This window comes from Anolis sagrei, chromosome 9 (assembly GCF_037176765.1).
Source record: "Anolis sagrei isolate rAnoSag1 chromosome 9, rAnoSag1.mat, whole genome shotgun sequence".
Lineage (NCBI taxonomy): Eukaryota > Metazoa > Chordata > Lepidosauria > Squamata > Dactyloidae > Anolis > Anolis sagrei.
Genome location: NC_090029.1, coordinates 20,722,672 through 20,794,760, shown reverse-complemented (window position 1 = coordinate 20,794,760; position 72,089 = coordinate 20,722,672). Strand labels below are relative to the sequence as shown.

The 72,089-nt window shown below is 43.1% G+C and overlaps 2 protein-coding genes across 2 annotated transcripts in view; both read left to right on the top strand.

Moving 5' to 3' along the window:
• LOC132762682 (zona pellucida sperm-binding protein 3-like) overlaps window positions 1-2,384 on the top strand; it is a 12,212-nt gene extending 9,828 nt beyond the window's left edge. Inside the window, exon 9 of the mRNA XM_060755871.2 lies at window positions 2,229-2,384. Coding sequence (XP_060611854.2) covers window positions 2,229-2,365 — 137 coding nt within the window. The 3' untranslated portion in view covers window positions 2,366-2,384. The remainder of the gene's footprint in view (window positions 1-2,228) is intronic.
• A 23,457-nt stretch (window positions 2,385-25,841) lies between these two features.
• Window positions 25,842-54,713, top strand: LEO1 (LEO1 homolog, Paf1/RNA polymerase II complex component). The gene is made up of 12 exons (XM_060755554.2): window positions 25,842-25,980; window positions 28,494-29,285; window positions 29,769-29,873; window positions 32,062-32,156; window positions 33,312-33,457; window positions 33,575-33,659; window positions 37,257-37,351; window positions 37,701-37,835; window positions 39,702-39,837; window positions 41,225-41,411; window positions 43,456-43,553; window positions 54,411-54,713. The coding sequence occupies exons 1-12, from the start codon at window positions 25,923-25,925 to the stop codon at window positions 54,516-54,518; spliced, it is 2,040 nt and encodes a 679-aa protein (XP_060611537.2). The 5' UTR covers window positions 25,842-25,922; the 3' UTR covers window positions 54,519-54,713.
• The last annotated feature ends 17,376 nt before the right edge of the window (window positions 54,714-72,089 follow it).

Below are 72,089 nucleotides of genomic sequence, written 5' to 3'. Positions count from 1 at the left end.
AGGGTTCTCGAGCTAATCCAGGAGTAATAATCTATATAAATAAAAATGTAAGGTCCGTTTGTGGGATTAACAGAACTCAAAAACCACTGGACGAACTGACACCAAATTTGGACAGCATACACCTAACAACCTTCACTCCAAAAAAATGATTTTGTCATTTGGAAGTTGTAGTTGCTGGGATTTATAGTTCACCTACAATCAAAGAGCATGCTGAACTCCACCAATGATGGAATTGAACCAAACTTGGCACACACAACTCCCACGACCAACAGAAAATACTGGAAGGGTTTGGTGGGCATTGACCTTGAGTTTGGGAGTTGTAGTTCACCTACATCCAGAGAACACTGTAGACTCAAACAGTGATGGATCTGGACCAAACTTGGCACAAATATTCCATATGCCCAAATGTGAACACAGATGGAATTTGGGGGAAATAGACCTTGACATTTGGGAGTTGTAGTCACTGGGATTCACAGTTCATCTACAATCAAAGAGCATTCTGAACCCCACAAACGACAGAATCAGGGCAAACTTCCCACACAGAACCCCCATGACCAACAGAAAATACTTAAGGCCATCCAGCCCAACTCCCTTCACCAGGACAAGAAAACATAATCAAAGCCCTCCTGACAAAGAGCCATCCAGCCATAGATAAGAGACAGACAGACAGACATGATTCTCTCTCTCTCACACACACACAGATATAGTATCATAGATTTGAAAGGGACCCCTAAAGAAGGACAATGATATGTTGCATGTTCCAGGGTGGGCAAACCAGACAATCTCCACATCAACACTGACAAAGAAACAGCAAGAAATACTGTTTACCCACAAACAGAAAGAAATTACATATGTTAGAAACCAACACTTTCTAATTACTTTATTTTCCAGATCACCAGACTCGGCCACAGCAACGCATGGCAGGGGAAAGCTAGTAATCTATATAAATAAAAATGTAATGTTAGTTTGTGGGATTAACATAACTCAAAAACCATTGGACAAACTGACACCAAATTCGGACACAATATACCTAACAACCTGATGTATGTCCTTCACTCAAAAAAATCGAATTTGTAATTTGGGAGTTGTAGTGGCTGGGATTTATTGTACACCCACAATCAAAGAGCATTCTGAACTCCACCAATGATGGAACTGAACCAATCTTGGGACACAGAACTCCCATGATCAACAGAAAACACTAGAAAGATTTTATGGGCATTGACCTTGAGTTTGGGAATTGTAGTGCACCAACATCCAGACAGCACTTTGCACTCAAACAATGATGGATCTGGACCAAACTGGGCATGAATATTCCATATGCCCAAATATGCACACAAATGGAGTTTGGGGGAAATAGACCTTGACATTTGGGAGTTGTAGTTGCTGGGATTTATTCTGAACCCCACCAACGACAGAATTGGGGCAAACTTCCCACACAGAACCCCCATGACCTGCTTACCCACAAGCAGAAAAACATTACATATATTAGAAACCAACGCTTTCTAATTACTTTATTTTCTAGATCAGCAGACTGGGCCACAGCAACACCTGGCAGGGGACGGCTAGTAACATAATAAAATTTTATTTATATTCTGCTGTATCACACCGAGGGGACTCAGGGCAGATTCTAGCATATATGTATTTATTTACCTTTATTTATTTATTTATTTATTTATATAAATACAGGCAAACATTCAATGCCTTGAAACAATGAAACACAAATACACAGACACAGGCAAAGGCTTCCCCTTTCATCTCTGGCTCTGGAGGCAGTGCTCGTCTCCATTTCCAAGCTGAGGAGCCTGTGTTGTCCTTAGACACCTTCTGTCGTGTGGCCAGCATGACTGCATGGAGCACCATTTACTTTCCCACCAAGGCCTTACCTATTGATCCTACTCACCATTGTATGTTTATGAGCTGCTGGGTTGGCAGAAGGTGGGGCTAACAGCAGGAGCTCACCCTGTCCCATGGAATCGAATAGCCAACCTTCAGGTCAGCAGCTCAAAACATAGAATTGGAAGAGGCCTCATAGGCCATCCAGTCCAACCCCATTCTGCTAAGAAACAGGGAAATTGCATTCAAAGTACCCCCAACAGATGGCCACCCAGCCTCTGTTTCAAAGCCTCCAAAGAAGGAGCCTCCACCACACTCCGGGGTGGAGAGTTCCACTGCTGAACAGGACTCAGTCATCAAACTTCTTACTGTCTCCTACCAATTGTCATCTTCAGGTATCCGTGCCAAGTTTGTGTTTATAATGCTGGGGCTGACCATCGCAACTACCCTTCTCGCGTTGGCTTCGGTGACTCTGGTGCTCGTTCTGGTCTGCAAGAAAAGCCGGACTCAACTCAACTGTGATCTGTCGTGACCAATTTTGAAATGTAAAGCAAGAAAACAAATAAAATGGACTTTATAAGTGTGGTCTGATGTCCCTTCAGTAATGATAATTACAGTAATAGCATGTGGGAGTATGTAGTAGTAGTAGTAATAATAATAATAATTATTATTATTATTATTATTATTACAACAACAACAATAAACTTTATTTATATTCTGCTCTACCTCCCCGAGGGGACTCAGAGCAGATTACAATGTACACATATAAAGGTAAACATTCAATGTTTTTTATATAGTAAACAACAATGACATAGAATACACAAGGCAAGGTGTTGGCTTCTGTTCCGGCAGGACTGTGCCAGGGGTTTGAATTCCCTTTTTCTTTGCTTGTTTGCATGAATTCCTGTAGGCTATGCATTTTGCAATTTGGTAGCTTCCAACTGCAACCATACCTCATGAAGTCTGACTTGGTCACGGTGGTCCACGCCTTGGTTGTGTCCAGACTGGACTATTGCAGTGCACTCTATGTTTGGCTGCCCTTGAAGACAGCCCAGAAATTCCAACTCTACACAGGTTGGCAGCCAGGCTTCTACCTGGAGCAAATAATAGGGAGTACACAATACCCCTACGAAAGCAGCTTCACTGACGGTCGATAAGTTGCCGGACCCTATTCAAAGTGCAGGTTATGACCTATAAAGTCCTAAAGGCAAGGGGCAAGGCCAAGGCAGCCTTCAACTGGGTGCTGGGTAGCGAGGTGCGTGTGGACGACAGCCTTCACCGGGGTGCTGGGTAGAGAGGTGCGTGTGGAGGACAGCCTTCACCTGGGTGCTGGGTAGAGAGGTGCGTGTGGAGGACAGCCTTCACCTGGGTGCTGGATAGTGAGGTGCGTGTGGAGAACAGCCTTCCCCTGGGTGCTGGGTAGAGAGGTGCGTGTGGAGGACAGCCTTCACCTGGGTGCAGGGTAGAGAGGTGCGTGTGGAGGACAGCCTTCAACTGGGTGCAGGGTAGAGAGATGCGTGTGGAGGACAGCCTTCACCTGGGTGCTGGGTAGAGAGGTGCGTGTGGAGGACAGCCTTCACCTGGATGCTGGGTAGAGAGGTGCGTGTGGAGGACAGCCTTCACCTGGGTGCTGGGTAGAGAGGTGCGTGTGGAGGACAGCCTTCACCTGGGTGCTGGGTAGAGAGGTGCGTGTGGAGGACAGCCTTCACCTGGATGCTGGGTAGAGAGGTGCGTGTGGAGGACAGCCTTCAACTGGGTGCAGGGTAGAGAGATGCGTGTGGAGGACAGCCTTCACCTGGGTGCTGGGTAGAGAGGTGCGTGTGGAGGACAGCCTTCACCTGGATGCTGGGTAGAGAGGTGCGTGTGGAGGACAGCCTTCAACTGGGTGCAGGGTAGAGAGGTGCGTGTGGAGGACAGCCTTCACCTGGGTGCTGGGTAGAGAGGTGCGTGTGGAGGACAGCCTTCACCTGGATGCTGGGTAGAGAGGTGCGTGTGGAGGACAGCCTTCACCTGGGTGCTGGGTAGAGAGATGCGTGTGGAGGACAGCCTTCACCTGGGTGCTGGGTAGAGAGGTGCGTGTGGAGGACAGCCTTCACCTGGGTGCTGGGTAGAGAGGTGCGTGTGGAGGACAGCCTTCACCTGGGTGCTGGGTAGAGAGGTGCGTGTGGAGGACAGCCTTCACCTGGGTGCTGGGTAGAGAGGTGCGTGTGGAGGACAGCCTTCACCTGGGTGCTGGGTAGAGAGGTGCGTGTGGAGGACAGCCTTCACCTGTGTGCTGGGTAGAGAGGTGCGTGTGGAGGACAGCCTTCACCTGGGTGCTGGGTAGATAGGTGCGTGTGGAGGACAGCCTTCACCTGGGTGCTGGGTAGAGAGGTGCGTGTGGAGGACAGCCTTCACCTGGGTGCTGGGTAGAGAGGTGCGTGGGGAGGACAGCCTTCACCTGGGTGCTGGGTAGAGAGGTGCGTGGGGAGGACAGCCTTCACCTGGGTGCTGGGTAGAGAGGTGCGTGGGGAGGACAGCCTTCACCTGGGTGCTGGGTAGAGAGGTGCGTGGGGAGGACAGCCTTCACCTGGGTGCTGGGTAGAGAGGTGCGTGGGGAGGACAGCCTTCACCTGGGTGCTGGGTAGAGAAGTGCGTGGGGAGGACAGCCTTCACCTGGGTGCTGGGTAGAGAGGTGCGTGTGGAGGACAGCCTTCACCTGGGTGCTGGGTAGAGAGGTGCGTGGGGAGGACAGCCTTCACCTGGGTGCTGGGTAGAGAGGTGCGTGGGGAGGACAGCCTTCACCTGGGTGCTGGGTAGAGAGGTGCGTGGGGAGGACAGCCTTCACCTGGGTGCTGGGTAGAGAGGTGCGTGGGGAGGACAGCCTTCACCTGGCTGCTGGGTAGAGAGGTGCGTGGGGAGGACAGCCTTCACCTGGGTGCGGGGTAGAGAGGTGCGTGTGGAGGACAGCCTTCACCTGGGTGCTGGGTAGAGAGGTGCGTGTGGAGGACCGCCTTCCCCTGCGTGCTGGGTAGAGAGGTGCGTGTGGAGGACCGCCTTCTCCTGGGTGCTGGGTAGAGAGGTGCGTGTGGAGGACCGCCTTCCCCTGGGTGCTGGGTAGAGAGGTGCGTGTGGAGGACCGCCTTCTCCTGGGTGCTGGGTAGAGAGGTGCGTGTGGAGGACAGCCTTCCCCTGCGTGCTGGGTAGAGAGGTGCGTGTGGAGGACCGCCTTCCCCTGGGTGCTGGGTAGAGAGGTGCGTGTGGAGGACCGCCTTCCCCTGGGTGCTGGGTAGAGAGGTGCCTGTGGAGGACAGCCTTCTCCTGGGTGCTGGGTAGAGAGGTGCCTGTGGAGGACAGCCTTCTCCTGGGTGCTGGGTAGAGAGGTGCGTGTGGAGGACAGCCTTCCCCTGCGTGCTGGGTAGAGAGGTGCGTGTGGAGGACCGCCTTCCCCTGGGTGCTGGGTAGAGAGGTGCGTGTGGAGGACCGCCTTCCCCTGGGTGCTGGGTAGAGAGGTGCGTGTGGAGGACAGCCTTCTCCTGGGTGCTGGGTAGAGAGGTGCCTGTGGAGGACAGCCTTCTCCTGGGTGCTGGGTAGCAAGGTGCCTGTGGAGGACAGCCTTCATCTGGGTGCTGGGTAGCAAGGTGCGTATGGAAGACAGCCTTCCCCTGGGTGCTGGGTAGCAAGGTACGTGTGGAAGAGAGCCTTCACCTGGGTGCTGGGTAGGGAGGTGTGTGCGAAGGATAGCCTTCACCTGGGTGTTGGGTAGAGAGGTGCGTGTGGAAGACAGCCTTCACCTGGGTGCTGGGTAGCAAGGTGTGTGTGGAGGACAGCCTTCACCTGGGTAGCTTGGTGTTTGGGGAGGATATTGGTGGGGCTTGAGAGACATGTTCATGGCTCTTGATGTAACCTACTATACAATATCCCAGAATACTTGTAGGGTATCAGAACAAACACAAAACTATCTATGTAATGAGAAAGTATAATATTAAAAGAGCATATAGTATGCAATTTACCAAAATCCCCAGTACATAGCTCAGTTCAGTGGCATAAAGCAAAATCAAAAGGAGCAGCTGCTCTCAAATGCAACAGTTCTAGGTCTGAATAAGGGTTCCACTATATATAGGCTTCAGGGATACATTCAATAGGAAAATTATTTAAACAAAGTAAGCATTGAGTCATGAGGTTATATGTAGACTAAAGACAATAATGAAGATGTAGCACCACTCTCAAAAAAAAATCTTCATGGATAAAATCCAAGTTAAGTCCAGTGAAAATGGAGCACTGCTTCTCAAAAAAAGTCTCTGAAGGAAAAGTCCAAATAGCATTCAACAGGGGTGCCTGGGTATTTTTGTACCCTGTTTCGGGGAAAGAAATCCCCTTCCTCAGGAGTTGATATAATCAGCAGCTCTAGACTCATATCTACAACATAACATAACAAACATAACATAGTAACAAGTATTTTCCAGCAAAATTACAGAAGTAAAGATAATCCATACATCAAATATATACTCACATCATGCCAGATAGCTTTTACAAAAAGTGACTCTGCTTGTAGTAAATTCACACTGCGAGTAATTCCGAAGGTTCATCCACAGGTTTATAAAGAGTAATTAGAAACTTAAAGGAAACAGCTAAAATTAATGCATCACCCCAAAACCCCATATGGACTTGGAAAAACTATTATCCCAAAGGGAAATGTACTGGATCTTTAAGTTGAAAACCTTTTCCCCTCAGGGACTTAATTAGTCACTTAATTTTAATTTCAACAAAGTTTTTATTGTTGCTTAAATTTTCAATAAATCAAACAAATACTTCAAGGCTTTGAATCAACTGGTGGCTTGCTTAAATCTTGTCCACAAGGGACAGGCAACTTTCTCAATAAACTGTTTCCTCCTCCTACAAGGGAAATCCTTGACCCCTCCTTGGGCAATCTGTATTTAGGCTTTGCTGGCGTGGGGCCCCTTCACCTGGTTCCAATTTGCGTTATGGCTGCCGCGAGAGGTCCTTACCAGGCCAAAGTCTCTGTGTAGATTTCCAAGAGGAAAGAAGTCCTTTGTTTCCCAGCGAAGGCTGGCTGTAGAGTCGTGGAACTAAATTCCCCAACAAAGGCTATGCTAGAGTTCTTTGTAGAACTGTGGGACTGGATTCCCCCCAGCAAAGCTATAAAAGATGAAGCTTTCTGCAGGGTGAACTGATTCACGTCCTGTATGAAATGCTTCTCTGTGTGAACTGAACTAGAGGTCCCCCTTTTTCCCTCCTTAATCCAGGAAAAGGGACGGAAATAAAGAACATAATGATAATTGATGGGTCATTGGCCCTATGATTGCAAACCAAGGGAAGCTACCTTATTGTAAAATGCATGGAACTTTGGAATACATGCAAACACTCAATAGAAAGGAAAAGAAGTTGGAGCTCCTGGTACAGCCGTACCAGCACAGATTGTTTTGTGCTTGCTGTAACCTGCAATGTCCTTCCAGGGAATGCTCTGGCGGCTCCTCAGCGCTGTGGGTTAAAGCTGTTTGTGGAGGCGGAAGGCTATCTGTGTAACTGGACATTTCGTCCACATACACACATACACACATGTTCACATTTTTACTTTTATTATGTGTATAAATTTATTTATTATATTATATTCTATTACTTATTCTATTACTATTTATTTATTTACTATACTACTAATGACTAATGACTAAATCAAGTTTCCTATGGAGTAACAAATGCCTAACAACAATATTAAAATGACTACAAGCAAAACTTCCAATGTCTACAAACAGCTGGCTGTGCCAAAGCTGGATATGGATTGTACATGGCTCTTGATGGAAAATGTCTTAAGATGCCTTTAAAAAAACCTTTCTTCTCTCATTTGTTTTGCAAGCTGCATCTCTTTCTGTATCAGCTCTTTCAGTTCCTGAGGGCGTCGACCATTTGAATGTCCACTCTCCATGCTCCTCGTGACCGCAAAGATTCCCTCCTCTTTGTCCACAATGTCTGTCTCAGCCTTGAGGTGAAGGTCTTGGTCTTCTTTAGGAGCCCTTGGAGCATTCCTTACGATTTTGATCAGGTCCTCAATCAAGTTCAAGATGTCTGCTCCAGAAGATTTATGCTCCGGGACGTCCATGAGTTTGCCTTCATTGCCCTGAGACTTCCTAGTGAGCTTGAGTTTTTTCAGGTAGAATTTTTTAATGTCGGTTGAAGACCTCACTGGATTAACCAAGACTCTGTTTGCATGCTGATTGACATGATTACCTTTCACGACGGCTATGGTCTGGTGTGCCTCTGGCTTTTCTGGAGGGGAAGAATAGATATGGATCGATGCACTCATCACGTGCTGGGCACCTTTTGGAGGGATGTCCTCTGCCATGACAGGCGTGACTGGATGCAGGATGATATCGGCATTTGGATTGTTCTGGGGCTTCCAGGATGACCATCTCCCTTTGGTAGTGGTTGTGTCCCGATGCAAGAGGATGGTGGCAAGTGCATCTTTCCGGGGCCTCCAAAAGGCTGTCGTCATAGTGGTATGATCTAATTTATCTTCTTCCATGTTTATAGGAGACAATCGCTCTGAAAAGCAGAAAGTTAGGCTGTGTAAGTGGCAGCTGGATGCCTCGAGTTGTAATAATAATAATAATAATAATAATAATAATAATGATGATGATGATAATAATAATTTTAAAAAACACAATCGGCGCTGACAAAATTACATCTGCCAGCTGCAGAAGGCCACCCTACTGTGATCTGCACGCATTATTCGCATATATATCACACAGTCCTAGACACTTGGGAAGTGTGATCCAATACAACAGCCAGCAGAGTGACCTTGTTTGCTGTGGACTCATCTTGTTGTGTTTCTAATAATAATAATAATTATAATAATAATAAAATGGTCCCAGTGATGATTGGCACACTGGGTGCAGTGCCTCAAGACCTTGGCCTGCACTTAAACACAGTCGGTGCTGACAAGTTTACCATCTGCCAGCTGCAAAAGGCCACCTTACTGGGATCTGCATGCATTATTCGCTGATACATCACACACTCCTAGACACTTGGGAAGTGTCCGACGTGTGATCCAATACAACAGCCAGCAGAGTGACCTTGTTTGCTGTGGACTCATCTTGTTATGTTTCAAATAACTATAGTAATAATAATAATAATCATCATCATCATCATCACACTGATCCCACTGTCAGTAATTCTACAGAAAATAAACCTAGGCTACCAAACAGCAAGAAATTCACCAAAAATGTCCCACTTGCTGTACATGGATGATCTAAAGCAGCGTTTCTCAACCTGGGGGTCGCGACCCCTGGAGGGGTCGCGAGGGGGTGTCAGAGGGGTCACCAAAGGCCATCAGAAAATACAGTATTTTCTGTTGGTCATAGGGGTTCTTTGTAGGAAGTTTTCCCCGATTTTATTGTTGGTAGGGTACAGAATGCTCTTTGTTTGTAGGTGAACTGTAAATCCCAGCAACTACAACTCCCAAATGTCAGGGTCTGGTTCCCTAAAATTCTACCAGTGTTCACATTTGGGCATATTGAGTATTTGTGCAAAGTTTGGTCCAGAGCCATCATTGTTTGAGTTCACTGTGCTCTCTGGATGTAGGTGAACTACAACTCCAAAACTCAAGGTCACTGCCCACCAAACGCTTCCAATATTTTCTGTTGGTCATGGGAGTTCTGTGTGCCAAGTTTGATTCAATCCTTCATTGGTGGAGTTCAGAATGCTCTTTGATTGTAGGTGAACTATAAATCCCAGCAACAACAACTCCCAAATGACAAAATTAGGCCCCCTCCCCCCGCAAACCCATCAGTATTCAAATTTGGACATATTGGGTATTTGTGCCAAATTTGGTCAATTGAATGGAAATATGTCCTGCATATCAGATATTTATATTATGATTCATAACATTAGCAAAATTACAGTTATGAAGTAGCAACAAAAATAATGTTATGGTTGGGGGTCACCACAACATGAGGGACTCTATTAAGGGGTCGTGGTATTGGGAAGGTTGAGAAACCCTGATCTAAAGCTTTACGGAAAATCAGAAACTGAAATCGAGTCACTGACCAACACAGTCAGAATCTTGTATGGAGTTCGGCCTAGACAAATGTGCCACAGTAGCATTAAACAAAGGGAAAATGACTCACAGCGAGAGCAATAGAGATGCCAAACAGACAAACTATAAAGCGCAATCAGCCTGAAGCCTATAAATATCTGGGCATACTAGAGTTGGACACTATTCAAGCATGGTCAAGTGAAAAATGTGGTCAGCAAAGAAGATATCCAAAAAGTCAGAAAGGTTCTGAAGACCAAATCTAATGGCGGAAATGCAATCAAGGCTCTCTCAACCCCTGGGCCATCCCCATCATTAGATACACGGCTGGGATTGTGAACTCGACACAAGCAGAGTTGGAGGATCTGGACAGAAAAACAAGATAACGGATGACAATCCACTACGCATTACACCTGCATAGTGATGTCGACAGGCTTTACCTGCCCAGAAAATCAGGAGGCGGGGGGGCTTCTGCAAGGGGAACTAACGGTAGAAAAAGAAGAGAAACACACCCTGGCAGATGATGGGAAAGGCAGTCAAGACCCACCACTGAGGGAAGTCAAGAGGAGAAAACTTCTTCAAGTGCAAAAGACAAAGAGGGCATACCGTGAAAACACAATCCAGAGTAGAAGAGAAAACTGGCCAAAGAAGGCTCTCTCTTCACGGACAGTTCCTGGGAAACATTGAGAGCCAAATGGTCAAAGAAAAAACATGGCTGTGGCCCACAAATGGAGCTCTGAAAAAGGAGACAAAGGAGGGCCTGATTCTGGCAGCCCAAGAACAAGCCATTCAAACCAAGGCCATCAAAGACAGAATTGAAAAGTCAACGACAGATCCCAAGTGTTGACTCTGCAAGGAAGCAGGAGAAACAATAGATCACATCCTGAGCTGCTGCAAGAAGATCACGCAGACAGACTACAAGCAGAGGCACAACACCATTGCTCGGATGATGCATTGGAACTTGTGCCACAAACACCATCTGCCTGCGACAAAGAACGGGTGGGATCACAAGCCGGAAAATGTTACAGAGAATGAACACGCCAAACTCCTCTGGGACTTCCGGATCCAGACAGACAGAGTTCTGGAGCATAAGACTCCTGACCTCACAATTGTGTTAAAAAACAAAGTATGGATTGTCGATGTCGCAATCCCAGGTGACAGCAGGGTTGAAGAGAAACAACAGAAAAAGTTGACACATTTTGAGGATTTAAAGATCGAACAGCAAAGACTCTGGCACAAACCAGTTAAGGTGGTCCAAGTGGTTATGGGCACACTGGCTGCAGTGCCTAAACACCTTGGCCTGCACTTAAACACAATCTGCGCTGACAAGATTACCACCTGCCAGCTGCAGAAGCCCACCTTACTGGGATCTGCACGCATTATTCGCCAATACATCACACACTCCTAGACACTTGGGAAGTGTCCGATGTGTAATCCAGTACAACAGCCAGCAGAGTGATCTTGTCTGCTGTGGACTCATCTTGTTGTGTTTCAAATAATAATAATAATAATAATAATAATAATAATAATAATAATAATGTATTGTCGAAGGCTTTTATGGCTGGAATCACTAGGTTCTTGTGGGTTTTTTCGGGCTATAGAGCCATGTTCTAGAGGCATTTCTCCTGCATCTATGGCAAGCATCCTCAGAGGTTGAGAAGGTCCTTCTCAACCTCTGAGGATGCTTGCCATAGATGCAGGCGAAACGTCAGGAGAAATGCCTCTAGAACATGGCTCTATAGCCCGAAAACCCCCACAAGAACCTAATAATAATAATAATAATAATAAACAACTTTATTTATACCCCGCCACCATCTCCCCAAAGGGCAAACTTGGGTGGTTAACATGAGGCCAAGCCCAAATAATTACAATAAAGCAAAGTAAAGAACATACAAAACAGACGATAACATGAAATAAAAATGCTTAACAGTAACATAGCGAGATTGGGGCTTGGCCTTCCTCTCTGAGTCCCTCAAGAGAGGTGAGAAGGTTGGTATACAAAACTTTTAAATAAATAAATAAATAAATAATGCAATAAAATAATGACAATAACATAATAAAAACTAAGTATAAAATGCTAAAGTGTGTTTGAGCACAGAAGCCAGTGTAGAAAGTTAAAAAAAAAAAACCCTGACAAAACATCCAGGTTTCCCCTGGGCAACGTCCTTGTAGGCGGCCAATTCTCTCACACCAGAATCGACTTGCAGTTTCTCAAGTCGCTTCTGACACACACACACAAAAACAACAACCATGGCTCCCATTTGATTCTTATATCCCCCTCATAGAATGATTGCACACATAAAACAAAGAGACCCAATGCCCAAATTCCTTGGTAGCCTAAGCTGCACCCAGTTGTGTTGTAAGGGATGCAAAGGCTGATAGACAAGTAAGGCCAACAGAGAGGAAACCAAACAGTTTTGCCTAAAATTCCTTTGTTTTGCCTAAAATGCCTTTGTTTTTCAGCACGGGAACAAATAGCAAGGCTAACTCAGTTGGACAAGACGCAAATTCCTATATCCATACTGTGGATACTTTTATCAGTGCAACAAAAATGTATAATATTATAATGTACTGCAAGATAATACTATTACTAATAATATGATATTATAATTATATATTTACTAGCTGTATCCGCCACGCATTGCTGTGGCCAACCTTCCCTCCCTCTTTCTCTCCTTTCCCTCCTTCCTTCGTTCCCTCTTTCCTTCCTTCCTTCCTTTTTCTTCTTTCCTTCTCTCCTTCCTTCCTTCTCTACCTCTTTTCTTTTTTCTTCGCTTCTTGCTTCCATCCTTCCTTCTCTCTTTCCTTTTTTCCTTCCCTCCCTCTTTTTCTCCTTTCCCTCCTTCCTTCACTCCCTTTCCTTCCTTTCCTTTTTCTTTCCTTCCTTCTCTACCTCTTTCTTTCCTTGCCCCCTTTTCTTTTCCTTCCTCTTTCTCCTCTTTCTTCCCTCTCTTTCTCCTTCCTTCCTTCTCTCTTTTCTTCTTTCTTTCCCTTCCTCTTTCTCTCCTTCCTTCCTTCCTTTCTGACATTTATATGCTGCCCTTCTCACCCCGAAGGGGACTCAGAGCATCTTACTTATATATAGTAAGCTGCGTGTGTGGGTGTGTATACACACACACGCACATACAATATATTATTAGCATAGTACAATATCAGTATTATTATTACTATATTATACTATACTATTATTTTGTAATATTATTAGTAAAAAAAATAACGAGGTGGGACGTAGAGGCAGATGCATTCAGACAAGCAAACACAAAACATAAACGCAGGCACAATACGTTTTCTTTAGGATTGATTGATGGGATTGTGCTTTTCCTGAATGGTGGTGGTGGTGGGGGGGGGTTGGACTGGATACCCCCCGTGGTCTCTTCTCACTCTCTGATTTTCTATGATTTTCAAAAATTTCATTGAAGTAGAAGAGAACTTACTCAGATTTGCTTGTTTCCCGGCTGATTCGACCGATATCTGCAGAAGGAAAAAAAAAGAAAGTCAACTCTAGCCATTTCCATTGACACCTTCACCATTTGGAGCCATGGAGAAGAAGAACTCAACAGGTTCCTGGACCATCTTAACAGCATCCACCCAAACATCCAGTTCACCATGGAAAAAGAAAATGAAGGAAGACTGCCTTTTCTAGATGTCCTAGTCATCCGCAAACCAGATAAACAATTGAGTCACACTGTCTACAGAAAACCCACACACACAGATAGATATCTCTACATAAAAACTCCAGCCATCACCCAAGTCAAAAAAGAAACACCATTAAAGCCTTGGCAGACTGTGCAAAAAGAATCTGCGAACCCCACCTCCTCCAAGATGAACTGAACCACCTCAACTGGGCTCTCCAGGCCAATGGAGACTCCACCTCAGGCATCAGAAGAGCTGCAAGACCAAGAACAAGCCACGAGAGTAAAGATGAAGATCCACCCAGAGGGAAAGTGTTCCTGCCATACATCAAGGGAACCACTGATCGCATAGGGAAGCTGATGAGGAAACACAACATACAAACAATCTACAAACCCACCAAGAAAATCCAACAAATGCTACGTTCAGCAAAGGACAAGAGGGATCCTCTCACCTCTGCAGGAGTCTACCGTATACCATGCAGCTGTGGACAAGTCTACATAGGGACCACCAAACGCAGCATTGCTCAGACACACATCAAGGAACATGAAAGGCACTGCAGACTACTTCAACCAGAGAAGTCAGCCATAGCAGAGCACCTGATGAACCAGCCTGGACACAGCATATTATTTGGGAACACAGAAATACTGGACCACACCAACAACCACCATGTCAGACTACACAGAGAAGCCATTGAAATCCACAAGCATGTGGACAATTTCAACAGAAAGGAAGAGACCATGAAAATGAACAAAATCTGGCTACCAGTATTAAAAAACTCTAAAATTATAACAGCTAAACCAGGAAAAAACCAGGCACAGATTAACACCTCCCAGCAAGAGATTTCCCAGGCTCAGGCAGGCCTTCAAATGCTAATGAAGGTGATCAGCTAAACATTCACACCTAACTGCGGCAGGGAAGAGCTCCTTGCCCCACCCCAGCCATTCCACAGATATATAAACCCATCTTTCCTACTTCCAACAGACCTCACAACCTCTGAGGTTGCTTGCCATAGATGCAGGCAAAACGTCAGGAGAAATGCCTCTAGAACATGGCTCTATAGCCCGAAAAAACCCACAAGAACCATTTCCATTGGGTTGTTCTATTATTGTCGCAGCACGCTTTTCATCATTTGCCACAAGCCTGAATTAAGTTTTCCGAATGCAAGAGGGGTTTGGTGTCATGTGCCTCCCAGTCATTCCTGGCTTAGAAGGCAGCCGTTCACAAGGCGTTTCTTAGCAAGATTGGGGCTTGGCCTTCGTCCGAGGCCGAGAGAGGGTGACTTGCCCCAATGGGTTTCGACAGCCAAGCGGGGGCTCGAACCCTCTCCTCCAGAGTCTGCATCTAAACCGTTGACCCTGCAAAGAAATCCAAACTATGTCCAGATTCCTAAGAGAAGCTTGAGAACATTCAAGGTAGAAAGGAAGAGAAAGTGCCAAACGTATAAAACACTAGCCGTCCCCTGCCAAGCGTTGCTGTGGCCCAGTCTGGTGATCTGGAAAATAAAGTAATAATAATAATAATAATAATAATAATAATAATAATAACTTTATATATAACCCGCCACCATCTCCTCAAGGGACTCGGAGTGGCTTACATGAGGCCAAGCCCAACAACAATCTCTATGTATATAACAAAAGTCAGTGTTTGTATGTGGAGGGCAGAAGTGCGGTGGACAGAGGGAGGACGTAGGGCGGAGGTGTATGTGGCAGCTTTCTGATTGGCTGCCACTGTGGTACAATTTGCATATGGTCTCTGATTGGCCAGCCTCAAAACTCCAAGATTCTGAGGTGACTGATAAGAGAGGAAAAGGCCTGAGGCTGTGTCAGAAAATTACCAATGCAGACCAAACTTGATGGGACTTGCAGTACCGTAACTCACTTTCTGAGACCACTACGATCCTCATCCAATGACTGATCAGGACCAAACTTGGCACACAGAGCCCCCATGACCCACTCTCCATCACGGTGAAGTTTGGAGGAGGATGGACCACAGATGATGGGACTTCAAGTACCTTCACTAACTTCCTGAGACCACTGCGAGCCATATAAATAATTGAGAAAGACCAACCTTGATACACAATTCCTTTCTCAAATAACCCGGGCAGCGCCAGGTCCCCAAGCTAGTACATCAATAAAAACAACAGGGAATAAGCAAAATAAACAATACAATTAATATAACTCACACATAGACAGTAACACACAAGGATTTAAAAACCTATGGCCAGGCCAGATATAATAATAATAATAATAATAATAATAATAATAATAATAATAATAATAATGGAGTCCCCAGTGGTGCAGTGGGTTAAAGCCCTGTGCCGGCAGGACTGAAGACTGACAGGTCGCAGGTTCGAATCCGGGGAGAGGCAGATGAGCTCCCCCTATCAGCTCCAGCTCCTCGTGCGGGGACATGAGAGAAGCCTCCCACAAGGATGATAAAATATCAAAATCTTCCAGGCGTCCCCTAGGCAACGTCCTTGCAGACGGCCACAACAGGACACTCCTGACATGACAAAATAATAATAATAATAATAATAATAATAATCTTTATTTCTACCCCGCCACCATCTCTCTGATGCGGACTCGGAGCGGCTTACATGGGGCCAAGCCCGGACAACATAATACAGCAATAAAATCAAAGCATATACAACAACCACCAAGAGGGCCTTCTCGGTGGTGGCCCCCGACTCTGGAACTCACTTCCCAAGGACATCCAGGGTGCCCCAACTCTGGCAATTTTTAAGAGGAGCCTGAAAATGTGGTTGTTCCAGTGTGCCTTTCCAGAATAATTAATTGCTGTGTTACTGTACTGCTTATATTTTGTTTTATTTTAGTTTATGAGATGTATTTTAACTCTTTTATATTGTTTGTTTGCTATTGTTTTATTATTGATGTATTGTGGTCTCAGCCTCATGTAAGCCGCACCTCCTAAGGACTGCCAATGTGGGGGCTTGCCTGATATCCTTGGAAAGTGAGTTCCAGAGTCAGGGGGCCACCACCGAGAAGGCCCTCTCCCTCTTCCCCACCAATCGCGCCTGCAAAGGAGGTGGGAGCATGAGCAGGGCCTCTCCGGATGATTGAAGAGAACGTGTGGGTTCGTACACAGAAATGTGGTCCCAAACTCAAGGTCAATGCCCACCAAACCCTTCCAGTGTGTTCTGTTGGTCATGGAAGTCCTGTATGCCATGTTTGGACCAAACAGCACAAATACTCAGTATGCCCAAATGTGAACACTGGTGGAGTTTGGGGGAAATAACCTTGATACTTAGGAGTTGTAGTTGCTGGGAGTTATAGTTCACCTACTATCTAAGAGCATTCTGAACCCCACCAACGATGGAATTGAACCAAACTTGGCACACAGTTCTCCCATGACCAACAGAAAATACTGGAAGGGTTTGGTGGGCAGTGTCCTTTGGTTTTGGAGTTGTAGTTCACCTACATCCAGAGATCACTGTGGACTCAAGCAATGATGGATCTGGACCAAACTCTACACGAATACTCAATATGCTCAAATGCGAACACTGGTGGAGTTTGGGGAAAATAGAATCTTGACATTTGGGAGTTGTAGTTGCTGGGATTTATAGTTTACCTATAATCACAGAGCATTCTGAATCCCACCAAAGATAGAATTGGGCCAAACCTCCCATACAGAACCCCCATGTGGGCCATAGCAACGCGTGGCAGGGAACGGCTAGTATATATATATATAGAGAGAGAGAGAGATGCAAGAGGCAAAAAGTCTTCCAATGTGTTGTCAAAGGCTTTCATGGCTGAAATCACTGGGTTGCTGTGAGTTTTCTGGGCTGTATTGCCATGCTCCAGAAGCATTCTCTCCTGACATTTCATCCACATCTATATCTGTGGAACATCCAGGGTGGGAGAAAGAACTCTTGTCTGTTTGAAGGAAGTGTGAATGTTGCAACTGACCACCTTGATTAGCATCTAATGGCCTTGCAGCTTCAAAGCCTGGCTGCTTCCTGTCTAGGGGGGAATCCTTTGTTGAGAAGTGATTAGCTGGCCCTGATTATTTATTGTCTGGAATTCCCACTTTTGAGTGTTGTTCTTTATTTAATGTTTTGATTTTAGAGGGGTTTCTTTTTAAATACTGGTAGCCAGGTTTTGTTCATGTTTGTTTGTTTGTTTATTTATTTATTATTTAATTTAGAACTTTTATATCCCGTTCTTATCTACCTCCGTGGAGGGACTCAGAGCAGCTCACAGCAAAAATTCAATGCTAGGCAATAAATAACAATTTAAAACAACATATATAATACAACAAGTTAAAATGCATATACCGTATATATACTCGAGTATAAGCCGACCTGAATATAAGACGAGGCACCTAATTTTACCACTAAACATGGGAAAACCTATTGACTCGAATATAAGTTGAGGGTGGGAAATGCAGCAGCGACTGGTAATACAAAATAAATAGAGATACCAATTAAAATTACATTAATTGAGGAAACAGGTTAAATGTTTTCAATGTTTACATAAAGCTGTAATTTAAAATAAGACTGACCAACTTTGATTAAACCATTATTCTAACCTTTTTCAATGTCAATTTGCTTACGTATCCCTCCAATAATAATAAAGAAAGTAAAATAATAAATGTAATAACAACAATAATAGAGTAAAATAATAAATGTAATAAATAATAATAAATACAGTAAAATAAATGTAATAAAATAATAATAGAGTAAAATAATGCAAATGTAATAATGCCAATAATAGAGTAAAATAGTAAATGTAATAACAATAATAATAAAGGCAAGAGTTCTTTCTCCCACCCTGGACATTATTTCACAGATAGATAAATCCCAGAGTTGTTGTAGGTTTTTTCAGGCTACATGGCCATGTTTTAGAGGCATTCTCTCCTGACGTTTCGCCTGCATCTATGGCAAGCATCCTCAGAGGTAGTGAGGTCTGTTGGAACTAGGAAAAAGGGTTTATATATCTGTGGAATGACCAGGGTGGGACAAAGAACTCTTGTTTGTTGGAGCTAGGTGTTAAATCCCACTTTCCTATTTTCCAACAGACCTCACAACCTCTGAGGATGCCTGCCATCAATGTAGGCGAAACGTCAGGAGAGAATGCTTCTGAAATACGGCCAGACAGCCTGGAAAACTCACCGCAACCTATGGAAGCGATTTGCTTCACCAAGATGAAACCATTCCCATTTATTTCCCTTCCCAGAAATTGCCTTGACTTGAGAATATCTGAAATGCAATCCCCTTGAGCTGAGATTACCTGCAGATGGAGACCATTTTGAAGATCCTGGTGCAGACCTGAAGAAAGAAATGGTTATTGTTGTTATTAGTCACACAGAGTACATTTCTTGGATTTGGAGCGTGACTCAATCCCAGGCCAGTTCCTCCTACATTGCCATAGAATCCAGTTTCTGAATCTGAATTATCTGCTTTGAACTGGTTGACGCTATGTAATGAAAAATTGAAAACAAATTATGTTCCTGGTTCGAAAATGTTACTTCCTGTTGCATTGTGCGGTCCTTACTTCGAAACTATGTAGTTGTTATTCTCCGAAAACTTTGTTGTTTTTGTGGCTGCCCCAAAGTATTTATTGATTATTTATTTCAGACATTTTTTACCCCGCCCTTCTCAACCTCTGGGGGATTCAAGGTGGCTTCCAATTGGCAACAATTCAATGCCGCATCATAAAACACAAAATTACAATACAATACAAATTAGCAAATATAACAATTAAAAACTTGAACATTAATAAATAAAGATTAAACAGGATTACTTTCGATCCATTTAGCTATTGCCAGTCTGGTGGCTATTTATCTAGCCATAACGATTACTCCGCTTCACTTATCCAAATCCACTTCCAAGCCATAGTCAAACATTATCAATTGTCCTTTCACCTGATTGCCCGAAGGTCTGGTCAACACAACCACGTTTTTACCTTCTTTCTAAAGGTGAGGAGGGATGATGATGACCTAATTTTCCTGGGAAGCGTATTCCACAGGCGGGGGGCTACCACCGAGAGGGCCCTGTCCCTCGTCCCTGCCAAACATGTTTGAGACAAAGGCGGGATCGAGAGCAGGGCCTCCCCAGAAGATCTTAAACTCCGAGGTGGGACGTAGAAGGAGATACATTCGGACAGGTATGCTGGACTGGAGCCGTATAGGGTTATATAGGTCAAGACCAGCACTTTGAATTATGCTCAGAATTGGATTGGCAGTATGTTGAATTGGGTTGTTGTAGGTTTTTCGGGCTATATGGCCATGTTCTAAAAGCATTCTCTCCTGACGTTTCACCTGCATCTATAGCAAGCATCCTCAGAGATTGTGCGGACCTCACAACCTCTGAGAATGCTTGCCATAGATGCAGACGAAACGTCAGGAGAGAATGCTTCTAGAACATGGCCATATAGCTCACAACCTCTGAGGATGCTTGCCATAGAAGCAGGCGAAACGTCAGGAGAGAATGCCTCTAGAACATGGCCATATAGCTCACAACCTCTGAGGATGCTTGCCATCGATGCAGGTGAAACGTCAGGAGAGAATGCCTCTAGAACATGGCCATATAGCTCACAACCTCTGAGGATGCTTGCCATCGATGCAGGTGAAACGTCAGGAGAAAATGCCTCTAGAACATAGCCATATAGCCCGATAAAAACCTACAACAACCCATATAATACAATTACAATACAATTTAAAATATTAAGATAATATAAAACCATAGCATAGCCAATAAAAACATATCTCATTAGGGTTTCCTTGTTCAATCACATTGTCCAAACATTCCATTTTCCTATGTCTGTTACACTGCATTTGTAAACGCCTGCTCAAAAAGCCAAGTTTTAGCTCTCTTCTGAAATGTTAGAAGGGAGGAGGCCAATATGATGTCCTTAGGGAGGGCGTTCCATAGCCGAGGGACCACCACTGAGAAGGCCCTGTCTCTCATCCCTACCAGCTGTACTTGTGACAAAGGCAGGATTGAGAGCAGGGCTTCCCCAGATGATCCTAAAGTCCTGGAAGGCTCCTAAGGAGAGATGTGTTCGGACAGGTAAGTTGGTCCAGAATCTTTTAGTGTTATATGAGTCTACACTGCCATATAATCTAGTTCAAAACAGATCATCTGGATTCAGAAACTAGACGGGGCCTGAGAGGTTCCTACACTTCTCCATAAGGGACAGAGGACCCCTCTTGACTCTTCCTTCCATGGACGGAACCGCAGACTTCTCGTCTTCCTCCACTAAGTCACTCACTGGGAATCGGGGCCCCTTCCAGCCCAGGTGCCAGCAGACCCATCAAGGTTCCCAAGAGCAACACTTGCAGTGACAGCGGTGGAACCGACTGCCTTAGCGCTGAGAACACCGGCATTGCTACGGTTGGCAACATGATCCTCATGTCTCCTCTTGTAGCGCTGCTTCCTTCTCAACACTCCATCACCTTCTGGCCTCCTGGGCTTAGGGAAGAAAGGCAACCCTGGACCATACATTGTGACGTAAGAGGAGAACCAAGGTGTTGTTGCCGTGGAAATGGTGACAAGAGAAATACAGCAAGTGTAGGAAATCCATCCCAAACTTGGATGAGTCTTTCACAACTTGGAAACCAGGGCCATTGGATACATGGATAGAGAGTCCATGGATACAAAGGGCCAATCTATATAAATAAAAATGTAATGTTCGTATGTGGGATTGACAGAACTCAAAAACCACTGAGGGAAGTGACACCAAATTTGGACAGCATACACCTAAGAACCCAATGTATGTCCTTCACTCAAAAATTTTTATTTTGTCATTTGGAAGTTGTAGTTGCTGGGATTTATCGTTCACCTACAATCAAAGAGCTTTCTGAACTCCACCAATGATGGAATTGAACCAAACGTGGCACACAGAACTCCCACGACCAACAGAAAACACTAGAAGGGGTTGGTAGGCATTGACCTTGAGTTTGGGACTTGTAGTTCACCTACATCCAGAGAACACTGTGGACTCAAACAATGATGAATCTGGGCCAAACTTGGCATGAATATTCCATATGCCCAAATATGGACACAGATGGAGTTTGGGGGAAATAGACCCTGACATTTATAGTTATTGTGATTTATAGTTCATCTACAATCAAAGAGCATTCTGAACCCCACCAACAACAGAATTGGGTAAATTTCCCAAACAGAACCCCCATGACCAGGCCCGTAGCCAGGATTTCGTTTCGGGGGGGGGGGGGGGCTAAAAAATTTTCGGGGGGGGTTCGGGGGGGACTGAGTTTCGGGGGGAGGGGCTGAGTCTGAGTGAAAGAGGGTCTAGCCTAGCAAACCTTTTGTATTATTACCCCAATACCCCCATGCATATGGGATATATTGATTATGGTGATCAGATCATGATATGAATAAACATAACAGTTTAAATAATGCACCAGTAAGGCCTTTTTGTGAACCACCATCAGAATTTCGGGGGGGGGGGGCTGAAGCCCCCCAAGCCCCCCCCCCCCCCCTCCCGGTTACATGCCTGCCCATGACCAACAGAATATATTTAAGGAAATCCAGTCCATCTCCCTTCACTAGGGCAAGAAAATGTAATCAGAGCCCTCCTGACAAAGAGCTATCCAGTTATAGATAGATAGATAGTTATGGTTCACACACAGATATAGTATCATAGATTTGAAAGGGACCCCTAAAGAAGAACAATTCTATGTTGCATGTTCCAGAGTAGAGTAGGCAACCCAGACAATCTTCAACTAGTCCAAGGAGAGGCAGCCAGGTTAATAACTGGGGCGGCATACAGGAAGCACACAACTTCCATGTTACGCCAGCTCCATTGGCTGCCAGTTTGCTACCGGGCACTGAAGGGAACCCCTTTTGTTAGGCACCCCAAGGCTGGTGACAGAAAGCAAGCAGTCTCCATAGGTGAAGCAAAATCTCTTTATTGAAGTGTGGCCACACAGGGAGAAACAGCCAAGACAGACCAGTGTCTTCAAAGAAGGCTGTCTCTAACATCTGGATCTTTCAGTCACCTTATATACATGTCTTTTCGCTGTGTCATGGGCACACACCTCTCTTATCGGATCAACCATTCAAAAACATATTTTTCTCATATTTTGCCACTTCAGTGTCTCTAACTGATAACCTTCTACAAATTACATAAACACACACATTATTGTTACAGATAAGCATTTTGGGTGTTAACCCACCCTGGGTACTCCCTGGGTGTACTTGACAATAGAGCATCTTGTGTCTTCTAGATACATTATCTCCTCTTGGTTTTTGGTCTTCTGCAGGCCAGAGGAGAGGGACAAACCCCTCTTTAGGTTTGCATTTCAGCATTTCAACACATCTAAGTTCTGTTAACCCTTTCAGCACCATTCAATGTGCTGGCTTTGGCCTATAAAGCCCTAAACAGCCCCGGCCCAAATTCACTGTCCGAACGCATCTCCCCCTATGAACCAGCGCAGAGATTAAGATCCTCCGGGGAGGCCCTGCTTTCCATCCCGCCATTGTCACAGGCACGAGAGACGGGGCCTTCTCGGTGATGGCTCCCCGGCTATGGAACTCCCTTCCTGGTGAGATCACTCCTCCTGTCCTTCAGAAGGATGGTAAAAACTTGGCTGTGGGGCCAAGCTTTCAGAACAGGGCAATAAAGCAGCAATAGGAAAGATGACCAGGCCAATTAGACTTGATGTGGATGACTAGGACAGTTTTAAAAGGTGTATTTTGATATTTTGATAATTTTTTAAAATGTTTATGCATGTGTATGTGAATTTGTGTCCCGGCATTGAATGTTTGCCGTGTATATGTTGTGCTCCGCCCTGAGTCCCCTTCGGGGTGAGAAGGGCGGAATAGAAATGTTTTAAATAAATAAATATTAGGTGTATTGTGTCAAAATTTCATGTCAATCCATCCAGTGGTTCCTGAGTTATGTTTCTCCCACAGATGAACATTAGATAGATAGATAGATAGATAGATAGATAGATAGATAGATAGATGATAACTCCCGTAATTTTTATTACTATCCGCTCTGCGGACTAGGGATGATGGGGATTGCCACCCAACAGCACTTGTGGCTGTGAGGCTGGGGAAGGGTTAAAGGAAGTTTTCTCTAAATCCAAACCCCACAAACAGAACAAGTGGCTGCCTTCCAGATGTTACTGTATCCCACCCCCCATCAGCTCTTGGCTTGCTGTCTAATAAGGAGGAAGATGGGAGTTGTAGTTCAGCATCTGGAGAGCCACACAAAAGGCCGTATTTAGGCCACCCACAAGCCTCCAGTTTGATACATCAGTATTTTGCACCACTCTATACTACTGCTACTAATATTATATATATATATATATATATATATATATATATATATATAATAGTTATATACTTATATTACATGTAATATTACTAATAATAGTATAATATAATGGTATAGTACAATATAGTGATATGTAATACTGATATTGTATTATGCTAATAATATTATATATATATATATATATATACACACACACACACACACACACACACACACACACTAGCCATCCCCTGCCACATGTTGCTGTGGCCCAGTCTGTGTATATGTGTTCGTGTGTGTATATATGCATACATATGTATGTATATATTTGTGTATATGTATATATGTGGTTTTGTGCATGCGTTGTAATGTATTTTTATTTTTGTGGTTTTTAAGCCTCTTCTACTGTGTTTTTCAGTGTTTTTATGAGTGATGGCCACTCGTTGACCTGATAGCTGTATTGTGTCCAAATTTGGTGTCAATTCGTCCAGTGGTTTTTGAGTTATGTTAATCCCACAAATGAACATTACGTTTTTATTTGAGAGGTTATTTCCTGAGCGTAGGGGCCCGTAATAAGAAAAGCGAGATAGCAGATAGGGTTAGAATTTAGTACAGAAAAATAAGCCGTGAAAATGGAGCCGATCCGCCATTTTGTGGATACAGAGATCTGAAAGGAGAGATTCCGTATCCGCGGTTTGAAGCGACGCAGATTCGGCGTCCCCGGAACGCCAGGGAGGCATTCCGGGCAGGCTCGCAGTCTCCCGCGGCCTGGAAAAGGTTGAATTCATGCATTTAGATAGTTCAGGCAAGAAGTGACACAAAGTATCAAGCTAGAGAGATAAAAAGTTGCAATTTCAAGTACCTTTATTTGGGGAATAGTTACGAAGTTAGGGCTTGAGGGAAAGTGAAAGAAAGACATAGAGGCTGTGCATAGTCCCTGGTTGAGCTGGCTGTTGGGGGCACATTTCATCAGTTTGTCCCAATTGTGGCTCCCAGGAACTGCGGAACTCTCTGCCGCAGGTCAGACCAACTTGAAGGCAGGGCTCTCCGATGCCCTCGATGACAACTACATTTATATTGATATTGATATTTATTCACCGGAGCGTCCTACAGGGAGCATACCACCCCCCTGTTGTGTCAGCTCCACTGGCTGCCGAACCAATTCCGAGCACAATTCAAAGTGCTGGTTTTGACCTACAAAACCCTATACGGTTCCGGCCCAATGTATCTGTCCGAACGGATCTCCCTCTACGTCCCACCTTGGAGTCTAAGATCTTCTGGGGAGGCCCTGCTCTCGACACCGCCTCTATCACAAGTGAGGCTGGCAGGGACAAGGAGCAGGGCCTTCTCCGTAGTGGCCCCTCACCTGTGGAACTCACTCCCCGAAGAGATTAGATCAGCGACTTCCCTTTTGTCATTCAGAAAAAAAATTGAAGACCTGGATGTGGGACCAAGCTTTTGGACATTCTGGCAGCAAAAGGAAAGACCTTGATGATGGGCAGGAATTGATGGAACAAAATGGATTTATGGAACTCTGAACACTGACCATGAGATTGTTTACTATTGTGTTATGTACTGATGTTTTTAACCTGTTAACTGTTTAATTGCTTTTATGTATGTATGTATTTTTGACATAGGCATCGAATTGTGCCTTCCTTTGTAAACCGCCCTGAGTCCCCCCTTGGGGGGGTGAGAAGGGCGGGGTAGAAGTAACTGAAATAATAATAATAATAATGTGTGTGTGTGTGTGTGTTGTAAGCCGCTCTGAGTCCCCTTTGGAGTGAGAAAGGCAGCATATAAATGTCTTAAATAAATAAATAAAAATAATAATTATTAAATAAAACACCTGAAAGCTGAAGTTTGCCCATGCCTGCTATACAAAGATTTTTTAAAGTGCCTGCCATTCCCGACGTGGCCACTGGGGGCGGCAAAGGACATTGGAGCCGTGGAGTCCTGAGCCAAAGAGAGGGTGCAATTTCAGATGCGTCCACTGGAGGCAGAAGTTTTTTGTGTGTGCCGCTCTGCCCTTTCCTCTCTACTGCGTCGCGTCAGAAGGCGGAGCCTGGCTCCTGCGTGAGGCGCTCTTCCTCTTCTCTCACCCACTCCCTCTGTCGTCGCGGTTTGTTTGCGTCACGGGCTAAGCGCCTTCTTCCGGCATAACTTAGAGCTTGGGAAAGGAAGCCATGGCGGACATGGAGGAGCTGTTTGGTAGTGATGCCGACACCGAGCCAGAGCAGAAAGGTAACTCTTCCTCTTGAAAGCCTTCCTTTGAGGAAGATTCCTCATTTGGTCTCACAGCAAGGCCTCAACACCCCTGAAACAGCCTCGCCTCCATTCCAAAAACACTCAAATTGGAAAGCCATTGCAAACTCAGTGAGCAAAGAAGTAGCAAGCTTTTGAAATACAACTTAGGTTGCTACAAACCATGACTGGTATGAAATCCTAAGAACTAAGCATTTAAATTCATACTGAGTTAAGCCCACTTAAAAGCTCTCTACTCTGTGGAATTAACCCAGTTTCATACCACTTTAACTGAATTCAGGGGCCCTCAGACTTCTTAAACAGAGGGCCAGGCCACAGTCCCTCAAACTGTTGGAGGGCCGGATTATAATTCGAAAAAAGCATGAATGAATTCCTATGCACAATGCACAGATCTTATTTGTAGTGCAAAGAAACATTTAAAACAATACAGTAATCAAGATGAAGAACAATTTTAACAAATATATAAACTTATTAGCTGTCCCCTGCCCAGTCGTGTGGCCCAGTCTGTTGATCTGGCAAATAAAGTAACAAGGAAGTGTTGGTTTCTAATATATGTAATTTCTTTATGTTCGTGGGTAAACTGTAGAATCATAGAATCAAAGAGTTGGAAGAGACCTCATGGGCCATCCAGTCCAACCCCCTGCCAAGAAGCAGGGAAATCTCATTCAAAGTACCCCAACAGATGGCCATCCAACCTCTGTTTAAAAGCCCCCAAAGAAGGAGCCATCATAGAATCATAGAATCAATGAGTTGGAAGAGACCTCATGGGCCATCCAGTCCAACCCCCTGCCAAGAAGCAGGAATATTGCATTCAAATCACCCCTGACAGATGGCCATCCAGCCTCTGCTTAAAAGCTTCCAAAGAAGGAGCCTCCACCACACTCCAGGGCAGAGAGTTCCACTGCTGAATGGCTCTCACAGTCAGGAAGTTTTTCCTCGTGTTCAGATGGAATCTCCTCTTTTGTAGTTTGAAGCCATTGTTCCACGTTCTAGTCTCCAAGGAAGCAGAAAACAAGCTTGCTCCCTCCTCCCTGTGGCTTCCTCTCACATATTTCTTGCTGTTTCTTTGTCAGTGTTGATGTGGAGAACGTCTGGTTTGCCCACCCTGGAACATGCAAGATATCATTGTCCTTCTTTAGGGGCCCCTTTCAAATCTATGATACTATATCTGTGTGTGTGAATCATATCTATCTATCTATCTATATCTATGGCTGGATGGCTCTTTGTCAGGAGGGCTTTGATTACGTTTTCTTGCCCTGATGAAGGGAGTTGGATTGGATGGCCTTAAGTATTTTCTGTTGGTCATGGGGGTTCTGTGTGGGAAGTTTGCCCTGATTCTCCATTCGTGGGGTTCAGAACGCTCTTTGATTGTAGGTGAACTGTGAATCCCAGTGACTACAACTCCTAAATGTCAAGGTCTATTTCCCCCAAACTCCATCTGTGCTCATATTTGGGCGTATTGAGTCCTTGTGCCAAGTTTGGTCCAGATCCGTCATTGTTTGAGTCCACAGTGCTCTCTGGATGTAGGTGAACTACAATTCCCAAACTCAAGGTCCATGCCCACCAAACGCTTCCAGTAAATACTGGAAACATTTGGGGAAAATAGACCCTGACATTTGGGAGTTGCAGTTGCTTGGGAATATAGTTCCCCTGTCATTAAACAGCATTCTGAACTCTGACAATCATGGAATTGATCCAAACCTGACATACAGAACTCCCATGACTAACATAAAATCCTGGAGAAGTTTGGGGAAAATATACATACCTTGACAATTGGGAGTTGCAGTTACTTGGTGCATTTTGGAGTCTGAGCCCAGATCCGGCAGGGAGGCTCATGCCTCCAGGAAGCCCGACAGGCGATGAGAGCCGGGCACAGGAGGATCCCCCACTTGGCCTGGCCTTACATGGAGTCTCTTGCTGCCGGCCGGCAGGAGAGTGATCGAGGTGAGGGAGGCCTCACGCAAGGCAAGGCCTTGCGCAAAGCGGCCCTCGTCTGACCTGCGCCCCTGCCAGCAGGCGGGAGCGTTTTTGAGTTATGTTAATCCCACAAATGAACATTACATTTTTATTTATATAGTATACACACACACACACACATACATATATATAGTAAGCTGCTCTGAGTCCCCTTCGGGGTGAGAAAGGTGGCATATAAAGTCCCAGTGTTTAGGACTTCAACTCCTACAATTCCTAACAGCAGTCTATTAGGAATTGTGGGAGTTGAAGTCCAAAATACTGGGTCAAATACTGGGTCAAAGTTTGCCCACGCTTGGTATATATGATAGTTTGATATAAAACCTGATTTTCCTTATCTCGTTAATATTCTGTCGCTTATTATACAAGCCCAGGGCCATGACAAAATAGTACCCTCAAAGCAAACCGAAAGCAAAAGATAACAAACAAAGGCCATGATGATGCTAACTCAGAGAGCAAAACCAATGTGAATTATCACTGGTTAATATTACTGCTTCATATTTTGTTTTCCTTGACAGATTCTGATTCGGGCTCTGAGTCCGATTCTGATCAGGACAATGCTGGTTCTGTCAGTAATATTTCCGGTAGTGAAAGCGAAAGAGAGGATGATCAGGAGGCTTTAAAACCCAGTAATAAAGAATTGTTTGGGGATGACAGTGAGGATGATGGTGTTTCTCATCACAGCGGTAGTGAAAACCAGTCAGAAAGATCCTACAATCCCTCTGAAGTCTCCGGACACTCCGAAGTGGAGGATCGCGACCAGTCAGATGCCGACCAGCACAGCGGTTCCGAAGCTGGTCACGATGAAGATGAAGATGAGGACCACCGATCAGAGGATGGCAGCCATCACTCGGAGGCAGAAGGGTCTGAGAAAGGACACTCGGAAGATGAGAAATGGGGGAGGGAAGACAAGAGTGATCAGTCGGACGACGAGGACAAGCTCCAGATCTCAGACGAAGAAGAACGACTGCAGCACTCGGATGACGAAGAGAAAATCTCCGATGATGAGGAGAGGCTTCCGGTTTCAGACGATAAAGAGAGGCTGCAGCATTCGGATGATGAGAAAATGCACATTTCGGATGACGAGGAGAGGCCTCAAGTCTCGGATGAGGAAAAGCTGCAGAATTCCGACGAAGAGGAAAGGCCTCGACATTCCGACGAAGAGAATGTGCAAAATTCGGATGATGAAGACGAAAGGCCGCAGCGTTCTGATGAGGAGAAGATGCAGAACTCAGACGATGAGAGGCCCCAGCATTCGGATGATGAGCACCGACTCTCGGAGGATGAGGAAGAACACGAACACAAATCTGGTAAGTGTGAATGGGTAGTTCTTTTTTGTATTTATATTTGAATTATTGTATGTTTACTTTTAAGCTTTTTTTAATTGCATTTCTATTTGTATTACTTCTAAGCTTGTTATTGTATTTATATTTAAATTATTATCTCATGTTTATTATTAAATTGATATGTTAATTGTTTAAATTCATATGTTATGTTTATTATTATATGTGTAATGCAGCATTGTATGCCATGGATTGTAACCCACCCTGAGTCCCCCACTGGGATGAGAAGGGTGGGCTATAAATGTAGAATAATAATAATAATAGCCTAACTTTCCCCCTCACAGTCCTCTTCCGGTTCCACTGACTACCATGTCTGCTGCCAGCCTTCAATGGCTATCAGCCTCAGTCAGCCTAGCCAGTAGTCATGGATTGTGGGAGTTGTAATCTAAACCATCTGGCGAGTGTCCCTCTTGTAGGAGTTCCAGTGGAACTAACTTTGATATTTCTTAGATTCCGCAAGAGGCAGTGACAGTGATGATGAGATGCCACAGATGAAGCGTAAGAAGCAAATAGCATCAGATTCCGAAATGGAGAGTGATGCAGAAGGACAGAAAGGTAAGCAGTGGCGCTCCTTGTTTTCAGCATGAGCAGAAGTGGGGTGTTCATTCCCAGGGCCCTCCAAACATTCTGCAATGGAAATGAACAAAATGTTACCACTAAAAAGGGCACATGCATGTACTTAGTCCTAATCTTTTTTTATACTGGTTTTAAATCACTTCGTTGGATGTGTTGCTATAGCAGAATCCCAGATTAGTTTAATGTTTACACCAGGTCACAGTCCCTCAAACTGTTGGAGGGCCAGAATATACTGTATACAGAAACGCGGCCTACCTGCGTGACCACATTTTTGGGTACGAACCCACACAATCTCTTCGTTCATCTGGAGAAGCCCTGCTCTCTCTCCCATCTCCTTCGCAGGCGCGATTGGTGGGGACGAGGGAGAGGGCCTTCTCGGTGGTGGCCCCCCGACTCTGGAACTCACTCCCAAAGGATATCAGGCAAGCCCCCACATTGGCAATCTTTAGGAGGAGCCTGAAAATGTGGTTGTTCCAGTGTGCCTTCCCTGAATAAAGGAAACAATTCCCTGCAAATATCCTGAGAAGCACTTTAATCACCCATTGGATTGCTCTCCCTACATTTCTTCTAAAAACCTTCTACCAGATACATCCTACCTCTGTTCATGCCCAGCGTTTATTTTTAAATTTTTAACTATTACATCTAGCCCGGCCATAGATTTTTAAATCTTTGTGTGTTATTGTCTATATGCGAGTTATATTAATTGCATTGTTGCTTATTGCTTTGTTGTTTTTACTGATGTATTGTTGGGCTTGGCCTCATGTAAGCCGCCCCAAGTCCCCTTGAGGAGATGGTGGAGGGGCATAAATAAAGTCTTCTTCTTATTATTATTATTATTTTGTCTCTATATGACAAACAGAGTAATTTAAGCACTGGAATTTTAAAAGATGGAGGTGGTGGTGTTAGGATCTCATTTGATATCTAATAGGTAAAAGATAAAAACATATCAAAAGGGCAAATAAAGTTATATTAAATGTATTGTTTTATTTGCTTATTGCTTGTAGTTTTTACTGATGTGTTGTTGGGCTTGGCCTATGTAAGCCGCTCCGAGTCCCTTGGGGAGATGGTGGCGGGGTATAAAGTTTTATTATTATTACTATTACTCAGGTTATTGCTTTAAATATAAATGGTCTGGGGCAGAATCACGTGTACTAGTTCTTCTAGGTCATATAATGCAAAGGACTGGCAATTGCTGTTTTCCAGGATGCCAAGAACCAGCAATAAATTTGTGCCCATTAGGTACAATTACAATAAAATGTATAAATGGGATATATAACCCTGTTTTGAACCTTTCAGCAGCCCCGTCAGATAGATTATACTGTGTGAAAGTGAGAAACTGGTTATGGCTAACTTGGGATTTGCACACAGAGCAGTCAATCAAAATACAAACCTCTTCCCCACTCTGTCTTTTCTACCTGTAGATCTTGTAGTTTATTGAGAAAGAAGCAAAGTCAAAACATAGAATAAGAAATGTAAAAGTTCCATAAGCAGGACAGAGGCTTAAATGCAAAAACACAGTTCCTAAGATCCAGAGGCAAAAACATGAAGCATAATCCTTAGGCAATGGTCAAACAAGAGTCCATGGTAAAACAGTGAAACACAAGACCCAAAATCCCAGATTCAGGAAGCCAAAAGCATGCTGTTTAAAGCCAAGGTTAATCCATATAACTTTGCATGGAAAGAGCCACGTTGAACTGACAACTCCCGTTTGTCATCCAGAAGGCTAAATACGCTTTGCAATCATGATCACATTGCGATGACCCTTGGCCGACTTGGCTTCTCGCTTACCAGCTAAGCGAGAGCTCCTTCAGACCCTTAATTCTAAGCGTTCTTGCCTGCTCATTATTTCACTATCTTCAAGGCTTTCTTTATCTTGGTTCAGCTGGACTAGATCACCGTGGGAAGGTTGGGGAGGCGAAGACAACTCCACCTGGCCATCATCTATCCTACTGACATTCTTTTCCCTTGAGAACTGACTTGATGTTTCCCCTGTTGTACTGTCTGAAGTACAGTACAACAGAAATCTGAATCCCATCATCCTCTTCATCAGGGAACTCTGGCTAACAAGACCCACAGGGTTCAGTTTCAGACTCAGAATCAAAATGAGTCACAACACACGATATGGGAGGTCAAAATAATGCTGCTTCTGTCTTATTCTTTGGGCAAGATAACAGGGATGCAATGGATCTGTTTGGAGGAGCGGATGACATATCTTCAGGGAGTGATGGGGAAGAGAAGCCTCCAACTCCAGGGCAGCCCATTGTAAGTAGTTTTGTAACATCGCATCTCAGGCAGACAATTAGCCCTTGAAGATATTGATAGCTTCATTTGCAAAGTAGATTTGTTTACTCTAATTATTCTGAATAAAAGTGCCAAAGTAATCCTTGATCTTATCAAAAGGAGTTGGGCTAATATAAACCTCTGAATAGTACAGAATATAGAATGAAAGTCCTGTTCCCTATGTACTGTATATACTCGGGTATAAGCCTAGTTTTTCAGCCCCTTTTTAGGCTGAAAAAGCTACCCTTGGTTTATACTTGAGTCAAAGTTATTTTATTACATTTATTTTACTCTATTTATTATTATTATTATTATTATTATTACATTTATTATTTTACTTTATTATTGTTGTTATTACATTTATTATTTAACTCTATTATTGGCATTATTACATTTGCATTATTTTACTCTATTATTATTTTATTACATTTATTTTACTCTTTATTTGTATTACATTTATTATTTTACTCTATTATTGGCATTATTACATTTGCATTATCTTACTCTATTATTATTTTGTTACATTTATCTTACTCTATTGTTATTACATTTATTATTTTACTTTATTATTGTTGTTATTACATGTATTATTGTACTCTATTATTAGCATTATTACATTTGCATTATTTTACTTTATTATTATTGTTATTACATTTATTATTTTACTCTATTATTGGCATTATTACATTTGCATTATTTTACTCTATTATTATTTTATTACATTTCTTTTACTCAATTTATTATTATTATTACATTTATTATTTTACTTTATTATTGTTGTTATTACATTTATTATTTTACTTTCTTTATTATTATTGGAGGGATACGTAAGCACATTGACACTGAAAAAGGTTAGAATAATGGTTTAATCAAAGTTGGTCAGTCTTATTTTAAATTACAGTTTTATGTAAACATTGAAAAACATTTAACCTACTGTTTCCTCAATTAATGTAATTTTATTGGTATCTATATTTATTTTGTATTACCAATAGCTGCTGCATTTCCCACCCTCGACTTATACTTGAGTCAATAAGTTTTCCCATTTTTTGGTGGTAAAATTAGGTGCCTCAGTTTACATTCAGTTCGGCTTATACTTGAGTATATATAGTAATTTACTCCTTGCCTCTATTTTATTAGGATGAGAATGGGTTGAACGAGGACCAGCAGGAAGAAGAACCTGTTCCAGAAACGCGAATAGAAGTAGAAATTCCAAAAGTAAACACAGATTTAGGAAATGATTTATATTTTGTGAAGCTTCCCAACTTCCTCAGCGTGGAACCTAGGTAAAAAAAACAAAACAAAACTATCATATGCACAAACCTCAAAGCAAATATTCCTGTATTGTTGGGGGGGAAAATGAAACAACAGAGTGGCTTTTAGCATTTTAAATTTTATTACAGGCCTTTTGATCCTCAGTATTATGAAGATGAATTTGAAGACGAGGAGATGCTTGATGAAGAAGGTAGAACAAGATTAAAACTGAAGGTATGCATTGAAATTATGTTCTTCCAGTTTTTTGAGTTCCCCGTAAATGTCCTGCTCCTATTTTTTATCTCATTACAACTTTTTAATTGTTTTATCCTGTATATGTGGCCCGCCCATTGTTATCGTTACTGTGATTGTGCGAAACCCACAAGCATGTGGACAAAGCTATTGTCCTCCCAACCCTGCTATATGCCTGCGAAACGTGGACTGTCTACAGACGTCACATGCAGCTCCTGGAACGATTCCATCAGCGCTGCCTCTGGAAAATCCTGCAAATCTTTTGGGAAGACAAGCAGACAAATGTCAGCGTACTGGAAGAAGAAAGACCACCAACATTGAAGCAATGGTCCTCCACCATCAACTCCGCTGGACCGGCCACGTTGTCTGGATGCTCGACCACCGTCTCCCAAAGTGGTTGCTCTACTCCGAACTCAAGAATGGAAAACGGAATGTTGGAGGACAAGAAAAGAGATTGAAAGATGGGCTCAAAGCCAACCTTAAAAACTCTGGCATAGACACTGAGAACTGGGAAGCCCTGGCCCTTGAGCAGTCCAGTTGGAGATCAGCTGTGACCAGCAGTGCTGCAGAATTTGGAGGTCAGCTGTGACCAGCAGTGCTACAGAATTTGAAGAGGTGGGTGAAAGAGAAATGTGCCAAGAGGAAGGCGCATCAAGCCAACCCCAACCAGGACCACCTTCCACCTGGAAAGCAATGCCCTCACTGCGGGAGAAGATGCAGATCAAGAATTGGGCTCCACAGTCACCTCCAGACCCACCAGAACACTGATCCAGGAAGACTATCCTACTCGGCCAATGAGGGATCGCCTAAGTAAGTAAAGTAAGTAAGGTTTACGATAGACGCCTACAGAGGTGAGAAGATCCCTCTTTTCCTTTACTGAATGTAGCTTTTGTTGTATTTTCTTGGTGGGTCTGTTAGATAGTTTGAGGAAAAGTGTTCTTACCAGACGTCAAGGGAACTACGGTCCGCATAAGGAAGCTGATGAAGAAACACAACATACAAATGATGTGATTATGTTTTCCCTGCACAAAGGCAGAATGAAGGGGGTTAGATGGCCCAAGGGGTCTTTTCCAGCTTATTATTATTATTATTATTATTATTATTATTATTATTATTACGGAGGCTGGATGACCATCCGTCAGGGGTGCTTTGATTGTGCTTTCTTTGCATAAAGGCAGAAGGGGGATTATTATTATTATTATTATTATTATTATTATTATTATTATTGTATGCTGAGGAGATAATGCTTCTGGAACATGACTATACATGGCTTGTTTAAGGAGCTCCACTTGCTGCCGTTTATTTTCCGGTCACAATTCAAGGTACAGGTTATCACCTATAAAGCCCTAAACAGTTTGGAACCCGCCTACCTTCGTGACTGTATCTCGCTCCACGTACCAACCCGGGCCCTTCGTTCCTCAGGGGAGGTCCTCTTTTCGCCCCTACCAATCTCACAAGCTCGTCTTGTGGGCACAAGGGAGAGAGCCTTCTCTTCTGTGGCCCCCCGACTCTGGAACTCTTTACCTGGGGAGATCAGGAAAGCCCCTTCACTGGAAATATTTAAAAGGAACCTCAAAACCCGGCTTTTCTGCTGCGCCTTTGGCGAGTAGGTGCTCAGCATGATTTTTCACACCCGCTCAATGTTTTTGGCTAATGGAGCTCGTGCCCTCCAAATAGGATGTTCTTCCCCACAACTCTGTGTGTTTTATGAGTTCCATTTAAACGTCCTGCTCCTATTTTATCTCATCATAGTCTGTTAATTGTTTTTTATCCGGAATATGTGGCCCGCCCATTGTCATCTCTTGTGATTGTGTTTATTGGAATGTTTTATTTATTTATTTATTTATTTATTTATTTATTTAAATGTCATTTTGATAATGTTGTTGTTGTCTGTTGTATATGCTTTGATTTTATTGTTGTTTTATGTTGTCCGGGCTCAGCCCCATGTAAGCCACTCCGAGTCCCCATTGGGGAGATGGTGGCGGGGTAGAAATAAAGATTATTATTATTATTATTATTATTATTATTATTATTGTACAGCCCAGGAAACTCTCAGCAACCCACTGATTCCAACCATGAAAGCCTTCGACATCACAATGTCAGGCTTGAATTTCGTTTTCATGGTGGAGTCATTAAGTAGCCAAAATGGCATCAAGGAGTCATCTCTCCTTCCAGGCTGCTTGGTTGTTTCATAGAATCATAACATTGGAAGAGACCACAAGACCTATCCAGTCCAACCTGGAAAACACAATCAAAGTCCTCCTGAGAGATGGCCATCCAGCCCCTGCTTAAAACCGCCCAAGACTGAGCATCTTCCAAACTCCGAGGCAGTGTTGAACTGCTCCTACAGTCAAGAAGTTGTTCCTAATGTTCAGGTGGAATTTCCTTTCCTGTAATTTGAACCCATTGCTCCAAGTCCTAATCATGGTCCCTGTGTTGACCATTTTCACCTCATTGAAGGCATTAATACATTGCAGCTGAGCATTATTGCAATAATAATAATAATAATAATAATAATAATAATAATAATAGTAATAATAAACTTTATTATTTCCCCTGGGGGGAAAAATAGACTACAGATCCCCAAATCTCTTGACTGTCATATCCACCGGCCCTCCTTTTGGGGAGATAATACAGGAACCCACACGATCTCTTCGATCATCTGGAGAGGCCCTGCTCATGCTCCCACCTCCTTCGCAGGTGCGATTGGTGGGGATGAGGGAGAGGGCCTTCTCGGTGGTGGCCCCTCGACTCTGGAACTCACTTCCCAGGGACATTAGACACGCCCCAACATTGGCAGTCTTTAGGAGGAGCCTAAAAACATGGTTGTTCCAGTGTGCCTTCCCTGAATAAGGAGAACTCTCAGCAATATGCCCTCATAATGCACTTGTCAGTGCATTATACTGACTTAGGATGGACTGCGTTCCCTCGTTTCTCTTTGAAAAATCCTATCCCAGTTATATTTTACCTTGTTTGCATCAGCATATTTTAAATGTTAATCTATTACATTTGGCCTGTCCATTTTTTAAAACTGTTTATATGTCACTATTGATTATTGTTTTTTGTTTATGTGATTTATATGATTTGTATTTTATTGTCTGTTTTATTAATGTTGTGTTATTGATATTTTGTTTGATGTACTTTGGGCTTGGCCTCATGTAAACCGCACCGAGTCCCTTGGGGAGATGGTAGCAGGGTACACATAAAGGTTTTTATTATTATTATTATTATTATTATTATTTATACCCCGCCACCATCTCCCGCAATGGGGACTCGGAGCGGCTTACATGGGGCCAAGCCCAAACAACAAATTACAATACAAAAATACAAATTGCAGTAAAATAAACAACATAACAATTAAAGTATAAAACATCAAAGCATATAAACATACACAAAACATAGAAACCGAAACATAAGGACAGAGAGCGGGCCGCACAGAGAGAAATATGAACAAAGCCAGTTGGCAGAAGAACAACTCATGGTATATTTGCCAAGTTAATTTCCCCACCCTGTAACGTCTTGGTTGAGCAGTTATGCTTGCAAGACGCTTCTGCACATCATGATTTTGTGTACTGACAGGTGGAGAACACGATACGCTGGCGAATCCGTCGAGACGAAGAAGGGAACGAAGTTCGTGAAAGCAATGCACGGATAGTCAAATGGTCTGATGGAAGGTGAGTTACTGCGAGGCACAGCTCTGACCTCTCCTTGCAAAGTAGCAGTGCATGCTGTTTAGTGTAAACAATACATATTTTAAATTAATATTTATTGAAAAACTGCAAAACAGTGAGTCCACTAAAAGTGAACCACGAAGTAGTGAGGGAACACTGTACATGGCTGTAGTATATGAAGTTTTGGCAGATCATTGCAGAAGAAGGAAATGGGAAATGGCCATTCATTGCTGTGGGATGAAGAAAGCTAGAAAGATGTCCTTACATTCATATATTCATAGTTCTTCCAATTCTAAGCAAAGCAAATGATCTCCGGGGTTGTTGTGCAGTAATCTTCCATCTTCTTTTGAAGCATGTCTCTGCATTTGGGGAATGAAGTGTTTGACGTGTACAAAGCGCCGTTGCAAGGGGACCACAACCATCTCTTCATCAGACAGGGAACGGGTCTGCAAGGGCAAGCGGTGTTCAAAACGAAACTCACCTTTAGGTAAGTAAACTCACCCATTGCCGCTCTGGGCCAGAGTGAAGAGGGGGGGCCAGGAAGACAGTTCCATCTTGTCTCCTGCATATGTCATCCGTTTGGGACCCCTCCCCACAGCACCAACTGCTGCTCTGGGCCAGAATGAAGAGAGAGGAGGTCAGAGGACAGTTCCACCTTGTCTCCTGAGCTATGCTAATAATATAATGTAATATAATATAATATATTGTATATATTTATTTATTATTTATTTACGACATTTATATGCCGCCCTTCTCACCCCGAAGGGGACTCAGAGCGGCTTACATGGTATATATACATACAATATATTACAATGTAATACTAACAATAATGATATGATATTATAATTATATATTTTATATTACATGTAATATTACTAATAATATTACAATATAATGGTATAGAACAATATAGTAATATATAATACTGATATTGTACTATGCTAATAATATAATATATATATACATATATATATTATATACATATAATATTTATAATATTATAATGTAACTAGCTGTACTGACTGCGCTTTGCTGTGGCCAACCTTCCCTCTTTCTCTCCTTCTTTCCCTCCTTCCTTCACTCCCTCTTTCCTTCCTTACCTCCCGTCTTTCCTTCTCTTCTTCCTTCCTTGTCTATCTCTTTACTTACTTCCCCTTTTTCTTTCTCTTCCTCTGTCTCTCTTTTCTTCCTTCTCTCTTTCCTTTTTTCCTTCCCTCCCTCTTTCTCTACATCTTCCCCCCCTTCCTTCGCTCCCTCTTTCCTTCCTTCTTTCCCTTTTTTTCTTTCCTTCTCTGCTTCCTTCCTTCTCTAACTTTCCTTCCTTCCCCCTTTTTCTTTCCCTCCCTCTTTCTCTCCTTTCTTACTTCTCTACCTCTTTCCTTCCTTCTCTCTTTGCTTCCATGCTTCCTTCTCCGTTTCCTTCTTTCTTTCTTTCTTTCCCTCCCTCCCTCTTTTTTTCTTTTCTTTTCTTTTCTTTTCTTTCTTTCTTTCTTTTTTTTTCCTCCCCTTCCCTCCCTCTTTCTTCTTGTATTTTTCTGTATTGTCATTTAGCTTTTTGCGGCTATTAAAGTCCCTTCTGCTGTGTTTTTCATTGTTTTAATGAGTGAAGGACATACATTGAGTTTTTAGGTGTCTTGTGTCCAAATTTGGTGTCAATTCCCCCAGTGGTTTTTGAGTTCTGTTAATCCCACAAACGAACATTACATTTTTATTTATATAGATGCAATATAATACTAATAATAATGATATGATATTATAATTGTACATATTACAATATAATGGTATAGTACAATATAGTAATATATAATATTGATGTTGTACTATGTTAATAATATAATATATTGTATATACATATAATATTTATAATATTATAGGTAATGCAATATAATACTAGTAATAATAATATGATATTATAATTATATATTTTATATTACATATATTTTATATTACAATATAATGGTATAGTATAATATAGTAATATATAATACTGATATTGTACTATGCTAATAATATGATATTGTATAGATAATATTTATAATATTATAATGTAATACAATATAATACAAATAATAATGATATGATATTATAATTCTATATTTATATTACATGTAATATTACTAATAATATTATAATATAATGGTATAGTACAATATAATAATATATAATACTGATATTGTACTATGCTAATAATATAATACCTTGTAAGCCGCTCTGAGTCCCCTTTGGGGTGAGAAGGGCAGCATAGAAATGTCATAAATAATAAATAAATAAATAAATAAGTACTTGGTCATACTACATTCTCAAGCTGAAATTCACTAAGAATACTTTTAATTTGACAACTGTTTTCACCTAGGCCTCACTCTACAGACAGTGCCACGCACAGGAAGATGACTCTTTCCCTTGCGGACAGATGTTCAAAGACACAAAAAATACGTATTTTGCCAATGGCTGGCCGTGACCCGGAATCCCAACGCACAGAAATGATAAAGGTACAGATTTATGGTTGTGAGTCCAGAGTTGTCTTAGAGGCAGTTTTAAAAATTAATACAATATATGTAATACATTATAATTATATATTTTATATTACATGTAATAATATTACAATTTAATGGTATAGTACAATATAGTAATATATAATACTGATATTGTACTATACTAATAATATATTATACGTATATATATCTTGTAAGCCGCTCTGAGTCCCCTTCAGGGTGAGAAGGGCGGCATATAAATGTCATAAATAAACTTGCTGACCAGAAGGTCAGTGGTTCAAATCCACAGACGGGGTGAGTTCCTGTTTTTAGGCCCAGCTTCTGCCAACCCAGCAGTTAGGATAGGATTGTTGTTGTGTGCTTTCAAGTAGTTGTATATACATATAATATTTATAATATTATAAAGTAATACAATATAATACAAATAATAATATGATATTATAATTATATATTTTATATTACATGTAATATTACCAATAATATTACACTTTAATGGTATAGTACAATATGGTAATATATAATACTGATATTTTACTATGCTAATAATATAATATATTGTATGTATATATATATATCTTGTAATCCACTCTGAGTCCCCTTCGGGGTGAGAAGGGCGGAATATAAATGTCGTAAATATTTATTGCTCCATGTATTTATTTACAGTATTTATATGTTGCCCTTCTCACCCCGCAGGGGACTCAGGGCAGATTACAATGTACGTATACATGGCAAACATTCAATGCCATAGACACACAACATATATAGACAGATACACAGAGTACAATGTATTATATATTACATTGTACTATAACATTATACTGATAATAGATTGGTTCAATTCCATAGTTGGTTGAGTTCAGAATGATCTGTGATTGTAGGTGAATTATGAATCCCAGCAACTACAACTCCCAAATGACAAAATCATTTTTTTTTGAGTGAAGGACATACGTTGGGTTGTTAGGTGTCTTGTGTCCAAATTTGGTGTCAATTCTCCCAGTGGTTTTTGAGTTCTGTTAATCCCACAAACGAACATTACATTTTTATTTATATAGATTATTATTTTTATATCCCGCCAAGCATCTCCCCAAGGGGTCTCGGGGTGGCTTACAAGGGACACTCCCAAGATTACAATTAAAACTCACATGTAAAACACTTTAACCAATTAAAACATTAGATAAAATAAATAACAACACAATTGAAAGCAATATAAAAACAATACAACTGAAAGAAACATAGCTGAGGAACAGATTCAATGAGTGCAATACATTTTTACAGGAGCACTTAGTTCAAATTAATTGCATGGCTATCTAGACTCCCAAGCGCCATGCGTGACACCTCCCTGCCCGCTTTGTCCCACCACCCTTGTGTTCTTTGGCCCCGGCAGAAAGAGGAGGAGAGGCTGCGAGCATCCATCCGCAGGGAGTCCCAGCAGCGGAGGATGCGGGAGAAGCAGCACCAGCGGGGCTTGAGCGCCAGCTACTTGGAGCCAGACCGCTACGACGATGAGGATGAAGGCGAGGAAGCCATCAGCCTGGCAGCCATCAAGAACAGATACAAAGGTGGCATCAGAGGTAAAGACAACTTCCATCTTGAATCGGATTTGGGTCGTTGATTTAAAAGTCTGCTTCAGGCTGTCATAGAGTGTGCATCAATATTGAATTTAATGGACAGATTAAGTTCAATCGCTTAGTAGACTTACTGTATATACTCGAATATAAGCCTAGTTTTTCAGCCCCTTTTTTAGGCTGAAAAAGCTCCCCTCGGCTTATACACGAGTCAAGGTTATTATTTTACTCTTTTTGTACTCTCTTTACTATTATTACATTTACAGTATTTTACCCTATTATTATTATTATTATTACTACTACTACTATTATTACATTTATTATTTTACACTATTTATTATTATTACTACATTTATTATTTTACTTTATTATTATTGCATTTCTTATTTTACTCTAGTATTACATTTATTATTCTCCTTTATTATTACTGTTATTATTGCATTTCCATTATTTAACTTTATTGTTATTATTACTGTATATACTCTAGTATAAGCCTAGTTTTTCAGTCCCTTTTTTAAGCTGAAAAAGTCTCCCCTGGCTTATATTCGAATCAATGTTATTTATTATTTTACTTTGTTGCTGTTATTATTATTATTACATTTATTATTTTATTATTGTTGTTATTATTACATTTATTATTTTACTCTATTAATTATTATTGTTGCATTTATTATTTTACTCTGTTATTATTATTTTACTCTATTATTATTGGAGGACATGTAAGTATATTATTGAAGAAGGTTTGAATAATGGTTTAATCGGAGTTGGACAGTCTTATCTTGAATTACAGTTTTATGTAAATATTCAAAAACATTTAACCACCTGTGCCTCAATTAATGTAATTTTATTGGTATCTATTTTTATTTTGAAATTGACCCGTAAATGCTGCATTTCCCACCCTCGGCTTATATTCAAGTCAATCAATTTCCCCAGTTTTTTGTGATAAAATTAGGTGCCTCGGCTTATATTCGGGTCGGCTTATACTCGAGTATATATGGTAACTACATTTCTATAATGCTTTTCTCAACCCAGGGGGGACTCAAAGCAGTTTACAACATAATAAATGGCAAATTCAATGCCTCACATATATATAAAAATATCACATATCTGAATCAATAACATATAACTGTAGATAAAAACCGTTAAAACTATAAACACATCAAACATAGACATAAGCATGAAACATATTATTGCTGCAATTAACAATGTAGGCCCCTTCTGTGCCCCCCCCCCCCGACTCCCCAACTCCCTCTCCATAGTGTTTCAGCCCATCTTTTTATACCCTCCCTGCTTCCCCCACATCCCAACAGACACAAAGTTATTTAGGTACAGATTGAATACTGATATTGTACTATGCTAATAATATAATATATTGTGTGTGTGTGTATATATATATATATATATACACACACACACACGCACCTTGTAAGCCGCTTTGAGTCCCCTTCGGGGTGAGAAGGGCGGCATAGAAATGTTGTAAATAAATAAATAAACTTGCTGACCAGAAGGTCAGTGGTTCAAATCCATGAACGGAGTGAGTTCCTGTTCACTCAACGATTCTTTATGGATTAGTCAATTTTGACCATATCAGAATGTGCAAAATATACAAAACATACACACTTGCCCATACATACAGTAAAACCATATATGACTACAAGGCATCCCGGCCTACTGGCCTGTCAACCCACTCCTAAATGATTGTGCAACTACAAGACATAATGTCAAGGGGAAATCTTTACCTTTAGCTTCTTAGCTGTTCTTTGTGTCCCAGTTTGTGCAGTGCATCTCCTTTTCACACCGAATGATTACTTTCTTGTTTTTGCAGCAGCAAGTGGCAGTGCGCAAATATCCATCACTGTTGAATGTTGCTTGCATACGTATGTTTCCCGCATATGGAAAATGCCTTTCGAAACACACAGCCTGGCCTCACTTTATACAAACATCCATCTGAATCTCCGGTTTCTAAGCTACGCTCAGTCACTTGTCATGTAATTCTGTTTGCAGGTTAACTTTCCAGGAGTAACACCGGTGATTGTTTTTCCCCTTTTAGAGGAACGCGCTCGGATCTATTCTTCAGACAGCGATGAAGGATCTGATGAAGAGAAAACACAGCGATTACTGAAAGCAAAGAAACTCAACAGCGACGAGGTGAGAGGCCCTTCAAGGGGTATCATCTGCATGGCCCTGTTTATTCATTTATAACTACATAACATGTTGGTCGCAATGTGTTGTCAAAGGCTTTCATGGCCAGAATCTCTGCGTTGCTGTGAGTTTTCCAACACAGAAATGGTGGACCACTCTTAACAACCACCATGGCCAGAGGAGGGCAACTAAAATGATCAAGGGTCTGGAGAACAAGCCCTATAAGGAGCGGCTTAAAGACCTGGGCAGGTTTAGCCTGCAGAAGAGAAGGCTGAGAGGAGACATGACATGGGCCAGGTATAAATATGAGAGAGGAAGTCATAGGGAGGAGGGAGCAGATCAAGGGTCTGGAGAACAAGCCCTATGAGGAGCGTCTTAAAGAGCTGGGCAGGTTTAGCCTGAAGAATAGAAGGCTGAGAGGAGACATGATGTGGGCCATGTATAAATATGTTGGGGGAAGTCACAGGGAGGATGGAGTAAGCTTGTTTTCCGCTGCCCTGGAGACAAGGACGCAATGGAGCAATGGCTTCAAACTACAAGAAATGAGATTCCATCTGAACATAAGGAAGAACTTCCTGACTGTGAGAGCTGTTCAGCAGTGGAACTCTGCTGTGGAGTATGGTGGAGGTGCCTTCTTTGGAGGCTCTTAAACAGAGGCTGAGGAGAGCAAGTAGGCCGAAGCCTGTTAGAGTTAGTGGGCCAACGCTAGTGTCGTCCTGGGGAGTGTGAAGTAAACCTCTGTGTGAGAGAAGCCTCGTCCTGAGGAGAGTGAGTATGCTGAAGCCTGTTAGAGTTAGTGGGCCAACGCTAGTGTTATCCAGAGGAGTGTGAGGTAAACCTCTGTGTGAGAGAAGCCTCGTCATCCTGAGGAGAGTGAATAGGCCGAAGCCTGTTAGAGTTAATGGGCCAACGCTAGTGTCATCCTGAGGAGTGTGAGGTAAACCTCTGTGTGAAAGAAGCCTCATCGTCCTGAGAAGAGTGAGTAGGCCGAAGCCTGTTAGTTAGTGGACCAAGGCTAGTGTCGTCTTGAAGAGTGTGAGGTAAACCTCTGTGTGAGGGAAGCCTCGTCTTCCTGAGGAGAGTGAGTAGGCCGAAGCCTGAGTTAGTGGGCCAATGCTAGTGTCATCCTGAGAAGTGTGTGTGAGAGAGAAGCCTTGTCGTCCTGAGGAGAGTGAGTAGGCCAAATTCTGTTAGAGTTAGTGGGCCAACGCTAGTGTCATCCTGAGGAGTGTGTGTGAGAGAGAAGCCTCGTTGTCCTGAGAAGAGTGAGTAGGTTGATGCCTGTTAGAGTTAGTGGGCCAATGTTAGTGTCGTCCTGAGGAATGTAAGGTAAACCTCTGTGTGAGTGAAGCCTCGTTGTCCTGAGGAGCGTGAGTAGACCGAAGCCTGAGTTAGTGGGCCAATTCTAGTGTCATCCTGAGAAGTGTGTGTGAGAGAGAAGCCTCGTAGTCCTGAGAAGACTGAGTAGGTTGATGCCTGTTAGAGTTAGTGGGCCTCAAACACCACCAGTGTTCACATTTGGGAGTATTGACTATTTGTGCAAAGTTTGGTCTAGATCCATCATTGTTCGCATCCACAGTGCTCTTTAGATGTAGGTGAACTACAACTCCAAAACTCAAGATTAATGTCCACCAAACCCTTCCAGTATTTTCTGGTGGTTGTGGGAGTTCTGTGTGCCAAGTTTGGTTCATCGTTGGTAGAGTTCAGAGTGCTCTTTGATTGTAGGTGAACTATAAATCCCAGCAACTACAACTCCCAAATGACAAAATCAATCCCTCCCAACTACTCCAGTATTCAAATTTGGGCATTTTGGGTATTTGTGCCAAAATTGGTCCAGTGCATGAAAATACATCCTGCATATCAGATATTTACATTACGATTCATAATAGCAAAATTACAGATGTGAAGTTGCAACGAAAATACTTTTTTAAGGTTGTGGGTATTAAGGGGTCGCGGCATTAGGAAGGTTGAGAAACACTGCTTTGGGGGGATTTTTTTTTGTCTTTGATTTCAATAACAATTGCTCTTGCTGAAGTTCAACACAAGGGGGCACTTGAACATCAAAGCCAGAGAGAAGAGCCTAACCTATTGGCATCTCCCACACATCATCAGGAGCCCAGGCATGCTTTTCCCTTGAGTCACATTTTAACTATGTATCAGCTGTTACTTTCCATAAAATAAAACAATGCAAACTTTGGAAAACAAAAGTATCAGTTGTATAGAATAACAACATTTTGAGTTGCACAGTTTCCAGAAATGTGGAAACCTTTTGAAATAAGAATTTAGACATTCAGGTATGAGTTGGGAGAGGGAGAAAACAACGTGGAATCCTGACAACAGTCAGACATCACAACCTTTCGTTTATTTTGGTTTCTGAATGACCCATAAGGAGTTAAGCCTCTGGGCCACTTTCCTTCACAGCGCACAGACGATGACAACTTTGTCTGTGCGCGTTCAGAAGACCTACAAGCCACTTCGCAGAAGCATACGAGAAGCTCGGCCTGTCATTGAACATTGAGAAAACCAAAGTGCTGTTCCAGCAGTCACCGGCCAATCCCTCTCCAATGCCAGAGAAACAGCTTAATGGTGTCACATTAGAAAACGTTTCCTATTTCCGCTCCCTTGGCAGCCCTCTCTCCACAAAAGTCAACATCGACACCGAAATACAACACCGCCTGAGCTCTGCGAGTGCAGCGTTCTTCCAAATGAAGCCAAGAGTGTTAGAGGACCGGGGCATCCGTAGGGATACCAAGGTGCTTATTTATAAAGCTATTGTCCTCTCAACTCTGCTATATGCCTGCAAGACGTGGACTGTCTACAGACATCAACATTGACACTGAAATTCAACACCGCCTGAGCTCTGCGAGTGCAGCATTCTTCCGAATGAAGCAGAGTTTGAGGACCGGGACATCCGTAGGGAGACCAAGGTGCTTGTTTATAAAGCTATTGTCCTCCCAACTCTGCTATATGCCTGCAAGACGTGGACTGTCTACAGACGTCAACACTGACACTGAAATTCAACACTACTTCAGCTCTGCGAGTGCAGCATTTTCCCAAATGAAGCAGAGAGTGTTTGAGGACCGGGACATCCGTAGGGAGACCAAGGGGCTTGTTTATAAAGCTATTGTCCTCCCAACTCTGCTATATGCCTGCAAGACGTGGACTGTCTACAGACGTCAACACTGACACTGAAATTCAACACTACTTCAGCTCTGCGAGTGCAGCATTTTCCCAAATGAAGCAGAGAGTGTTTGAGGACCGGGACATCCGTAGGGAGACCAAGGGGCTTGTTTATAAAGCTATTGTCCTCCCAACCCTGCTATATGTCTGCAAAACGTGGACTGTCTACAGACGTCACATGCAACTCCTGGAACGATTCCATCAGCACTGCCTCCGAAAAATCCTGAAAATCTCTTGGGAAGACAGGCGGAGAAATGTCAGCGTGCTGGAAGAAGCAAAGACCACCAGCATTGAAGCAATGGTCCTCCACCATCAACTCCGCTGGACCGGCCACGTTGTCCGGATACCCGACCGACCACCATCTCCCAAAGCAGTTGCTCTACTCTGAACTCAAGAACGGAAAACGGAATGTTGGTGGACGGGAAAAGAGATTGAAAGATGGGCTCAAAGTCAACCTTAAAAACTCTGGCATAGACACCAAGAACTGGGAAGTCATGGCCTGTGACCGCTCTAGCTGGAGGTCAGCTGTAACCAGCAGTGCTGCAGAATTTGAAGAGGCACGAATGGAGGGCGAAAGAGAGAAACGTGCCAAGAGGCAGGCGCGTCAAGCCAACCCTGACCGGAAACCGATGCCCTCACTGCAGGACAACATGCAAGTCAAGGATAGGGCTCCACAGCCACCTACGGATCCACAAGAATACCGATCTTGGAAGACTATCCTACTCGGCCAACGAGGGATCTCCTAAGTAAGTAAAGTTTCCTTCAGTCTAAACTGGCTTTTAGTGATGTTCTGGATGCCATGATGCTCAGACTTATAACTTAGATTACCATATAGATTCAAGTATAAGCCGACCCGAATATAAACCAAGGCACCTAATTTTACCACTAAAAACTAGGAAAAAGTATTGATTCGAATATAAGCCAAAGGTGGGAAATGCAGCAGATACTGGTTAATTTCAAAATGAAAACTAGATACCAATAAAATTACATTAATTGAGACATCAGTAGGTTAAATGTTATTTTTTAAAAATATTTACATTTAAAATAAGATAAGATTGTTCAACTCTGATTAAACTATTATTATTCTTCAATGTAAATGTGCTTATGTATCCTTCCGATAATAATAGAGTAAAACAATAATTATAATAAAAATAATAAATAATAAATGTAATTAATAATAATAATAATAATAGAGTAAAATAATGGAAATTTAATAATGGTAATAATAGAGTAAAATAATAAATTTAACAATAATAGTAAATAGAGTAAAATGTTAAATGTAATAATAACAATAATAGATTAAAATAATAAATGTAATAATAATAAAGTAAAATGATAAGTGTAACAATAATAGTAAATAGAGTAAAATAATAAATGTAACAATAATAGTAAATAGAGTAAAATGTTAAATGTAATAATAATAGACTAAAATAATAAATGCAATAATAACAATAGAATGAAATAATACATGTAATAATAATAATAAACAGAGTAAAATGATAAATGTAACAATAATAGTAAATAGAGTAAAATGTTAAATGTAATAATAATAAATAGGGCAAAATAATAAGTGTAATAACAATAATGTAGTAAAATAATAAATGTAATAATAATAATAAACAGTAAAATGATAAATGTAACAATAATAGTAAATAGAATAAAATGTTAAATGTAATAATAATAAATAGAGTAAAATAATAAGTGTAATAATAACTATAATAGAGCAAAATAATAAATGTAACAGTAATAGTAAATAGAGTAAAATGTTAAATGTAATAATCAAGTAAAATAATAACAATAATAGAGTAAAATAATAAAAGTAATAATAATAAATAAGGTAAAATGATAAACGTAATAATAATAATAATAACAACAACAACAGAGTAAAATAATAAATAACTTTGACTCAAGTATAAGCCGAGGGGGGCTTTTTCACCCTAAAAAAGGGCTGAAAAATTGGGCTTATACTTGAGTATATCTGGCAATCAAATAATTGGATTAATTAGCAAGGGATTTTCCATCTGCGGAAATCTAATGAGATTCTGTTGCAGGGCGAGAAGGAAGCATTTGTGACAACTCAGTTGCAAACATCGCCAGCCTCTTTAAAGGATGTGTTTCACTCGGAGGTTGACTTTGAGAATTTTCAAGGACTTTCTCTTAGTCTTTCATTTGCAGAAAAGCTCTGATTTGTTAATATCACGAATTGCTCGTGTAAGGAACCTTTACTGGGAGGTATGAATCCCAGGGAGTGCTTTGTTTAGCACCTTGAAACACTGACTTAAAGATCTAAGGCACTGTCACAGGGAGGTGTAGGTTTCTTCTCTTCTTGTCCCAGAAGGTAGGTTGATGTTCTCAATTATTAGAGTGGTGGATTTCAATTGGAGGCTACAAAGAACTTCTTGACAGTGAGAGCAATCCAGCAGTGGAGCCAATTGCCTTGACATGCTTGCAAGTATCTTTAGATATCGTCAAAACCACCCTGAACACCTGCCTGCTGAGATACTTGAGCTGGAGATCCTGCATACACCCAAATTTGAATACTGGTGGGGTTCGGAGGGATTGATTTTGTCATTTGGGAGTTGTAGTTGTGGGATTTATAGTTCAGCTAAAATCAAAGAGCATTCTGAACCCCACCAACAATTGAATTGAACCAATATTGGCGCACAGAACTCCCATAACAAACAGAAAATACTGGAAGGGCTTGGTGGGCACTGATCTTCACTTTTGGAGTTGTAGTTCACCTACATCCAGAGAGCACTGAGGACTCAAACAATGATAGACCTGGACCAAACTTGGCATGAACACTCAATATGTCCAAATGTGACCATTGGTGTAGTTTGGGAATAATAGACCTTGACATTTGGGAGTTGTGGTTGCTGGGATTTATAGTTCACCTACAATCAAAGAGCATTTTGACTGTGCTGACCATCTCTGATTGTACTGACCATCTTCTTTGACTGTGCTGACTATCTGTATTGTGTGTGTGCGGAGCACCCCACTAGCGCTAACTCTAAAAGGACTGTGCTGTCCATTTTGGCACCTGATACATATCTCGGGACAGCAACCTAAACTCCGAGAGGCGGGGGGGATCTTAACCACAGTAATTAACAACAACTATACTTAATGATTAACGGAGAATTTAAGAACTAATGGTGCACCGTTATTAAGTACAGTGAATATATATTCAGCGTGATTCTAGCACTTTACTCCATCAGCACTTTAACTTACTACCTCGGTGGTCCATTAACTTTACTGAGCCTTAGCACTTTAATCGACTCAACCATCTTGCACTGAATTTAAGTCCTCCATGACGCACTCCATTCGAGCACTTTAGAGCCAATTGACTAAGCTACTGCACTTTAATTACTTATACCATCGTGTATGTTGATACAATTATCTATCTGCACTTTAAGAACTCCTGCACTTTAAGAACTCCTTTGACAGTGTTCATAGCTACTATCCATGTCACTACCCATTCCCTGGCATCTGTTATTCTTGCTGTTAATTGTTTTTGGTAGAGAGAGGGAACGGAGTAGATCAGAAAGACCGGAGTTTAACATAATAGGAATAGGAAATGAACAGAAGGCAGGACTATGGCATCCTGGAACTATAACATACCATACAGCCAACAATGAATTACGAGTGGATACTTTGGCTGCTGAATGCGTCATGGAGGAGGGAGAGGGTTCCGTTAACCGGGGAGCCCCCATAGAAGTCGTGGTGGGGAGAGGGAGATACGGGAAAGGGAGACCTTTAATTCGGCCTAGGGAATGTGGAACAACATTAGTAATCCCAAATCGGTCTCCTGATATGGTAAGTCGGTGTAACCAGGATGGCGGTCCCTCCGAATTGAAAGTGGTGCTGTTGAACGCCAGATCTGTCAACGGTAAAACAACTTTCATCCAGGATTTAATCCTGGATGAACGGGCAGATCTGGCGTGCATCACAGAGACCTGGTTGGACGAAGCGGGAGGTGTAAATTTAACCCAGCTTTGCCCACCAGGTTTCTCTGTGCAGCACCAACCGAGATCCGGAGGGCGGGGAGGCAGAGTTGCAGTGGTCTATAGAGATTCCATTCTTCTGACCAGGGCCCCCATCCCGCAGTCAACAAATTTTGAATGCGTCCACCTGAGGGTGGGTGACCGGGACAGATTAGGGATTCTGTTAGTGTACCGTCCACCTCGCTGCACTACAGTCTCCCTGCCTGAGCTAGCGGGGGTGGTCTCGGACCTGGCATTGGAGTCCCAACGGCTGCTTGTGCTGGGGGACTTCAATGTCCATGCCGAGGCTGCCTTATCGGGAGCGGTTCAGGACTTCATGTCTACCATGGCAACCATGGGGCTGTCCCAACAGGTATCTGGCCCCACCCACAGTGCTGGATATACATTGGACTTGGTTTTCTGCCAGGGATGGGAGGAAGGTGGCGGTGTTGAGAAGTTATCCATCTCTCCGTTGCCATGGACCGACCACCACCTGGTCAGTTTTAGACTCACTGCACCCCCCAACCTCCGCAGAGGTGGAGGACCCATTAAACTGGTCCGCCCCAGGAGGCTTATGGATCCGGATGGATTCCTGACGGCTCTTGGGGAATTTCCCGCCACCTCGATTGGTGATCCTGTTGATGCTCTGGTCGCTCTCTGGAATGGGGAGATGACTAGGGCAATAGACACGATTGCTCCAGAACGTCCCCTCTCAAGTAGCCGAGCTAAACCAGCTCCTTGGTTCACCGAGGAGCTGGCAGCGTTGAAGCGAAAGAAGAGGGAACTAGAGAGCGTGTGGCGTTTGGATCCGAGCGAGCCAAATTGAACACTGTTTGTGTCCTTTTTAAGGGCATATGCCACGGCAATAAAAGCCGCAAAGAAGACTTTCTTCGCGGCCACTATTGCGTCTGCAAAGAATCGTCCGGCCGAACTGTTCCGAGTTGTCAGAGGCCTATTAAAACCCGCCACTCAGGATGGGTGCCCTGATGACTCGGCAGCTCGCTGCGAAGCCTTTGCTCGGTTCTTCGCAGACAAAGTCGCTTTGATCCGCTCTGGACTGGATACCATATTAACGGCAGTATCTGAGGATGTAACACGAGCATCTGCTTGTCCGGTTTTGATGGATTCATTTCAATTGGTTCAATCCGAGGATGTGGACAAGGTGCTTGGAGGAATGAGAGCTACCACATGCATCCTAGACCCCTGCCCATCCTGGCTTCTGAAGGAGGCCAGAGGGGGATTGGCCGAGTGGGTGAGCAAAATTCCAGCCAGCTTAAAGCAAGCTGTGATAAAACCGCTGTTGAAGAAACCATCACTGGACCCCACTCAATTCGTCAACTATCGGCCTGTTTCCAATCTCCCCTTTTTGGGCAAAGTCATGGAACGTGTGGTGGCCTCACAACTCCAGGCATTCTTGGTAGACACGGATTATCTGGATCCGGCACAGTCTGGCTTCAGGCCGGGGCATGGTACCGAGACAGCTTTGGTCGCCTTAGTGGATGATCTGCGTCGGGAGCTCGACAGGGGGAGTGTGTCCCTGTTGGTGCTGCTCGACCTCTCAGCGGCCTTCGATACCATCGACCACGGTATCCTTCTGGGACGCCTCGCGGGGATGGGTCTTGGAGGTACTGTTCTGCAGTGGCTCCGCTCATTCCTCGAGGGTCGGTCTCAGAAGGTGTTACTGGGAGACTCCTGTTCAACCCCACAACCTTTGTCTTGTGGGGTTCCTCAGGGTTCAATACTGTCTCCCATGTTGTTTAACATCTACATGAAGCCGCTGGGCGAGATCATCCGGAGTTTCGGAGTCTGATGTCATCTGTACGCAGATGATGTCCAACTCTGTCACTCCTTCCCACCTGCTACTAAGGAGGCTGTCGAGGTCCTGAACCGGTGCTTGGCCGCTGTGACGGTCTGGATGGGGGCGAACAAATTGAAATTGAATCCAGACAAGACAGAGGTACTCCTGGTTAGTCTCAAGGCCGAACAGGGTATAGGGTTACAGCCTGTGCTAGACGGGGTCGCACTCCCCCTGAAGACGCAGGTTCGCAGTTTGGGTGTGATCCTGGACTCATCGCTGAGCCTGGAACCCCAGGTTTCGGCGGTGACCAGGGGAGCATTCGCACAGTTAAAACTTGTGCGCCAACTGCGACCGTACCTTGGGAAGTCTGACTTGGCCACGGTAGTCCACGCTCTGGTTACATCCCGTCTTGACTACTGCAACGCTCTCTACGTGGGGTTGCCTTTGAAGACAGCCCGGAAGCTCCAATTAGTCCAACGGGCGGCAGCCATGATACTAACAGAAGCGGGGCGCAGGGAGCATACAACTCCTCTGCTGCACCAGCTCCACTGGCTGCCGATCTGCTACCGGGCTCAATTCAAAGTGGTGGCGTTGGCCTTTAAAGCCCTAAACGGTTCTGGCCCAACTTATCTATCCGAACGTATCTCAACCTATCAGCCCACCAGGACCCTAAGATCTTCTGGGGAGTCCCTGCTCTCTATCCCGCCGGCTTCACAAGTGCGGCTGGCGGGAACGAGAGACAGGGCCTTTTCTGTGGTGGCCCCTCGGCTTTGGAACACCCTCCCCATAGAGGTAAGATCAGCCCCCTCGCTGATGGTGTTTCGGAAAAGATTGAAGACATGGATGTTTAAACAAGCATTCGGTTAATCCGTTGCAACGAATTATGATGACTAAAGGACTGGTAATCATGGACGATGAATTTGGATTGCGACTCCAGTTACGAGATGCATTGGATGGTTATTGGTGGCCCAATAATTTGTATTGTATATGTGTTTTATGCTTTTAAACTGAATATTGTTGTTTTTTAAGTGTTGTAAACCCCAATGAGTCGCCGATTTAGGCTCAGATATTAGCGGTATACAAGCGCATTAATAAATAAATAAATAAATAAACTCCACCAACAATTGAATTGAACCAGTATTGGCACACAGAACTCTCATGTCGAACAGAAAATACTGGAAGAGTTTGGTGGGCATTGATCTTGATGGTGGGCATTGATCTTGAATTTTGGAGTTGTAGTTCACCTATATCCAAAGGGCACTGTGGACTCAAACAATGACAGATCTGGAGCAAATTTGGCACAAATACTCAGTATGCCCAAATGTGAACGCTGGTGGAGTTTGGGGGAAATAGACTTTGACATTTGGGAGACATTTGTAGTTATTAGGATTTATAGTTCATATACAATCAAAGAGCATTCTGAATCCCACCAATGATAGAACTTGGCCAAACTTCCCACATAGAATCCCCATGCCTTGAAGGCACCCACTGTAGTGAGCCTCCCTTTGGGACTTGTAGTTTCTAGGATTTATAGTTCACCTACAGTCAAAGAGCATTCTGAACCTCACCAACAATGACACAGAACCCCCAAACCATGTTTTCTGATTGTCTTAGCTGACCCCTCTGACACCCCCCCCCCTCCCCAAGGGCCCCGACCTCCAGGTTGAGAAATGCAGTGTTAACTTTCTTAAAGTTGGACAGGGTTTGGAACTGTATTCTAATAATAATAATAATAATAATAATAATAATAATAATACAACCACAACAACAATACTTTATTTATATTCTACACAATCCTTGTTTTGGAATGTGTGAGTGAGTACGTATATGTTTTAATATTTAGAATTGGAAGGTCTCTTTCCCATCCTCAAATTGACTTCTAAAAAACCTTCTCCATCCTTGCAGGAAGGGGAGCCTTCGGGGAAGAGGAAAGCAGAGGATGATGACAAGGCCAGCAAGAAGCATAAGAAGTATGTCATCAGCGATGAAGAAGACGAAGATGAAGAGGCATAAGGCCCAATGGACTCTGAAACTTGAAAATACTTTTTTAAAAATCATAAAGAGAGAGAAAGACAGACTGTATCTTCTGCAGACAAGATGTAAGTAAATCCCATCAGGTTTATTTTGTTTTCCAGGGGAGTGCTGAGGACAAAGGAAACAGTAATGTCTGTCATTTTAAGGTGAATAAAACTCTTTGTTTGGACCTTCTCTTCCTTTCTTAAGAAGGGATTGAATTATTTATTTAGAGCGTTTATCGCCACTTGATCCAATATGGTCCCCGAGACGATGCAAAATAGATAACAACACGTAAAATATAAAATATATCATGAAGAACCCTCTTATATATGTGTGTGTGCTTTTGAACTGTGGTGCTGGAGGAAGGTTCTGAGAGTGCCTTGGACCGTGAGAAGATCCAACCAGTCCATCCTTCAGGAAATAAAGCCAGACTACTCATTGTAGGGAAGGATAGTAGAGACAAAGATGAAGTACTTTGGACACATCATGAGAAGAAAGGAAAGCTTGGAGAAGACAATTATGCTGGGGAAAATGGAAGAAAAAAGGAAGAAGGGCCGACAAAGGGCAAGATGGATGGATGGCATCCTTGAAGGGACTGGCTTGACCTTGAAGAGGCTGGGGGTGGTGACAGCCGACAGGGAGCTCTGGCGTGGGCTAGTCCCTGAGGTCACCTGGAGAAGACAATAATGCTTGGGAAAATGGAAGGAAAAAGGAAGAGGGGCCGACCCAGGGCAAGACGGATGGATGGCATCCTTGAAGTAACTGGCTTGGCCTTGAAGGAGCTGGGGGTGGTGATGGCCGACAGTTGTAGTTCACCTACATCCAGAGAGCACTGTGGACTCAAACAATGATGGATCTGGGCCAAACTTGGCATGAAAACTCAATATGTCCAAATGTGAACACTGGTAGAGTTTGGGGAAAATAGAATCTTGACATTTTGGAGTTGTAGTTGCTGGGATCTGTAGTTCACCTACAATCACAGAGCATTCTGAATCCCACCAACGATAGAATTGGGCCAAACCTCCCACACAGAACCCCCATGTGGGCCAGAGCAACACGTGGCAGGGGACGGCTAGTAATAAATACCTTTGACTCGAGTATAAGTTGAGGGGTACTTTTTCGGTCTTAAAAGGGGGCTGAAAATTTCGACTTATCCTCGAGAATTTACGGTATTTAAAATTAGAAAAATAAGGTGGGTAGACATGTAACTTCCTCCAAATTGTAGTGATTTCTCTTATTTTTTAGCAACCTCTGTTGTGTAAGCATAAAGACAGATAAACCATGTTGAAATAACAGCTTCATGGGAAGTACTGTATATACTCGAGTATAAGCCTAGATTTTCAGCCCCTTTTTTAGGCTGAAAAAGTCCCTCTCGGCTTATACTTGAGTCAAGATTATTTATTATTGAATTCTATTGTTGTTGTTGCTATTACATTTATCATTTTACTCTTATTATATTTACTATTTTACTTTATTATTGTTATTATTACATTTATTATTTCACTCTTATTATTATTACATTTATTATTTTACATTATTATTATTATTATTATTATTATTATTATTATTATTTACCTTACTTATATACCGCTGTTCTCAGCCCGAAGGTGACTCACAGCGGTTCACAACAAATACGAACAGCAAAAATTCAGTGCTACAGTATAAAAACAGTTAACAACCTAACACATTACACAATTAATAAACAGTTACTACAATACCCATTCACTGTCATCTCGTCATCAAAAACATGTTCCAAATTCGTCATCCATTGTTCCATTCCAGTGTTCATTAACAATCATTGTACTAATTATTCGAACGCCTGCTCAAACAGCCAGGTCTTCACTTTTTTGCGGAATACCATTAGAGATGGTGCTAGTCTAATGTCCATAGGAAGGGCGTTACACAGCCGAGGAGCCACCACCGAGAAGGCCCTATCTCTCATCCCCGCCAGCCGTGCTTGAGAAGCCGGCGGGATCGAGAGCAGGGCCTTCCCGGAAGATCTCAAAGTCCTGGTGGGTTCATAGGCAGAGATGCGGTTGGATAGGTAGCTTGGGCCGGAACCGTTTAGGGCTTTAAAGGCCAACGCCAGCACTTTGAATTGAGCCCGGTAGCAGATCGGTAGCCAGTGGAGTTGGCGCAACAGGGGGGTTGTATGCTCCCTGCGCTCCGCTCCTGTTAACATCATGGCTGCCGAGCGTTGGACTAGTTGGAGCTTCCGAGCTGTCTTCAAAGGCAACCCCACGTAGAGAGCGTTGCAGTAGTCTAAACAGGATGTAACCAGAGCATGGACTACCGTGACCAAGTCAGACTTCCCAAGGTACGGGCGCAGCTGGTGCACAAGCTTTAGCTGTGCAAATACTCCCCTGGTCACCGCCGAAACCTGGGGTTCCAGGCTCAGCTATGAGTCCAGGGTCACACCCAAGCTGCGAACCTGCGTCTTCAGGGGGAGTGTGACCCCATCCAACAATAATATTGTTCTTATTATTACATTTATCATTTTACTCTTATTATTATTACAATTATTATTTTACTTTATTATTCTTATTATTACATTTATCATTTTACTCTTATTATTACATTTATTATTTTACTTTATTATTCTTATTATTACATTTATCATTTTACTCTTATTACAATTATTATTTTACTTTATTATTCTTATTATTACATATATTTTTCACTCTCTTTATCATTATTGGAAGGATACATAAGCACATTTCCATTGAAGAAGGTTAGAATAATGGTTTAGTCGTATCTTAAATTACACTTTTTATGTAAATATTCCAAAACATTTAACCTTCTAATGCCTCAATTAATGTAATTGTATTGGTATCTATTTTATATTTTGAAACTGACCAGTAGCTGATGTATTTCCCACCCTCGGTTTATACTCGAGTCAATGCGTTTTCCCAGTTTTTTGTGGTAAAATTAGGTGCCTCGTCTTACTTTAGGGTCAGCTTATACTTGAGTATATAAGGTAGTTACTTTGACCAAAGTGGCAACTGCTGGAGCTAGAGCAGACTTTTGACCGCCTGACCCTCCTTTTTGAGGCTTCTGTAAGTTGAATGGGGTCAAGAAACAAAGAAGCTTGAACAATCTCACTGTTAAAAGCAAAATCTGTTACGTGATAAGCTGTTTATGAGCGAGCGAAGCATCTTATGTAACAACAAATCCATGCAACAAAAGTGCGCAAGAAATGTTTTGGGAATATTTTCCTTTGCTCAGTTTCCCTGTGGCAGGAGAGTTGCTGTCGTCTAGCAAAAGTGTGGTGAGGATAACCAAACGTGGGAGGAACTGTATGGGCCTCTCTAAATCCTTCTGACAAACAGTAGGATGAAAATATTTTATTAGGACGAAGATGATAGCGATGAAAAATTTGTGGCTGTTGCTCTTTTGTCTCCAAGTCAACGATGATGCTCTCCTAGGGTTTTCTTGGCAAGATTGAATAAGTAATGTGTTATCGAAGGCTTTCATGGCCGGAATCACTGGGTTGCTGTGAGTTTTCCCGGGCTTATGGCCATGTTCCAGAAGCATTCTCTCCTGACGTTTTGCCCACATCTGTGGCAGGCATCCTCAAAGGCTGTGAGGTCTCTTGTCAAAGGCTTTCGTGGATATCACTGGGTTGCTGTGAGTTTTTCAGGCTGTATGGTGATGTTCCAGAAGCATTCTCTCCTGACGTTTCACCCACATCTGTGGCAGGCATCCTCAGAGGTTGTGAGGTCTGTTGTCAAAGGCTTTCGTGGATATCACTGGGTTGCTGTGAGTTTTCCGGACTGTATAACCATGTTCCAGAAGCATTCTCTCCTGATGTTTCGCCCAGATCTGTGGCAGGCACCCTCAGAGGTTGTGAGGTCTATTGTCGAAGGTTTTCATGGATATCACTGGGTTGCTGTGAGTTTTCCGGGCTGTATGGCGATGTTCCAGAAGCATTCTCTCCTGATGTTTTGCCCACATCTGTGGCAGGCATCCTCATCCCCTCAACCTCTAAGGATGGCTATCATAGAATCCTAGACTTGGAAGAGACCTCGTGGGCCATCTAGTCCAACCCTATTCTGCCAAGAAGCAGGAATATTGCATTAAAAGCACCCCTGGCAGATGGCCATCAACCTCTGTTTAAAAGCTTCCAAAGAAGGAGCATCGACCACACTCCAGGGCAGAGAGTTCCACTGCTGAATGGCTTTCACAGTCAGGAAGTTCTTAAAATAATGGAATCATAGAGTTGGGAGAGACGTCCTGGGCCATCCAGTCCAATTCCATTCTGCCAAAAAGCAGGAAAATTGCATTCAAAGCACTCCTGACAGATGGCCATCCAACCTCTGTTTAAAAGCCTCCAAAGAAGGAGCCTCCACCACACTCCGGGGCAGAGAGTTCCACTGCTGAACGGCTCTCACAGTTAGGAAGTTCTTCCTCATGTTCAGATGGAATCTCCTTTCTTTCAGTTTGAAGCCATTGTTCAGCATCCTAGTCTCCAGAGAAGCATTTATCCATGGCCCTCATCATGTCTCCTCTCAGCCTTCTCTTCTTCAGGCTAAACATGCCCAGCTCTTTAAGCCGCTCCTCATAGGGCTCGTTTTCCAGACCCTTGATCATTTTAGTCGGCCTCCTCTGAACACATTCCAGCTTTTCAATCTCTCTCTTTAGTTGTGGTGTCCAGAATTGGACACAATTCTGGGCACCAGAGATACTACAGAGATAGTCGCAGGAACACCTAAGCATGCAAGAGTCCAAAAGTGGCAGGTTGGAACCTCAAGCCATGGCTGAGACCGAATGAGAGACTCCCCTCTGGGCATGGAGATTGGTCGACTTGGAAGGTGCTGAACAGACTCTGCTCTGGCACCACGAAATGCAGAGCCAACCTTAAGGAATGTGACCACGAAGTGGAGGCCACAGACCACCTACTACAATGCAACCTGGGCCCTGGCACATGCTCAATGGAGGATCTTCTTACCGCAACACCAGAGGCATCCAAGTGGCCAGCTACAGGTCAAAGGACATTTAGTATAATGCAAAGTTTTCAAACTGGTTTTTTTAAAAAAATACACTAGCAGTCCCCTGGCAGGCGTTGCTGTGGCCCAGTCTGGTGAACTGGAAAATAAAGTAATGAGAAAGTGTTGGTTTCTAATGTATGTAATTTCTTTCTGCTTGTGGATAAACAATATTTCTTGCTGTTTCTTTGTCAGTGCTGATGTGGAGAGTGTCTGGTTTGCCTACTCTGGAACATGCAACATATCATTGTCCTTATTTAAGGATCCCTTTCAAATCTATGTTACTATATCTCTCTGTGTGTGAATCATATCTATCTATCTATCTCTATGGCTGGATGGCTCTTTGTCAGGAGAGCTTTGATTATGTTTTCTTGCCCTGGTGAAGGGAGTTGGACTGGATGGCCTTAAGTATTTTTTGTTGGTCATGGGGGTTCTGTGTGGGAAGTTTGCCCCAATTCTGTCGTTGGTGGTGTTCAGTATGCTCTGTGATTGTAGGTGAACTATAAATCCCAGCAACTACAACTCCCAAATGTCAAGATTCTCTTTTTCCCAAACTCCACCAGCGTTCACATTTGGGCATATTGAATATTCGTGTAGAGTTTGGTCCAGATCCATCATTGTTTGAGTCCACGGTGCTCTCTGGATGTAGGTGGTGGGGTTCAGAATGCTCTTTGATTGTAGGTGAACTATAATTCCCAGCAACTACAACTCCCAAATGACAAAAATCATTTTTTTAGTGAAGGACATACATTGGCTTGTTAGGTGTCTTGTTTCCAAATTTGGTGTCAATTCGTCCTGTGGTTTTTGAGTTCTGTGAATCCCACAAACGAACATTACATTTTTATTTATATAGATTACAACCGTACCCTTGGTTCGCCTCTGATATGATAAATAAATGAAATATGGGGCATATTACAGGACCGGTATGGGAAAGTCTTGGGGTTATAGGTCTACTTGGCTTGTTTTGCACAACTACAACCAGCCATTAAGTCTTCCTCAACCTAGGCTCTTGTTTTCAGAGCTGAAAAGAACTCACAGCCGATGTGTAAATCCATTCTTGATTACTCAAAATATTTTTCATTTCAGCACTCCATTGTTAGCGCTGCTATTAAACAATTTGGAGCCTGGGATTCTGGCCAAACTCTTGCAAATCACTCAGTACTTGGAAACCTAGGAATCTGCCTTATACTAACTCAAACCTCTGTTCCATCCAGGTAAGGTTGGCAGGCTACCTGTTGATCTGGGTGTGACCTAGGTTCTAAACTTGTCAGCAGTATGCGTTTGGACTGTTGCCTGCCTTTGATTAGCTTTCATTAAAAAAAAAAAAGAGTCTAGGCTTTGTAGAAACTGAGAAACAATGCAAAAAGGACCGTCACATTATGTTCCAAGTTGTGTACAAATCAAGCCTATCTTGCCTTGGAAATCTGCACCCTTTGGGGGAAATAAAATACTCAGAAAACTTGGAAAAGAACTAAAATTCAAAGTATGCTTTTTTGCAATGGAGAAATGCGTATCAAAAACCTACATAGGAAGGGCAACACCAGTTTGCACATCTTAGGACGGGATTAAAATACAAGGAGCATTTGGAGAACCATAACAAAACACAACTTGGAGATCAACACTGAATCCCAACCGCTAAACCACGGTCACAACAGGTATCAGAGCGGTTGCCAAAGACCATCAGAAAACACAGTATTTTCTGGGTTGTTATAGGTTTTTCGGGCTACAGGGCCATGTAGCCCGAACTCAGAAGCATTCCCTCCTGATGTTTCACCTGCATCTATGACAAGCATCCTCAGAGGTTGTGAGGTCTGTACTTTCTGTTGGTCATGTGGGTTCTGTGTAGGAATTTGGAACCAATTCTATCGGTGGGGTTCAAAATGCTCTCTGATTGTAGGTGAACTATAAATCCCAGCAACGACAACTCCCAAATGTCAATGTCTGTTTTCCCCAAACTCCACCAGTGTTCACATTGAGTATTCGTGCCAAATTTGGTCCAGATCCATCATGGTTTGAGTCCACAGCACTCTCTGGATGTAGGTGAACTACAACTCCAGAACTCCAGAACTCAAAAATACCTTTCCAGTATTTTCTGTTGGTCATGGGTGTTCTGTGTGCCAAGTTTGGTTCATTTCTATTGTTGGTGGAGTTCAGAATGCTCTCTGATTGTAGGTGAACTATAAATCCCAGCAACTATAACTCCCAAAGATCCGCATAGTTAAACAAAGATCTCCATAGTCAAAGCAATGGAATTCCCTGTAGCCACCTACGGATGTGAGAGCTGGACCATAGGGAAGGCTGAGCGAAGGAGGAGAGATGCTTTTGAACTGTGGTGTTGGAGGAAAGTGCTGAGAGTGCCTTGGACCGCCAGAATATCCAACCAGTCCATCCTCCAGGAAATAAAGCCCAGCTGCTCACTGGAGGAAAGGATATTAGAGACAAAGATGAAGTCCTTTGGACACATGATGACAAGACAGGAAAGCTTAGGGAAGAGAATGATGCTGGGGGAAATGGAAGGAAAAAGGAAGAGGGGCCGACCAAGGGCAAAAGATGGATGGATGGCATCCTTGAAGTGACTGGATTGACCTTGAAGGAGCTGGGGGTGATGACAGCCGACAGGGAGCTCTGGCGTGGGCTGGTCCATGAGGTCACCTAGAGAAGACAATGATGCTTGGGAAAATGGAAGGAAAAAGGAAGAGGGGCCAACCAAGGACAAGATGGATGGATGGCATCCTTGAAGTGACTGGATTGACCTTGAAGGAGCTGGGGGTGGTGATGGCCGACAGGGAGCTCTGGTGTGGGCTGGTCCATGAGGTCACCTAGAGAAGACAGTGATGCTTGGGGGAAATGGAAGGAAAAAGGAAGAGGGGCCGACCAAGGGCAAGATGGATGGATGGCATCCTTGAAGTGACTGGCTTGACCTTGAAGGCGCTGGGGGTGGTGACGGCCGATAGAGAGCTCTGGCATGGGCTGGTCCATGAGGTCACGAAGAGTCAGAAATGACTGAATGAATGAACAACAACAACAAACAACTCCCAAATAACAATATCAATCCCCACCCCAACCCCATCAGTATTCAAATTTGGGTGTATCAAGTATTTGTTCCAAATTTGGTCCAGTGAATGAAAATACATCCTATGTATCAGATATTTACATGATTCATAACAGTAGCAAAATGACAGTTATGAAGTACCAACAAAAATAATGTTATGGTTGGGGGTTCACCACAACATGAGGAACTGGATTAAGGGGTTGTGGCATTAAGTAGGTTGAGAACCATGGCTATAAGCTAATGCGCACATCTAAGGATGGGATAAAAATGCAGGTTGCATTTGGAGAACCATAACAAAACACAACTGAATCCCAGCTGCTAAACCAACATGACAGACCAATCTCATGACCCCATGGTACTATTGAGAAGGGGGACCATTGAGGTCTTTGATGTCAAGGATCAGACAAGAACCCAATGTATTGGGGAGACTGACCCTGCAAAGGGTGCGCTAGGCAGACAAGGCAAAGGTGAAGCCCCTCAACAAGACTGACTGAAAATGTATGTCTGGCATTTGTGTGGCATTGAGATAAGAAGCCCAGAGGCCCAGGGTAACTTCCTTACGGCTTTGCAGTGTGTACTTTGTCCAGAACATTTGGATTTGGAAGAACATTCCGTCTTACTGAAGACACGAGATTGTCCACCTACTTTCTTCAAAGAGATAAGATAAAAGGCAAGGGGAAGCTTTTTATCGGTTTATGGCTGTGTCATTGAACTCAACGGGATCGAGTGTTCCAAGTACAACACTCTCTCTGCCTCCGCACCAGCAAAAATGCTCCTCCATCGGAAGAATACAGATCTGCCATTTTCTCCCGGAGTTGTTAAGCTTCAATAGCTCATGTTGCATTTTGAAGAGGGAGTTGTGTGTCTTGGAGGAAGGAATGAGGCAGCATGCCAAAAAAGCACAATGTCAGTGTGATGGCTCTTAGTCTCTTTCCTTCCCACCCTTCATAAGAAGGTTGTAAGCAAAGGGCTAAGTGGGTTGTTGTAGTTTTTTCCGGGCTATATGGCCATGTTCTAGAGCAGTGGTTCTCAACCTTCCGAATGCCGCAACCCCTTAAGACAGTTCCTCATTTTGTGGTGACCCCCAACCATAACATTTTCATTGCTACTTCACAACTGTAATTTTGCTACTGTTATGAATTGTAAATATTCGATATGCAGGATGTATTTTCATTCACTGGACCAAATTTGGCACACATATTCGATATACCCACATTTGAATACTGGTGGGGTTGCGGAGGATTGATTTTGTCATTTGTTATCATTGCTGGGATTTATAGTTCAACTACACTCAAAGAGCATTCTGAACTCCAACAACGATGGAATTGGACCAAATTTGGCACACAGAACTCCCATGACCAACATAAAACATTGGAACGGTTAGGTGGGCATTGACCTTGAGTTTTGGAGTTGTAGTTCACCTACATCCAGAGAGCACTGTGGACTAAAACAAAGATGGATTAGGATCAAACTTGACACAAATACTCAATATGCCAAAATGTGGACACTAGTGGAATTTGGGGAAATAGACCTTGACATTTGGGAGTTGTAGTCACTGGGATGTATAGACCACCTACAATTAAAGAGCATTCTGAACCCCACCCATGATAGAATTGGGCCAAACTTCCCACACAGAACCCCCATGACCAAGAGAAAATACTGTTTTCTGATCGTCTTTGGTGACCCCTCTGACAACCCCCTCGTGACCCCCTCAGGGGTCCCGGCCCCCAGGTTGAGAAACACTGTTCTAGAGGCATTCTCTCCTGATGTTTCACCTGCATCTATGGCAAGCATCCTCAGAGGTTGTGAGGTCCTCACAAAAGACAGTTACATCTGTCAAGCAGGAAATTTAGGTACCGCTTATGTGGGGAGGCTAATTTACGATGCCATAAAAATCTCCAGCAAACATGCAAAGAATGAGGAAGTACTTCATCAGTGTCACAAATGGTCGGTGAAGGGACAGCTCCCCTGGTGGCCAGAATACCCTCATGAAAAAGCTGGAGTGTTAAATAGCCTCTGTGTGTCTGTCTATATATGTAGTGTGTCTATGTCATTGAATGTTTGCCATGTATATGTACATTGTAATCCGTCCTGAGTCCCCTGCAGGGTGAGGAGAAGGGCGGAATATAAAAACTGTAAGTAAATAAATAAGTAAATGGTTGTCTTCAAATGTCCCAATCTTCAGCTTCTAAGAAATGCTTTGGTTAACATGAATCCCCAAAGTTTCAAGACCGCAGGTGCAGCTTACAGTCTTGTAAATATTGAACCTTGTTTTCGCTGTGTTTTCTTGTTGTAACTTACACTGTAGTGTCCCGAAATGTACCCTGTAACCTGCTTTGAGTCTCATGGGAAATGGCCTGGAAACATTCATGTGACTGGGAAAATGTTGTTTGGATCAATTGTTTGAAAAGCAGACGGCAGTACACAAACAAATCATGGCCTTGTGCGACACAGTTGACCCCCATCTGAAAAAGTACGCTGCGGATTCAGCAAAACCTTGTGAGTCTCTGTAGGAAATGTGGAAACTACTTTTAAAAAAATGCTTGTAGGATTTGTCATTGAGAAGGTGTTGGGTTCTGCAAAACAGTGGGGTCTATTTTCGGAGTATGTGAAACGAGCCCCTTCCCCTCCTTTCTTTTGCCTGTAATGAGGCTGCAGATCAATCAGGCATCCTGGGAGGATGGAGGGAGTTAATTGCAATGCAATTTGGGGCTATGCATACTTTCCAGGGGTTTAATTTAATTGTTGTAAACTATACTTTGAAGCCACATGAGGCATCTGACAATTTCAGGTTTGAGATTATGCCTCGATGGAAATAGCATTACAGACGGGAAAAGTGGAGGAGGGAAAGGTTCCGTCTAGACATGTATATCTTATAAAATATGCTTTGAGGTTCTTTAAGATTTACGCGGGGCTCGAAACTTCCAATATGAAGGAGGTGAATGCAAAGCTCTTTGCTGAAAACTCCTGTCCCTTTAATGCAGCATTTCTCAACCTGGGGGTCGGGACCCCTGAAGGGGTCATGAAGGGGTGTCAGAGGGGTCGGCAAAGGCAATATTCTCTATTATTCATGGGGGTTCTGTGCAGGAAGTTTGGCCCAATTCTATCACTGGCAAGGTTCAGAATGCTATTTGATTGTAGGTGAACTATAAATCCCAGCAACTACAACTCCCAAATGTCAGTGCCTATTTTTCCTAAACTCCACCAGTGTTCACATTTGGGCATATTGAGTATTTGTGCCAAGTTTGATCCAGACCCATCATTGTTTGAGTCTACAGTGCTTTTTGATGTAGGTGAACTACAAGTCACAAACTCAAGGTCAATGCCCACACAACCCTTCCAGTATTTTCTTTTGGTCATGGGACTTCTGTGTGCCAACATTGGTTCAATTCAATCATTGGTGGAGTTCAGAGTGCTCTTTGATTGCAGGTGAACTATAAATCCCAGCAACTACAACTTCCAAATGTCCGTGCCTATTTTCCCCAAACTCCACCAGTGTTCACATTTGGGCATATTGAGTATTCGTGCCAAGTTTGGCCCAGACCCATCATTGTTTGTGTCTACAGTGCTTTTTGATGTAAGTGAGCTACAACTCACAAACTCAAGGTCAATGGCCACCAAACCCTTCCAGTATTTTCTTTTGGTCATGGGACTTCTGTGTGCCAACATTGGTTCAATTCAATCGTTGGTGGAGTTCAGAGTGCTCTTTGATTGCAGGTGAACTATAAATCCCAGCAGCTACAACTCCCAAATGTCTGTGCCTATTTTCCCCAAACGCCACCAGTGTTCACATTTGGGCATATTTAGTATTTGTGCCAAGTTTGGACCAGACCCGTCATTGTTTGCGTCTACAGTGCTTTTTGATGTAGGTGAACTACAACTCACAAACTCAAGGTCAATGGCCACCAAACCCTTCCAGTATTTTCAGGTGGTCGTGGGAGTTCTGTCAAGGTCTATTTTTCCCAAACTCCACCAGTGTTCACATTTGGGCATATTGAGGATTCGTGCCAAGTTTGGTCCAGATCCATCATTGTTTGAGTTCACAGTGTTCTATTTGGATGTAGGTAAACTACAACTCCAAAGCTCAAGGACAATGGCCACCAAACCCTCCCAGTATTTTCTGTTGGACATGGGAGTTCTGTGTGCCAAGTTTGGTCCAATTCCATTGTTGGTGGAGTTCAGAATGCTCTTTGCTTGTAGGTGAACTATAAATCCTAGCAACTACAACTCCCAAATGACAAAATCAATCTACTCCAACCCCAACAGTATTCAAATTTGGGCTTATGGGGTATTGGTACCAAGTTTGGTCCAGTGAATGAAAATACATCCTGCATATCAGATATTTATATGACGATTCATCACAGTTGCAAAATTACATGTATGAAGTAGGTATGAAAATAATTTTACGGTTGGGGGTCACCACAACATGAGGAACTGTATTAAGGGGTCGCGGCATTAGGAAATTTGAGAAACACTGCTTTAGTCCAACTTTTTGGAGCCATTCACGTCGCTGTGGGACCTTCCAAAGCAAGTCATACATTCCTGCCTTGTAATTTCAATATTAGAATCCAAGGGTAACAAACAAAGGGAAACATAGCCGAGACTTTTCCAGAGATAACCGAATGGTCACTTGAAAACAAAATATCGAAAGGTATATTGCTTCTGAACCTGGATGCCCCGCCGGGCTGTCCTTGGGAGATACGTCCTGTGAGGAAGATGACGTCTGTAGCAGCCATTCCCTCGTGTTATGGCTGCAAAATCTGCTACATGAACAATCCTTCCTTGCAAACACTGTGATGCTTGGAAACCGTGTCCCCATTCCACGCTGTTCCAAGCCAGCTTGGCACTGTCCTGCAGTGGGAAAGTTTTGTTCTGGAGTGAGAGAAAAGCAAGCTTGTTGAAAATGGCCCAGAACAGATTTTTTGTGCCTCTCCTATCTGATCTGACAATAGGACATTTTGTGTAGCTGGGGAAGGAGGAGGACGAGGAGAATACAAAATTCTCAGCGTAGCAGTAGTAACAAAGGAAAGGAGCCTTGGTGTGCTCTGGAGAGATACACAGGAGTTCTTTTATTGAGGACGGATCTGTTTGGCTTGCCTCTCCAAAAGGGAACCTCTGCCAGAAGGTGTGTTTCAGCAGCTGTTTTGCCACAGCTGTTTAGACTTGTCGCCAGGGTAAGATATCCTGGGGGCTTCTTTCACTCGGTCCTTTCAAAAAAGGCCGGATGTTTGCCAAAACCTTTAATTGCAGTCACGTTCCTCAAAGCACCTCACCAGGGAACGAGAACAGCAGGAGAGAATTGAGATGTGGGTCAAAGCGACTGCAGAGAAAGGAGATAGAGAAGAAGGGTGCCAAGGTGGGCTCCAGGTGAGCCTTTATCTTGGTATGACACCACTTTTGTGCCACCACCAGCCTGAATGGTGTCGGGTGATGCTCTTGAGCAAACAATATGACTTCAGAAACCACATTCGAAACCAAATTCTTGTTGCCAGGCTCCTTTAAATTGACTCTGATTTATTCCATTTCAGGCCCCTTCTAAACTGCCGTATAAAATCCAGATTATCTGCTTTGAACTGGATTATAGGCAGTGTAGACTCGTATAATCTGGTTCGAAGTAGATAATGTGGATCATCTGGTTTGATAATCTGGATTATATCTTGTACACGTAGATCTGTTGTTGTCACATTGCCAGGGTTCTGCCTTATTTAGGTAGAGATGAACCAAACTCCCAATTTTATCAAGCAGTTTAATTAAAACAGCACTTACTTGCTGGCTGTTTTAATAGACCAAAATCTAAAACATAAAGATAGCACTCAGCCACAGAATAAACAAAAACTGATAACAAAAGCTACACTGTAGTCAAAGGGTCCAGTCCAGTGGTCAAACGCTGAGAGTTCAATAAACAAAGTCCAGGGATCAAGAGTCTATACCGTAGTCAAAAGCCAGTCCAAAGGTTCAAGGTTCCAGGGTTCCAAGATTACAGGAAACAGGTCAGGATACCGAAAATCCAACAGACCTGGGGGGGAAACCAGCAGCATCCACCACCAAAATATGACAATACTTTTCTCCCGAAGATCACTTCCAAGGCTCTCATATCCACAAACACCCAGCTGCAACCTATCTCTTGCATACCTCCACCTTTAATTGCTTTCACCCATGAACTCTTACTTACAGATTACTAAACCCTTTAGAGCTACTACTTACATTAACCCTTCCATCACCAAGCACCATCAACTGCAGAACATATGACAGTTGTATGCCAGAGCAGGAATACCTCTGGCCTTAAACACCACGCCATCTTGGTAAAATCAGCAGCAGTTTATTGAAGAATATATTTAGGCAAAGCAGTAAAAATGGTAAAAACAGTATTATCCCAAGATAAAAGATAGTCCATGAGCTTCAAGACACAATGTAAAACACAAAATTCAGAAGTACAAAATCCACAGAACAAGGCAGCATGAAAATCCAATACACAAATCAGGAACCTGGCAAAACTTGGTATATGAAACTAAGAACACTTGGAAACAAGAACGTCATGAAATGCCAACATTGTCCAGACAATTCTTTCCCATGTATCAATATAAAGCTTTTTCAGACCCCAGAACCGAAAGGAACACATTTTAATTGCCCTTACAACCGGATAAGGGTTTCTTACCTCTCATCCTGCACACTAATTGTCCTTTTTGCACCTGAAAACCTGTCTTGCTTTCTATCTTCACTCTCATTAAATTCTGCACCTGACAAATCATCTTCAGAAGACAGTTTCTCAGAGAAAGACTGTTGAGGGCATCTCCCAAGATTCACAAGGAATGTGGCCTTGTGAATCTTCATGAGACACCTCGGGCCTCTTGTCTGGGCTTAACTCAGGCCCAGGTGAACCCTCATCCCCGTTGCCAACAGACTCAGGCCCAGAAAACAGTTCATCCCCATTCCTCTCACAGAGGTGGCCCTAGGTAATTTTCAACGGTAAGCAAACAGTATTTTGGCACCTCTCCCACCCCAACCAATCACTGATATATATTTTTCTGTTCATCGTGGGAGTTCTGTGTGCCATATTTGGTAAATTCCATCATTGGTGGAGTTCAGAATGCTCTTAGATTGTAGGTGAATTATACATCCCAGTAACTACAACTCGCATATGTCAAGGTCAATTTTCCCTCCAGAGCGCCTCAAGAGTGCCCCTGGGCAAAAACAACTATACTGCAAATGCTTACTTTGCGTAATGGGTTGAGCCACCCCTGTCCCCTCATGAACATCAGACACAATCACAGGCTGAACTTGCTTGCTTGCATGCTGGTCGCTTCTTACACTCGCTGGAACACCTCAGCAAGCGAGAGTCCAAAAGTGGCAGGCTCAAACCCAGCACCTCAACCAATGGCGGATACCAAATGAGAGACTCCCTCCTGGGCACACAGAAGACTGGGCGACTTGAAAGGCACTGAACAGACTGAGCTCTGGCACCACGAGATGCAGAGCCAACCTTCAGAAATGGGGCTACAATGTGGAATCCTCGACATGCGAGTGTGGAGAAGAGCAAACCACTGACCACCTGCTGCAATGCAACCTGAGCCCTGCCACATGCACAATGGAGGACCTTCTTGCAGCAACACCGGAAGCACTCCAAGTGGCCAGATACTGGTCAAAGGACATTTAACCAACTACCAAACTCACAAGTTGTGTATTTTTCTGTTTGTTTGCTTTGTTCTGTTAGAAATGTAATATAATGGACTGGCTGCTCTGACACGACAAATAAACAGGCTGAACTACAGCAAGATCCAACCTCGGGCTTCCCTTGACAAGATTTCTTCAGGGGAAGTTATACTTAGGTTTGTTGTAGGTTTTTCTAGAAGCATTATCTCCTGATGTTTCGCCTGCATCTATGGCAAGCATCCTCAGAGGTTTTATATGACAGTGTACAAGGGACCCCAGTTATCAAAAAACTATTATACCTTTAGATCTGATGCTGAATCTTCCATGAAGACCAGCAGTGAAGGACGTGGAAAGCACCCTTGTCGATAAGAGCCAGCATCCTGTTGGTGTCTTAATCATGCAGTTGCATAATTGTGTTTAAGGTGGAATCTCCGCATTGAGTTCAAGATTACATATCCATTGTGTATGGATGTACATGTAATAAACCCCATGTCTATTTGGCTGCGCAGTTACTTGGGGCACATCTACACACTAGCACCTCTTTAACTATCATGACTCCAGAAGTCAGGAGTAGAATTCAAAACGATCTGAACAGATTAGAGAGATAATGGGCCAAAACTAACAAAATGAATTTCAATGGGAACAAACGCAAGACAGTTCACTTAGGCAGAAAAAATGAAATGCAAAGACACAGAATCCCCCTTGGGGTGCATGGTTCGAGAGCGATACATTTTCACATCTTGGAGTCCTTGTGGATATAAAATTAAACATACAACAATGTGAAGCGGCAGCAAAAAAGCCATTGGGATTTTGGCCTGCATCAAGAGGAGTCTCGAGTCTAGATCCAGGGAAGTCCTGCTCCCCAGGCTCTCTTCTGCCTTGGTCAGACCACACCTGGAACATTGTGTCCAATTCTGGGCACCACAATTGAAGAGAGATATCGACAAACTGGAATATGTCCAGAGGAGGGCAACTAAAATGATCAAGGGTCTGGAGAACAAGCCCTATGAGGAGCGGCTTCAAGAGCTGGGCATGTTTAGCCTGCAGAAGAGAAGGCTGAGAGGAGACAATATAGCCATGTATAAGTATGTGAGGGGATGTCATAGGGAGCAAGCTTATTTTCTGCTTCCCTGGAGACAAGGACGCAATGGAGGAATGGCTTCAAATGACAGAAAAGGAGAATCCACCTGAACATGAGGAAGAACTTCCTGACTGTGAGACCTGTTTGGCAGTGAAAGTCTCTGCGCTGGAGTGTGGTGGAGGCTACCTCTTTGGAGTATTTGAAACAGAGGCTGGATGGCCATCTGTTGGGGGTGCTTTGAATGAAATTTTCCTGCTTCTTGGCAGAAAGGGGTTGGACTGGATGGCCCATGAGGCCTCTTCCAACTCTATGATTCTATGAGAGGGGAACCTTCAGAGTTGGGGGAACAGGACTTGATTAAAGAGGTTCAACTATTAGGGACAGTATTGAATCAATTAGCTAATATATCTCAGGCAAATGAGTAGATGAACAATAAAAAAAGTTTTGGGCACCACAATTGAAGAGAGATATTGACAAGCTGGAATGTGTACAGAGAAGGGCAACTAAAATGATCAAGGGTCTGGAGAACAAGCCCTATGAGGAGCGGCTTAAAGAGCTGGGCATGTTTAGCCTGCAGAAGAGAAAGCAGAGAGGAGACATGAAAGCCATGGATAAATATGTGAGAGGAAGTCAGAGGGAGGAGGGAGCAAGCTTCCTTTCTGCTGCCCTGGAGACTAGCACGCAATGGAGCAATGGCTTTAAATTACAAGAAAGGAGATTCCACCTGAACATGAGGAAGAACTTTCTGACTGTGAGAGCTGTTCAGCAGTGGAACTCTCTGCCCCAGAGTGTGGTGGAGG

Bases quoted from the DNA above. Each gene is read 5' to 3' on its own strand.
- LEO1 (XM_060755554.2), top strand. From the start codon at position 25,923: ATGGCGGACATGGAGGAGCTGTTTGGTAGTGATGCCGACACCGAGCCA. The intron at 29,874-32,061 runs GTAAGCAGTGGC...TCTTTGGGCAAG, and splicing joins TGATGCAGAAGGACAGAAAG to ATAACAGGGATGCAATGGAT. The intron at 32,157-33,311 runs GTAAGTAGTTTT...CTATTTTATTAG, and splicing joins CAACTCCAGGGCAGCCCATT to GATGAGAATGGGTTGAACGA.